The sequence below is a fragment of the Apium graveolens genome, chromosome 10, assembly GCF_009905375.1.
Source record: "Apium graveolens cultivar Ventura chromosome 10, ASM990537v1, whole genome shotgun sequence".
Lineage (NCBI taxonomy): Eukaryota > Viridiplantae > Streptophyta > Magnoliopsida > Apiales > Apiaceae > Apium > Apium graveolens.
In genome coordinates this window covers 22009201-22081289 of record NC_133656.1, presented here as the reverse complement: position 1 = coordinate 22081289, position 72089 = coordinate 22009201, and positions in this window count along the sequence as shown.

Genomic DNA, 72089 nt, shown 5'->3' with positions numbered 1-72089 from the left:
ACAGATGCAGAAGGAAAGAGAGAAGAAAGGAATAAAGAGGAAAAGTATGAGCATGGGTGGAGGTTCCGCAGGAAGGAGCTTCCCAACTAGATTTAATCGAGGAGCAGTGTCCCTGCCAGGAAGGAACACTGGGTTTAAGCGACCAATGAGTGTGAGTGTGAGCCAGGGCGGCCAGAAGTCAAGAATGTCCTATTTCAACCAGTCTCGACCCCCATTGCCAGCCTGTAACATATGTGGAAGGAATCACACTGGGGAGTGTAAAGGAAAGCCAGTAACCTGCTTTAAGTGTGGGCAAGTGGGCCACTATTCTCACAAATGCCCTTCGTCAGCCCCTGCCGTCATTCCAACCACCACTTGTCATCAGTGCGGACGCCCAGGTCATTGGAAGAGAGAATGCCCAATGAACAAACCAGCAGCTTCGGGAGCAAGCAGGGCTGCTTCTAATAAGCCACCTACTGCGAGGACTTTCAACATGACAATCCAGGATGCTATGAAAGATTCAGATGTGATAGCAGGTACCCTTTCTCTAAATTCAGTCAGTGCAAATGTTTTATTTGATTCGGGAGCAACTAAATCTTTTATATCAAGGGACTTTGCGCGTAAGTTAAGACTTAAGGCTAAACCCTTGATAGAACCCTTACAAGTAGAAATAGCCAATCATGAAATTATTCCTGTTAACCAGATTCACCCCGCCTGTGAGATAGGCATAGGGGAGCAATCTTTCAGTGTTGATCTGATCCCTTTTAAATTAGGGGAGTTTGATGTGATTTTGGGAATGGACTGGCTATCTAGCAACGATGCTCAGATAGACTGTAAAGGGAAGAAAGTTAAGTTAAATATCCCCGGGAAGAAAGAAGTTATATTTAGAGGAAAGAGGCAGACGCAGAAATTTTTGACTATGGCCCAGGCCAAAAGGATGCTACGAAAAGGAAGTGAGGCTTACCTAGCCTATGTGGTAGACACGCAGAAGGAGGTGCCCAACTTACAAGATATTCCAGTAGTCAACGAATTTGAAGATGTATTCCCACAAGACCTTCCGGGATTACCACCCGATAGAGTGATTGAATTTGCTATTGAGTTGGCCCCAGGGACGGCGCCAGTTTCAAAAGCACCTTACCGGTTAGCCCCGTTAGAAATGAAGGAATTAGCTATCCAATTGCAGGAACTCTTGGATAAGGGTATGATAAGACCCAGTGTGTCTCCGTGGGGAGCACCAGTTTTATTTGTTAAGAAGAAAGATGGGAGCATGAGGTTGTGCATCGACTATAGAGAGTTGAACAAGCTAACCATAAAGAACAGGTACCCATTACCTAGAATAGACGATCTGTTCGACCAGCTAAAGGATGCTGTTTATTTTTCCAAGATCGACCTGAGAACTGGATATCACCAACTAAAGATTAAACCCGAAGATATTTCCAAGACAGCGTTCCGTACCAGGTATGGGCATTATGAGTTCTTGGTAATGTCCTTTGGATTAACCAACGCCCCAGCGGCTTTCATGGATTTAATGAATAGAGTATTTAAGAAGTACTTGGACAAGTGTGTGATAGTTTTTATCGATGATATTTTGATCTACTCAAGGACTGAGGCAGAACATGCAGAGCATTTGAGGATAGCTCTAGGAATACTCAGAGAGGAGCAGTTATATGCCAAATTCTCGAAGTATGAATTCTGGCGGAATGAAGTACAGTTTTTAGGACATGTGATCAATAAAGAAGGAGTATTGGTCGACCCCTCCAAGATAGAGGCGGTCTCAAATTGGGAAAGGCCAACCACACCCACAGAGGTAAGGAGTTTCATAGGATTGGCCGGCTACTATCGTAGATTCGTACAGGACTTTGCGAAGATCGCAGCCCCTTTGACACGACTTACTCGTAAGACAGAGAAGTTTGAATGGACGGAGGAATGCGAGAACAGTTTTCAGGAATTAAAGAAAAGGTTGATAACGGCTCCGGTATTGGCATTGCCGGACGGAAAAGGAGATTTTGTGATATATAGTGACGCGTCGCACAAAGGATTAGGATGTGTGCTTATGCAGCACGGTAAAGTTATTGCGTATGCGTCGAGATAACTGAAGGAATACGAGGTTAGATATCCTACTCATGACCTTGAGCTCGCGGCAATAGTATTTGCTTTAAAAATTTGGAGGCACTACTTGTATGGAGAGAAGTGCGAGATTTTCACAGACCATAAGAGCCTCAAGTACATATTTACGCAGAAAGAGCTCAACATGTGCCAGAGGAGATGGTTAGAACTAATCAAGGACTATGATTGTGAGATTCTCTATCATCCAGGGAAAGCCAATGTGGTGGCTGATGCCCTTAGTAGAAAGGAAAGACTCAGAATGATAACGACTTCGGAAGAGTTGATAAGGGATTTTGAGAAAATGGAAATAGAAGTAAAGGTAACCGGAACCGGAACTGAAAAGCTTTTTGAGATCTCAATGCAGCCAGAGTTATTGGAAAAGATCAGATTGTGCCAGGAGAAAATAATGAATGAAGGCAGAGAGTCAATGACTGGAGAGGAGATCCATACTGAGAAAGATGATAAAGGGATAATGAGGTACTCCTACCGAATTTGGGTTCCGAATGTTCAAGAACTTAAAGATGAGATTTTGGATGAAAGCCATAATTCAAGGTATTCCATTCACCCAGGAAGTACCAAGATGTATAGGGATTTGAAGGAATATTACTGGTGGCCCAACATGAAGAGGGATGTAGCCAGAATGGGTAAGCAAGTGTTTGACTTGGCAAAGAGTAAAGGCGGAGCACCAGAGACCCAGTGGACTTTTACGACCCCTGGAGATTCCCGAATGGAAATGGGAACAGATAGCGATGGATTTTGTTGTAGGCTTGCCAAGGAAGAAAGCCAATCACGACGCCATTTGGGTAATTATAGACCGACTGACAAAGTCAGCTCATTTCATTCCTATCAATGAGAGATACACAGTCGATAGACTGGTGGACATTTACCTTAAGGAAATAGTGACACGACATGGAGTCCCAGCGTCCATTGTCTCAGACCGAGACCCTAGGTTCAACTCCAGATTTTGGAGGAGCTTTCAGGAATGTGCGGGGACCAAGTTAAATATGAGTACCGCGTACCATCCCCAGACGGATGGACAGAGTGAAAGGACCATCCAGACACTAGAGGATATGTTGAGAGTCTGTGCAATAGACCTTAAAGGAAGTTGGGATGATCACTTGCCGTTGATCGAGTTTTCTTATAATAATAGCTTTCATGCTAGCATCGGAATGCCGCCTTATGAGGCTCTGTACGGAAGAAGGTGTCGATCTCCCTTATACTGGGATGAAGTAGGAGAGCGGAAGATGCTCGGACCCGAAGTGGTCCAAAGGACCAAAGACATAGTGGATCTTATCAGAGGGCGACTTGTAGCAGCCCAAGACAGACAAAAGAAATACGCAGACCTAGCCCGAAAGGATAAGGAATATGAAGTAGGGGACTTAGTACTGTTGAAAGTATCCCCTTGGAAGGGATTAATGAGGTTCGGAAAGAAAGGAAAACTAAGCCCAAGATACATTGGACCTTTTGAGATATTAAGACGGATTGGAAAGTTAGCTTACGAGCTAGCCCTACCCCCTAATTTGCAACAAGTTCATAATGTGTTCCATGTGTCAATGCTAAGGAGGTATCATCGGGATGCCAGGCACATAGTGGAGTACGAGCAGGTGGATATGCAGCCAGATCTAACTTACGTGGAGAAGCCAGTAAGGATTATGGATAAGAAGGAGCAGGTGCTTCGGAACAAAGTGATCAAGCTAGTCAGAGTACTATGGCAGAATCATAATGTGGAAGAATCAACTTGGGAACTAGAGAGCACAATGCTAGAAAAGTACCCCCATTTATTTTCTGTTTGATTCCGGGACGGAATCCTTTTAAGGAGGGGAGACTGTAATAACCCCAAAATTTTCAACTTTTTGTAACCCTTGTGAATAGTGTTTTAGCTGAATGAAGAAAGTTTTCATGCCACACTATGTAGGGGTTCTGTTATGGATATTCTGGGATATTATTAGTACTCTATGAAGTATATAAGTGTATGTAAAGATCGTCAGAATCCAATTCCGAACACTTTGGTTTTTCCCGGAAATCCACAAGATACGGAGAGAATTGAGTATAAGGTAACAGGATAAAAAGGATTTAAATTAAAGGATTATAATAGAGGATCATAAAAAGGAATATAATGTATTGAGAAAGGTTAAGGGAACCTAAGTAATAAGATCCCAGGTATGATCCTTCAAACGATAAACGAGAACGAAAGTTAAGCAAACCGTATAACAGATCAGCGGTCATTAGACAAACGATTAGGAAGTTAATCAAAGGGATTAGGGGGAATGATGTCATCCAACAAATAGAAAGAGGACAAGGAAGGGAGGATGACATCATGAGGATGACATAAGCATGACATGGGAAGGAAGGAGGTGTGGTAGCTTTGTAACCACACAATTTCGAGGGCAAGAAAGTAATTGACTAAATCAAATACAAAACAAGTCAACCAAGCCAAGTAAAAATCATTCTCATCAAAAATCAAAAGCAACCAAGGCATGAGTTCTTCATTTGCTCTCGGCTTTTAGCATTTTTAAAGGCATAGAATTTCAAAACTCAAGATCCAAGCCTCCTAAATTGGTAAGATAATTCCCTAATCATCTTCATGCTTAGTTAGGACTATATCATGAGTTTAAGCCATTAATTCTTTCTCAATCTTCTTCATTTAATCAAAGAAGAAGACAATGAATAGTGTTTTCAAGTTTTTAACTTGAACTTTTTCTTGTTTTTCTTGAAGATCCAAGCATTCTTAAGACTTCTCAAAGCTTCTTAAGGCTTCCTAGCTCCACCCACCACTTCAAGGAAGGTATACCATCTCCAAACCCTAGATTCCTATATATTATAAGATGATTTTGATTAGTGGGTTGATATTGTAGCTTGTTGTTATGATTTAGAGTTTGGGATTTGGAATGGTAGTGAAATGGAATGGTAATTGTTGTGGTTTTGATTTAAAGGAACTTAAGTATGATTAAAGTTAAGTTTAAGCATAAGTATGAATGATTAAATTGAATTGGTTGGGGTTGTTATGATGTGATAAGGATGGAGGTTGGTTGTATGTTGGATTTGAGGTTGGTTTGTGGTTGGTTTTGTATGGTTTAAAATTGGGAAATCGCGTAAACATAGCCGTCGTAACGTCCGATTTTCTTTGGACTGTTTTTGTGCATAGCATTAGGACCCGAGAACCCCCTTCTAGATTATGACCACTGCCATGTTTAGATAGCTCATGTTACGAGCTTCGTTTTGATATGTAGTTCGTTCGATTCCGATGCACGGTTTAGGAGAAACGACCGTTTCAAGTAACGGCGTTTCGCGAACGAAACTTTTTCCCTCGCCTTACTTTGAAACATAGGTTAAAGACCAAAAAGGGTTAATTAATGTATGAAACATTTATGGTAAGTGTGTTAGGCAGTTGGTAAGACACTCGCGAAGGAATCGCTTTAAAACTCGTAAAGGTTAAATTATTAAAAATGGTGGAGCCGAGGGTACCCGAGTGACTTAAGCGAATCGGTGAGCGCAAAACAAGCGTTAGAGTCTAAGTTAGTTAAAGTATAGATTTACAAGTGATTTTGGTTTAATTCCAACTTACTTGTTGTTTATAGGTTACCAGACTCGTCCCGAGCCTTTCTCACCCCCAAGTCGCTCAGGCAAGTATTCTATCCGTTATACTGTTGTTGTGATGTATACATTTGTATATGCATGATCTTGCGATAAATGCATATTGGTTATTTAGCAAATTCTTGCGATATATTGTAGCATGTGATATGGTATATATGCATGCCTGTTTCATATTCTTGAAATATATATCTGTTGGTTCAGTTGATAATACCTATGCTAGAGGATAGCGGTAACTTGCATATACCCTTAGTATAGGGACCCAAAGGTGAAAATATTTTCTAAAACCGGGAGTCGAGGATCCCGAGTAGATTTTTGTATATATGGATATGGATATATATATATATATATTTATATATATATATGGTTATAGTTTTTCCAAACTATTAATCGAATAAGGTTTATTCGATAACTTTAAACTTTATTTTATTATTGAATATTATTTCGAATATTATTCGAAGGCGTATGACTCCTTTTGTTTATTTATCTGAATATTACTTGAATATTCATTGGAGGGCTTATGACTCTTTTATATTATTTATTGAATATTATTTGAATATTCATTCGAAGGCTTATGACTCAGTTTATATTATTTAATGAATATTATTTGAATATTCATTTGAGGATCTATGACTCCGATTATTTGTCGAGGTATATTCTTTATTTTATTAAAGAATAAGGTGTCAATAATCAAACTTATTTTCGATTATTCAAATAAAGATAGTACTTTCATATAAGTATATCTTTGGTTATTTAATACTCGTTTCAAGTATAAGTTTTAATACTTCTACTTCAATTATTTTTATAAAGATTATTCTTTATGGGAATATTATTTAAATATTAACATTCAGTCATTTTCTAAATATTCTGGGGACTGATTTACTTCATTAAATCAGTTTTACTCCAAACACTCTTTAAAGTGTTTTCGAGTCTTTAAAATGATTTTCAAAAGTTAGAGCGGATCCCAAAACTATTTTTATATTTAAGATCTTCCTTTTAAAAAGGGGATTTAAATACTCGCTCAAAACATGGGGGATCCAGCTCGGTGGTGTGTTTTATATTCGCAACAAGGTTGCTGTCTTGGTAAAAGAGTTTTTGATTACTTACCCAATATTCGGGAAGTAAAATTCTTGGAACAAGTTAATCCATTAACAGGCATCGCCTGGGAAATATCGGTGAGTTTTCCTTTCCAACTAGATACGACTTCTTGTTGGAGCCGCATCAACAAGTTTCTACTTGGGGAAAGGGGGAAACGAGCTTTACGTTTCAGAGTCATGGATTTCATCTGAACTAGGAGTGGCGTAAGTGGTCGAGTAGCGCCGGCCCAGCCTTATTATATTGGCCCAAATGGCCTGGAAGTTCCGCTAAGGCGGTCCATTCCTTAGGAGTTCAGTGTTCGGTTGACAAGTAAATCCGACAGGTTCTCCTCTACATGTAGAAAATGGTGGGGTTGTACTACTACGACTGATCATCGTAAGTGGTCTTCCTGGCGCGGTAAACTCCTGTAATGAGTTCATCATCCATTTGGATAATTCTGCAACACTACCCGTAGCATTTCGATCGAAAGGCTACTAATGGGTGGTTGCCGAAGCATTGACAGGGTCAAACATTTTTATTGGTGTATCCATTGAATAAAGTATCTCGTAACTTCATCTCTTTTTAAAATATTTCAAAGATCAAATATTTTCAAGTTTTATTTGTGGTCTCATCTATGGGATGACCTCGTAAATCTTATAATACTTTGAACGGTGATAGTTCAAGTAGCTTTATAAATGATATAAGTGTGGGGAAGTATTGGTAACTTCATTCCTTGTTTTTACTTATATCTAGTAAGTAATTATCTTACACACGATAAAGATTCTAGTAAGTATCCATTTAGATACTTGTATTATTGTTATCACTACATATTATCTTGCGAGCTGTAAGGCTCACTCTTGCTTTATTTCTTCATCACACAACAACAGTTAGGAGAGATGGCCAGACTCCAGCAGACCCAGCGCAAGCGCGTGGGAAGCGTCCCGCGTCTTCCCGATGATGTTGTAGCTGCTATAGCTGCAGATGTAGATCCATTGTAGTTCAGACCATCTACTTTTGAGAATCAAATTATGTATAATTATAACTTGTGGCAGATAATGGCAATTAACTGTAAATTATCAAGTAATCATTTTGGGTTGTAATAATTTTAAATTGTGGATTCAAAGACTTGTACTTATTTCAATTTCATCTTTGAGACTATAACGGGTTGTGGTGTGTGTTAGTGTGGGGTCACAGCATGAGGTTATTTATTATTAATTAAGTGAAGTGATATTGTGGAAAGAAAGACCGTGACAACCCGGATCCCCGACCCCGGATCTGGGGGTGTTACACAAATGATCCCGATAAATCTCAAAGCGATACCTTTTTCTCGTTTAATTTAATTTACAAGCCCGAAAAAAAATAATTTACGGGGAAAAGCTGTAAAAAACCCTTTTCGATAAAACCCGTATCCTCGAGAGACGGGATATTTTGATTAAACTATTACATTATCTTCTTATAGGGTGTATAATAAGAAGCCCGGTTTTGATAATTATATTAATTAATTTTTAAATACTCAAATATAATTTTTAAAAACTCAAAAAATAGGAATTATTTGGATTAATTATGAATATTATATTTTATTTAACTATTTATGAATAAAATTAATTGATTAAATAAATTAATCAATTAATTCAATCACAAATAATCAATTAAAATAAATTATAAATAATTAAAACATATCTGGATTTTTGAAAATAATAAAAGAAACTATTTTTTGGGAATTTAAAATAATTCAGTTAATTATTAAAATACCTAACCAAATTAAATTTTGAAATTAAAATAATTTTTAGAAATTAAAAACTGAATTTTGGAATTAAAAATAAAAAGAAAATTTCAGAAACCCTTTTCAGAATTGGAGTATAGGGCTGGGGAGATCAAACGGTGGTTACAGGGAGGGCTCTCGCCAGAAAAAGGAAGAAGGTGACCGGCGATTCGCCGATTTTTGAAATTTCCAGATTCCGGTCAAATGTCCGGCCACTTACCGGACTTCCGACGAGCCAAAAACGGCCTCTTACAGTATCGTTCTGCCTCATTTTCTATCACAATCGATTCCCTGTGCTTGGAGTAACAATTCTTCTACCATAACAACCACAATCAATCTTTAATTCATCTTCTCCGACGAATTCAAATCAAAATCCGGTAAAGAAACCGGCAAAATCTAATTAACTTCAATTCTTTACCAAAATCTATGTATTACCTATCAAAATGAAGCTACTGATACCAGGAATCTATTCAAAGTCTTATAATCATCAGATAACCAAGAACAAGTCCAGAAATTTGATTTAAAAAATCCGACATAAAACCAAAACTCGGTTTATAAGAAATCAAAATCATACAAATGATATATGAAAATGAGACCTCAGGAACAATAATCAATCATCAAAAACATCAAATAACCACTCAAGAATCAAAAACGAATTTAAACCAAAATTTTGAAAATTTGAAATTAATAAATAATCAACGTTAATCGAAGATTTGTATATGAAATTGATCGTCTCGAAGCAAGCTTTATAACGGTATCAAGAAGACAATCAACGACTTCTTGGATTGATCAGAACGATTGATTCTTTGATTTCGGTATTTCGAAAAATAAAACTTAAAATAAAATAACACTGATATATATATATATATATATATGTTTGTAGGATAAAGACTGACTGAAAACAGGAGAAATACGAGTCTTATTTATATTTACACAAATGATCCCGATAAATCTCAAAGCGATACCTTTTTCTCGTTTAATTTAATTTACAAGCCCGAAAAATAATAATTTACGGGGAAAAGCTGTAAAAAAATACTTTATAGATAAATATAATATTTATGTCAAAATTCCCCGAAAATTGTGCACATTTCAAAAATACGAAAACACGGACTATTAGAAGAGTCCTTGATTTTATAAAAGTAGATGTACGGATTTTGTGGGCTTTTACGTCCCGGGAGGGACCCGGTCCGATAATTTTTGGGAAACCAAAATAATTTCTAAATTTAAAATAATCCCCGAAAACACAGATAATAAGTGCGGAAAAACATAAAAAATGTTTTAACACATAACACGGAAGAAACGTAATCTGACACGCGTCCAGATTATAGATTGATTCATATAATTGCATTTTAAACACATAATAATTATTAGAAAGATGCCCTTGTCATTGCAGGATTAAAATTAATACTTACTACACAATAAATCATGGCAACAATTTCAAATTTAATTAAACAGAGATTAGTTATCATATATATCACAAAATATGCACAGAAATTTCCCGGTTATTATATTTGATTGTATTTAATATCATTTGATAAGAGCTTTAAGTTCTTAGAGTGATAGATAGAACCCTAGATTGATAGTTATTATTTTTGGTTCTCTCTATATTTGTTGCTTCAAATCATTTATATTCGGAGTTGTAAGCAACTCTTTACTGTTTAATTTCATAATAACAAGAATTATTCCATGAATCTCCTTGTGTTTGTTTATTTCATTTTCGAGTTTTATTTTCCGCTGCATTAATTGATGAAAAACGAAGAACATACATTCACCCCCCTGTATGTACCTTTTGGACCTAACACATTTCTTCAGTCCTATTTTACATAACGGGTCACTTCCCATCTGACGGACCGACAACAACTGACCTAATTACGCTTTCAAAACATAGCTTATGCCTTTTACTGACTCATCGAACTGGAACGAGACATTTACATTCTCTTTTACTATCTCACAGAAATTGCACATAAGCCACAAAATTATATAACTTTATATTTTATACTCATAAATTCACATAGTTCACGATAGACCCCAGAATTATATTTTATTCCTATAATAACATTGCGGAAATACCAGCCGTCACAGCGGAGACATTATATCAATTTCTTGTCAGGACAAGAAAGGTTTTTCATTTTATTTAAATAAACAACAGTTATTTATTCTATTTCAATGATAAGGCTTATAATGTTTCACGATTTGTTAACAATTTATACGTTCTAAGATGAGTCAAATCAAACATTGCCTCTAACATTGTTGTTAAGTCATATTATGAGGAAACACATTTCTGAGTTATATATAGATGGATACTTGGATAGGTTTGATTTTGAATCATACGAAAGATGTGAACCTTGTCTCATTGGAAAAATGATTAAAGCTTCTTTTACCTGATAAGATGAAAGGGCCACCGGACGATTAGGACTTATATAATGTGATGTATGTGGTCGAATGCATATGATGGTAAGGGGTGGCTTATACTACTTCATAACATTTATTGATGACTTCAGTAGATATGGATATTTATGTCTTATGAAGAACAAATTAGACTCTTTTGAACCGTTAATGGAATATAAGGCTGAAGTAGAAAAGCAAACAGGAGAAAGTATAAAAGTTTTATGTTCAGATCATGAAGGAGAATACTTAAGCCTCAAATTCAAGAGTTTCTTGAAGGAGTGTGATATTGTATCAAAACTTACTCCTTTTGGAACAACTCAATGGAATAGAGATTCTGAGAAGAGAAATTGTACCTTGTTGGACATGGTGTGATTGATGATGAGTCAAGTGGATCTTCCAATCAGTTTATAGGACTGAGAAATTAACTGAGTTCCGACAAAAAATGGTTCAAGAAAACTCCATATGAGATATGGACTGAGAAATGTCATAGCATGTCATTTATGAAAATTTGGGGATATAAAGAATTAGTGAAACGTTTTGCCTCTCACTAGCTTGGACCAAAATCTTATAGATGTTATTGTGTGGCATAACCAAGTGAGACTAAAGTGTATAGTTTTTATAATCCTTCCGAGAACAAAGTTTTTGTTGCTCAGACTACTGTATGTCTTGAGGGAGAATTGCTTTCTAAGAATATTAGTAATAGGATAATACATCTCGATAAAGATCGAGAACCAAATGATAACATTGAACTGGAGTTGGAATAATACAAGATGTACATCAAAATGTTAAAATTAATCATGTTCAGGAAATATAGGTTATTCTTAGATCTAGTGGAATTTACCATTTGCCCGAGAGAAATTATGAGTTTCTCTTGACTCAAGATGGTGATGGGATGCTTACGGATAATGATGAGCCTCTCACCTACCAAGATGCTATGAACAGTCTAGACTCTGAGAGATGTCCGGAGACCATAAAATCTAAGATGGAATCCATGTATCAAAATAAAGTATTGACTTTAGTTGTTCCCCCCGGAAAGGAAAAACATATAAGGTGCAAGTGGGTTTTCAAGAAGAAAATAGACATGGATAGTAAAATATAGAGCTATAAGGCGCGACTATTGGCAAAAGGTTTTGAACAAATTCATGGTATAGACTATGATGAGACTTTTTACCAATTGCTATGTCCAACTCTATCAGGATTTTTCTAGGAACAACTGCTTACTTTGACTATGAGATTTGGAAAATGGATGTCAAAACCACTTTCTTATTTGAGAGCACTGAAGATGATGTATATATGATACAACCTGAGGGTTTTATCGATCTAAAGTTTGCTAAGACGTTCTATAAGTTGCTTCTATCGATTTATAGATTGAAGCAAACCTCAAGGAGATGAAATATTCGTTTTGATGAAATAATAAAATATTTTGGCTTTATTCAAAATGAAGATGAACCATGTGTTCACAGGAAGGTTAGTGGTAGCCATGTGATATTTCTAGTATTATATGTAGATGACATATAACAAAAAAGAAATGACATACCTTCTCTGCAGGCTGTTAAGACTTGGTTGATAAATAGTTTCTCGATGAAAGACTTATTTGATGCTACCTATATATTAGGGATCAAGATCTATAGAGTTAGATTGAGGAGAATAATCAACCTAGTTAGAGTACATACATTGATAAAGTATTGCATCATTTTAGGATGCAGGAGGCAAAAAAATGATATATTTTGATGTCTCTTGGAATAGTGATCTCAAAGGATAATTTCCCTATAAATTATTAAATGATAAGGGTTATTTGAGAAAGTTCTATATGCTTTAGAAATTGGATCTATTATGTGTGCAATGATCTGTACTTGTCCTGATATTTCGTAAGTTTTTAGCATGACGAGAAGATACCAGTGTAATCCAGGTGAGGGTCACGTGATAGTTGTCAAGAATATCTTCAGTACTTAAAGAGGACTAAAGATTTATTTTGGTACATGGAGAAGACAGGGAACTGGTTGTAAAGGGTTACACTAATGTCAGTTTCTGAACCTAATTTTGGACAGGAAAAATTGATTATGTGTCTATGTCTGGTTTGTGTTTTATCAAAATATCTGTGATGTTAGCTGGAATAGTTCACAGCAAGAACATTGATGATTCCATAATGGAAGATGAATATATTGATGCTTTTGAAACAACCAAGGAGACTGTTTGGGCATGTGCTTAGGCGATATCACCTTATTAATGAGATTAATGATCAAGGAGATATATATGTAAAATGCATAGTAATGATAATGTTGCAGGCTCACTGACCAAGACTTTGTCTCAGTAGAAGCACGATGGTCATACTAGTTTCATGAGTATTAGATACATGGGTGATTGCTCTAGTGCAAGTGGGAGATTGTTAGTGTTTGTGCCTTAGAGACAACACTATAATTTTTTAGTTTAAGACATTTAGATTATTAATGTTTATGTTCTATCGAATATTCTTTTTATAATTTATTATGTCTTATTATGATATAAATGTTAGATTAATAAATATCCTTAGAATATGATGTGAATTTTAAATCTCCAAGTATTTGACTTACAAATGAGATTATGAGAATAGTATCAATATTTCTAAAGGTCCCTAGTCGAGTATTATTATTAAGGGACAATAATAATGCATTTAGACTGGTGTGTTTGTTGACTGATGATCAAATCTCATTGATCATATATATATTGATACTTAAGTCAAAGCACAAGCAGATGTAAATGTACATGGTGCTGGACAAACCCAATATGAGATTCTACATGCCCGTTATATCATAAGTAATTTTCACTGTGATAATGATGTATTGGTCCTTAGACTTGAAATAATTATATTGTTATACGATAATTAATGTACTATGATTACATTAAAAGTTACTTTGACCAGGTAATGATAAAAGTGTATTTCGAGTATATTATGAATCAGATGAGAAATATGAATGATCTAGAAAGGATTCAACCCTCCAAATTTTAGGAATGATATTATTGGCCTCTTGTGTGAGCTAGACTATGAAATGCGTGGCCATGCTCAAATGTTGATTTGATGTGATAGTCTATTCACTGATCATGATAACCTGGGTTAAACTATGATGAGGATGACATATTGCATGCCTTTAGTTTAATCTATAATATGTGATTAAAAATATTATATTATATTGTACATTATTCACGAAAATTTTAATCGATCACCGATTTAGTTATTATTACTTGGGTAACAATGATGTATTACCAGATGCCACTCATTGTTTACGATTTTAAATTAGATTTAAAATTCATTACCAATGTAATAATAACATATAGGGCCACACACAAAGAATGCTTGAAGGATTATTTAATTTAAATTGGATTTAAATTAAATTAAAGTACTTTGAAGTATTTATAATATTAATTAAGTTTAATTTAATTAATTAGATAAATAATGATATTCGAATTTTATAATATTAATTATGAAATTTATTTGTTAAATAATTAAGCGAGACTTAATTGTAGTACAAATATGAATTTCAAATTTATAATAACTCCTAATTAGTTAATATTTATTATTCATTTTTCTACCCTCTATATAACATCTCTTGTGTGGCTGATTTTGTATGCAGGACTTTTATTAAAAAAAATCCTAGCTACCAAGAGAGAAAATGGAGAGAGCAAGAAGAAACGATTTTGTGCTAGTACACATTCAATCCCTCCGTTCACGCATTCATGTGGATACCGATAGAGCGTAGATCGCGCTAACAGCATGCGTGGTGATTAAACAAGTTTTGGATCTCCATTAGTCAACTAATTTGTAAAGTTCTTAAGACAAACAATCTGATCTACGAATTAAATATCTATTTTTCAAATCAATCCTGCGATGGATTTCAAAAATTCTGGTTTTTTATATTTTTAATTACAGTTTCCGTTGTGTTTTATGCCTCGAAACCCTTCACAGGAATCATGTTAGGTCGGGCTATTCCAATATGGCGAGATGCCAATAAACGTAGAGTCCTATTAGGGAAAGAACTCTAGGCCGGGACAGAAAGGAGAATAAGTCTCCTAGTGATCTGAAACTATTTGCAAACAGATCTATACAATAATTACGTGGATATAAATGACATATGTATGGAATATACATATATCTCATTGATTATTATAATAGTTACATGGATAAATAAGGATTCTACTGTGATACTAAGAGAAGGACTCTTGATGGCTAGCCTAAATCTACTTGGATGTATTTAAAGCAGTTGTAAGCTTAATAAAAACATGGCCAACCTTATTTGGAGAAGTCCTAGGACAGTAGAACTACATATGTACTTGATTCCAATAAATACAGGATATGTAGGCCATTTGTAAAGGTTGGAAACTCATTTTCTCTACCAAAAATATACGGTGGAGCTCTCATGAGACAATTCCGGGAACCTCCCATGGCTGAGTAGGAAATACTCCGCCACATGCTCGGAATTCTTAAAAAATCAGTCCAAATGCAGCCACAAACACCTCCAGGTTCCGGAAGTTTAGGCCTACTCAGTTTTTACAATACGCCCGATTTCCAGCTAAATCTCGGTGATCCTTCCATTATTCCAGTAATAACCTCTCTGAATGTTATAACAAATTTCTCTCACATCATATGTATATTTTTATACCACGATTTGATCTTTATATATTTTAAATCAAGGTTATGTTCTTGTTTTCTTTACATTTAGTTTGGAGGTTGTCAAATTAAAGTATTTAATTTTTTTTCAAAATTTTTCTACATTATTTTTTTACTTTTCCCCAAATTAACCCCAAATTAATAAAAAAATTGACATGAAAAAATATAAGGTAAATCTTATGTTTTTCGAATAGAATTTGAATTGTAATAACCCCAATTTTTGGGAAATTTTTGAAACCCTTATGAATAGTGTTTTTGCTGAATGAGAAAACTTTTCATGCCACACTATGTAGGGGTTCTGATATGGATATTCTGAGATTTTATTAGTACTTTATATGGGATATAAGTGTATGTAAAGATCGTCAGAATCCAAATCCGAACACTTTGATTTTTCCCGGAAATTCACAAGATACGGAGAGAATTGAGTATAAGGTAACAGGATAAAAAGGATTTAAATTAAAGGATTATAGGAGAGGATCATAAAAGGAATATAATATATTGAGAAAGGTTAAGGGAACCTAAGTAATAAGATCCCGGGTATGATCCCTCAAACGATAAACGAGAACGAAAGATAAGCGAACCGTAAAACAAATAAGTGATCAAGAGACAAGCTTGTACAAGAAGCCAGGGATTGTGACATCATCAAACCACAAGGTGTGGACAAGTGGGAGCATTATGACATGTGCAAGGTGACATAAGCATGACATGGGAAGGAAGGAGGTGTGGTGGCTTTGTAACCACACAAATTCAAGGGCAAGAAGGTAATTGACTAAAGCAAGCACAAAAACCAAGCAACCAAGCCAAGCAAATCATTTTTCATCAAAATCAAAAAGAAACCAAGGCATTGTTCTTCATGCTCTCGGCCAAAACAGAATCAGAACACTAAAACTGCTGTATCTCCTTCATTTCTCACTCAAATATTGTGTTCTATAGCTCATTGGAAAGGTATTGAGATGGCCTACAACTCTTGTTCACAAGTCTCGTCCAAATAATCATGGTAAGACCCTCATTTTTACAGTTCTTTAAATCGGACTTTTAGAAACTTCAAAGCCTAACTTTGTGTTCTTGATTTCTTTGGAAAGATCAAGCTTGTAGGAGGCTCCCTAAGGCTTCCTAGAAACTTAACACCTCCCAAGGAAGGTATACCATCTCCAAACCCTAGATTCCTATATATTATAAGATGATTTTGATTAGTGGGTTGATATTGTAGTTTGTTGTTATGATTTAGAGTTTGGGATTTGGAATGGTAGTGAAATGGAATGGTAATTGTTGTGGTTTTGATTTAAAGGAACTTAAGTATGATTAAAGTTAAGTTTAGGCATAAGTATGAATGATTAAATTGAATTGGTTGGGTTGTTATGATGTGATAAGGATGGATGTTGGTTGTATGTTGGATTTGAGGTTGGTTTGTGGTTGGTTTTGTATGGTTTAAATTTGGGAAATCGCGTAAACATAGCCGTCGTAACGTCCGATTTTCTTTGGACTGTTTTTGTGCATAGCATTAGGACCCGAGAACCCCCTGCTAGATTGTGACCACTGCCATGTTTAGATAGCTCATGTTACGAGCTTCGTTTTGATATGTAGTTCGTTCGATTCCGATTTACGGTTTAGGAGAAACGACCGTTTCAAGTAACGGCGTTTCGCGAACGAAACTTTTTCCCTCGCCTTACTTTGGAATGTAGGTTAAAGACCAAAAAGGGTTAATTAATGTGTGAAACATTTATGGTAAGTGTGTTAGGCAGTTGGTAAGACACTCGCGAAGGAATCACTTTAAAACTCGTAAAGGTTAAATTATTAAAAATGGTGGAGCCGAGGGTACCCGAGTGACTTAAGCGAATCAGTGAGCGCAAAACAAGCGTTAGAGTCTAAGTTAGTTAAAGTATAGATTTACAAGTGACTTTGGTTTAATTCCAACTTACTTGTTGTTTATAGGTTACCAGACTCGTCCCGAGCCATTCGTAACCCCAGTCGCTCAGGCAAGTTTTCTACCCGTTATACTGTTGTTGTGATGTAAATATATGTATATGCATTATCTTGTGATATTGCATGATTGTTATTAGCAAATTTTGCAATATATTGGAGTATGCTAATATGGTATATATGCATGCCTGTTTCATATTCTTGAAATATATATCTGTTCGTTCATTTGATAATACCTATGCTAGAGGATAGTTGTATCTTGCATATACCCTTAGTATAGGGACCCAAAGGTGAACATATTTCTAAACCGGGAGTCGATGTTCCCGAGTATATATATATATATATATATATATATATTTATATTTATATATATATATATGGATATAGTTTTTAAAACTATTAATCGAATAAGGTTTATTCGATAACTTTAACTTTATTTTATTATTGAATATTATTTCGAATATTATTCGAAGGCGTATGACTCCTTTACATTATTTATTGAATATTATTTGAATATTCATTTGAGGATGTATGACTCCTTTATTTTATTTAATGAATATTATTTATAATATTCATTCGAGGTATTATGACTCAGCTTATTTTATTTATTGAATATTATTTGAATATTCATTTGAGGATCTATGACTCCGATTATTTGCTGAGATATATTCTTTATTTTATTAAAGAATAAGGTGTCGATAATCAAACTTATTTTTGATTATTCAAATAAAGATATTACTTTCGTATAAGTATATCTTTGATTATTTGCTATTCATTTCAAGTATAAGTTTTAATACTTCTACTTCAATTATTTATAAAGATTATTTTTTTATGGGAATATTATTTAAATAATAATATTCAGACATTTTCTAAATATTCTGGGGACTGATTTACTTCATTAAATCAGTTTTACTCCAAACACTCTTTAAAGTGTTTTCGAGTCTTTAAAATGATTTTCAAAAGTTAGAGCGGATCCCAAAACTATTTTTATATTTAAGATCTTCCTTTTAAAAAGGGGATTTAAATACTCGCTCAAAACCTGGGGGGATCCGGCTCGGTGGTGTGTTTTATATTCGCAACAAGGTTGCTGTCTTGGTAAAAGAGTTTTTGATTACTTACCCAATATTCGGGAAGTAAAATTCTTGGAACAAGTTAATCCATTAACAGGCATCGCCTGGGAAATATCGGTGAGTTTTCCTTTCCAACTAGGTACGACTTCTTGGTGGAGCCGTATCAACAAGTTTCTACTTGGGGAAAGGGGGAAACGAGCTTTACGTTTCAGAGTCATGGATTTCATCTGAACTAGGAGTGGCGTAAGTGGTCGAGTAGCGCCGGCCCAGCCTTATTATATTGGCCCAAATGGCCTGGAAGTTCCGCTAAGGCGGTCCATTCCTTAGGAGTTCAGTGTTCGGTTGACAAGTAAATCCGACAGGTTCTCCTCTACATGTAGAAAATGGTGGGGTTGTACTACTACGACTGATCATCGTAAGTGGTCTTCCTGGCGCGGCAAACTCCCGTAATGAGTTCATCATCCAATTGGATAATTTCTGCAACACTACCCAGAGCACTTCGATAGAAAGGCTACGGTTGGGCGGTTGTTGAGTGTTGGCATGGTCAGGTTTTCAAAATGATGTTTACATCAAATGAAGTATCTCATAACTTCATTTTATTTTGATGATATTTTAAAGGTTGAATCTATTCAAGTATTATCTTGTAGTCTCATCTATGTGATGAACTTTTGAACTAATTATAACTTGAACGGTGGTAGTTCAAGTAGTATTTGGAAAAGATATAAATATATTGGAGTATCTGGTAACTTCATCTTTTAAACTTATATCTAGTAAATGATTATCTTATGCATGATAAAGATTTTCAGAATAATGTTGAGACAAGGTTAGATATATGAGATCACCTTGCAACGATATTTTTATACAGTTATACACTGGAACTCTGTGTGTATTATGCATGGAAGAGGACTTCCAATATTTTGAAAAGTATATATGAATATATATATATACACTGAATATTTTGCGACTTCATCGCATTAAGATATCAACTTGGTTCATTTCTTTTGACCAAGACTTTCATGAGTACTATGAGAAGACTCATATATTGTTAATCATTATACATATTATTTTGGTGGGCTTGCTGCTCACCCTTGCTTTATTTCTTCATCACACAACAACAGTTAGGAAAGATGGCCAGACTCCAGCAGACCCAGCGCAAGCGCGTGGGAAGCGTCCTGCGTCTTCCCGTTGATGTTGTAGCTGCTATAGCTGCAGAGGTAGATCTATTGTAGATCAGACCATCTACTTTCGAGAATCAATTATGTATAATTATAACTTGTGGCAGATAATGGCAATTAACTGTAAATTTATCAAGTAATCATTTTGGGTTGTAATAACTTTTAAATTTTGGATTCAAAGACTTGTACTTATTTAAATTTCATCTCTGAGACTATAACGGGTTGTGGTGTGTGTTAGTGTGGGGTCACAGCATAAGGTTATTTATTAATTAAGTGAAGTGATATTGTGGAAAGAAAGACCGTGACGACCCGGATCCCCGACCCCGGATCTGGGGGTGTTACAGAAATGGTATCAGAGCTAAGCGTTATAAACCTCAGAGATGATGGGACGTTAAGATAATAAGATTCACTAAGATAATAAGAACTCTTGCCAAGTTCATAGTCGGGCTACCTAACGTAGTACTGACGGTTAAAACCCTTATGGGAACCCTTATAAATATCGTGATAGGAGCGTAGTTCGTTATCGTATATGGTAGCGGGACTCCGAACCCTGAAGTTGAGGAACATCAACGCGATGATGTTTAATTAGTTATTGGAGATCAGATTGTGGATCCGATAGAGTGTCCTAATGCAGGACCGGATGATGTTGATATTAAGGATGTTGTCCTAGTAGGGATAGTTGTTGAGAAGGACCCCATGGAGGATCCTAACAGGATTGGATAAAGGACCACTGATGAATTGATGATCATGGTTTGGTCGACTACCAGAGGTAGGATTGGCCGGTCACTACCGGAGGTTCGTTCAAGTTGTAAAGATAGTAGCCCCTTTAACGCGGCTTACTCGTAAGACTGAGAAGTTCGAATGGACAGAGAAATGCGAGAACAGCTTTCAAGAACTGAAGCAGAGGTTGGTGATGGCCCCTATGCTGGCATTGCCGGATGGAAAAAGGAGATTTTGTGATTTGTAAGTGACGCTTCGCATAAGGAATTAGGGTGCTTCTTAGCACAGCAAGATAATCGCGTCTGCGTCAAGACAATTAAGGTAATATGAAATTTGATATCACCGCCCATGAGCTTAGGCTCGTGGCAATAGTTTTACCCTAAAGATTGGAGGCACTACTTGTATGGAGAGAAGTGCGAGAATTACCTAAGCCATAAGTGCTCTAGTACATTCTTACGTAGAAAGAGCTCAACATACGCCAGAGGAGGCGGTTAGAGCTAATCAAGAATTATGATTGGCAGATTCTTTATCATTCGGGGAAAGCCAATGTGGTGGCTGATGCCCTTAGTAAAAAAAGGAGAGACTCAAGATGATAATGTCTTTGGGAGAGTTTATAAGAGATTTTGGAAATAGTAGTGAAGGTAACCGGAGCCGGTACCGAAAAGCTGTTTGAGATTGCAATACAGCCCGAATTATTGGAAAAGATCATATTGTGCCAGAAAAAGTTATGAATAAAGGCAGAGAGCCAACAATTAGATAAAAGATTAATATCGAGAAAGATGATAAGGGAATAATGAGGTATTCCTATAGAATTTGGGTTCCGAAAGTTCAAGAGCGTAAGGATGAGAACTTAGATGAGAGCCATGGTTTGAGGAATAAGATTTAGAGCAAACCCTGAACGTGATAATCAGGGAGGTCGCCATCAAGATAGAAGGAACCCATGACATAATGGAGTGGAAAATGAGGATTTTAAATTAAAAGATGACCCCAATTATGGGGAGTAGGATGAAACATTTCATACTAAGGAAACAGAAAGTCGAGTAAGGAAAGGGGACCCGAGACGGTACTCCTATACGGCAATTCATGGACCTGTATAAAAAGAACTTAGACTATTATCCCCAACCACCACCCTGAGGAGACAGTGCGGTGAGAAATTCTTTCATGACCTTTAAGTCGCTAAGCTCTCAGAGTTCCAAGGAACAAGCTGACCCAGTCGAGGCAAGAGCCTGGCTAAAGGAAATAGATGAATCATTTGAGATTCTAAATGATTGACGAACCACAAAAGACTGTTTTGTCACTTACCCTCCTAAGAGAGAGACCACCCGCTGGTGAAAGGCCAAGGAAGGCACGGAGCAAGAGATTATAATAAACTGATTTAAGTTCAGTCAATTGTTTTCAGGAAAGTACTTCCCAAAGTTATGAAGATAGTGTAAAAGCTTTAGACCCAGAACAAAGGCAGACGAGTATGATGAATTGTGAATCTAAGTTGTAAAAGTTATCAAGATTCGTTCTGAGGACACGAATCCAGAATGACGGGATGTTTGAAATCAATGCTTAAGTTGTGTTGGTTCATGAAATAATGATAAGAGAAAGGAAAATAAAAAAAAAAGAAACTGAAGTGGAAAGGAATATAAAGGCAATAGAGTTTGAGGAATGATAAGGGAGTTGGGTATGAGGAAACCCTAAAGACTCGTAGTAATAGAAATAGAAAAGTAAGTAATCGTCAGGATGAGGGTGATTCACCATGAGTTAAAATTGATGGTTGAGGGCATAAGAGATACATATATATTATCCCCTGTAAGTTGGGAGGATTCGAAGAAACCTTGAGATAGTTCGAAGGATAAATAATGAGACGCGGATAGACTGAGGAGACAAGAAAGTAAGAAATTAAGAAAATTGGATGAAGGAAGTGACCTTCAAGAATGTGAAGTGTAAGACCGGTGGCTTGATACCCAGGAAGGGAGACGCCAGGTATGAAAGATATCCCAACATTGAGATGACTGTTGAGATAAACAACAAAAGTAAATAAGGATTTATTAAGAAGAAGTTCACGTTGAACATGACCAATATCTTCCAGAACATCCATGTTATCATTACCAAATCAGGAAAGAAAAGCGGATGACCGTTGTTATCTTTTGGAGGCCATATGGATTGACCTCAATTTGAATAAGGATGCTATTATGAAGTTAGGTATAGACTATCGAGGTGGGAATGATGAATAAGATAATCTATCAAGGATATATGACTTGATTTATCCATGGAAGGATGCATGTACCTTTTAAAGGTGGAATTAAGGATAGAACATTGGTAACTTAAAATGAATCCTAGGGGACTGCATAAAGGTTGGCATGTCACCCTTAATAGGGACAGTATGAGTTTTGACAGTATGATTGGGAAAGGGTTAAGGTAACAACAACCTTTAAGAATCAGTGGAGAAATTTTGCAGAAGTATATAGACAATGGTTCTACTATTAGTAAATGGTATTGTGATATGCCCTGTATCTATGGAATACAGGAGGAACGATTGAAGGATAACCTTAGAGGTTTTATAAGGAAAAAGATAATATTCAAAATTCTCAAGAATAGAAATGTGGATAAAGGAAATATGACGTAATTATAATGATGCCAAGTGGGGCACGTGTTAAACCACGAGAAAGTATGGATCGAACCAGTAATGGTCGAAATTGTTCAGGGCAATTAGGACTTAAGATAAAAAAAAATGTTCTAAGTATGATTGAGAGTCAGTCTTGACAGTGATTAGCCTCTAAAGACCGAGGCAATAACTTATGGAAAAATGGTGATATTTTTTTTCCCATCTGATTTTAAGGAAAACATCTTCACTCAAGCAGTGATCGGAAATAAGGTAGAAAATTTATTTGGAGGTGGTTAAAATGACATTGACTGTAAGGAAATTTTACTATCAGGAAAGGCCAAAGAGGTGGCCGACACTTTAAGGGTAAGAGGATAATTATAGGCGCGTGTGCCAAACGAATACAGTGATGATGGTTAAAAATGTGAAGGTTGAATTATGGTTTGGAAGATTGACATTCCTTCTGATGACTGTGCAATACCCAACCGTAATAGTAGTTGGTAAAGGTTTAATTCGTGTAATCGCCATGAACGGGCTATCTATCTTAGAAGGTCCTATCTTGAGATAAGCCAGGACCATGTTTCAAAAAGGACTAGATGAACCCTTGAGTTAATTCTTCTATTTAGGGCGTATGATTAAGAATAGTATTAACCTGCTATCGTTGCTTTGATTGAAACTCTTCTACACTTTTATCTGCTTCATGTCATGTATGTATGTTAGGATCAGGAGTGTTCTTCATGAATTGTGATTGGTGGTTATGTTAACTCCTTAGAAGGATTTGATACGACATGTATGGACTCGGTATGGTTAGATATTAAGATTTCATGGAACGTGAATGACTACAGTAGGTCAATGGTGGACCATAGTAAGGCAGCAATGATTCTGTGAGTAATGAGCTGATTACAACCGTGAAAGTTGTATTGGAATGGGTGTTGAGATTGAGTACCACTAATCGGGTCGTGGTAGTGTATAAGTTATCATTGATAGACTAATTAAGTAGAGTATCTACCTAGTGAATAATTATTCTTTCTTATCAATAGAGAGTTGTATTATTATACGAGGAAGGTTGCGGTGCAAGCATAGAATTCTAGTAACGATGATGTATAGAATGAGATCCCAGATTCGATTTTCGATGTCGAGGGAGTTTCAAAGGTGATTATGTATAAGCTCGAGGAAGAGTGTGGGTCCATAGAATGATGGACGGGATAACGAAAATATTTAGGCACGTGAAATACGATGCTATAATACTTGATGTTGATATAAATACGTATATGTTTTGTTCTCCTATGACAAACCTCTATAGTTCAGAGGTAGGTTCCAAGCCAGATATTTTGTGGCAGTATATTTTTTTCATATATACAATTCTCTTCAGTTCGTTCTTTTCTCTTCTTTTCATTTCATGTAAGCTGAGAAGAACAACCCTTCCAGAAGGGGAGGTATTGCCGAATGACTATCTATCTTTGTGATAGAAGCCTAGTAGGATACCACATGTTGTTTAATTGCTTGTCAAGTACTAAAGGTTGGCCACCTTCTGTACTAACTATGCGATATAACAAGTGTTCATGATCATAGTGATCTCTCAACAAATTCCTTTACTTCTATTTGATTGATCAAATTTTGGAAAATAGAAACCGCTGAAAAAGGAGTAGTAAAGTGGTGGTAGTATGCGGAATGGGAACACATTCGTGATACTAAGGTTGACGTGGTTATTAAAAGGTTATAGAACGCTAACGAGCAAAAGTATAACCCGTATAATATTAGGAACGGAAGGTAGTAGCGATTACGAACTGGAAAAGAATGGGTATTAAGAAGCAAAAGTTCTAATGATAAAAGCTATGATGAGAGTCTGTGTAATAGACTTGAAAGAATTTGGAATGATCACTTAATTCGGATTGAGTTATCTTACGACAATAGATCATATGTCATTATCGAGATGTCGCCTTATGAGATCCTTGAAGGAAGACAATGTCGATCTCCCTTATGTTAGGATGAAGTTGTAGAGCGCAAGATGCTCGGACCCGCAGTAGTCCAAAGGACCAAGGGTATGATAGATCTAATCAGAGGACGGCTGGTAGTAGCCCAAGATGGACATGATAAGTATGTTGATTTGACACGAAAGGATAAAGAGTATGAAATAGGGGACCTAGTAATGTTATAGGTATCCCTTGGAAAGGATTGATGAGGTTCGGAAAGAAAGGAAAGCTAAGTCTACAATTTGTTGGACCCTTGGATATATTAAGACGTTTGGGAAGTTAGCATAGGAGCTAGCCCTACCCCCGAACCTGTAGCAAGTTCATAACGTGTTCCACGTATCAATGTTATGGAAGTGTAATTCGGATGCCAGACAAATAGGGGCATATGAGCGCATAGACATGCAACCAGACGTAACCTATATGGAGCAACCAGGAAGGGTATAGAGTAAAAAGGAACGAGTGCTTAGGAGAAGGGTTATCAAACTAGTAAGAGTTTGATGGTAGAACCACAATGTGGGAAAATTTACTCGAGAGTTAGAAAGTGCAATGCTAAGAGAGTATCCCTATTCACTTTCTATCTGATTCCGGGACGGAATCCTTTTAAGGAGGGGAGACTGTAATAACCCCAATTTTTGGGAAATTTTTGAAACCCTTATGAATAGTGTTTTTGCTGAATGAGAAAACTTTTCATGCCACACTATGTAGGGGTTCTGATATGGATATTCTGAGATTTTATTAGTACTTTATATGGGATATAAGTGTATGTAAAGATCGTCAGAATCCAAATCCGAACACTTTGATTTTTCCCGGAAATTCACAAGATACGGAGAGAATTGAGTATAAGGTAACAGGATAAAAAGGATTTAAATTAAAGGATTATAGGAGAGGATCATAAAAGGAATATAATATATTGAGAAAGGTTAAGGGAACCTAAGTAATAAGATCCCGGGTATGATCCCTCAAACGATAAACGAGAACGAAAGATAAGCGAACCGTAAAACAAATAAGTGATCAAGAGACAAGCTTGTACAAGAAGCCAGGGATTGTGACATCATCAAACCACAAGGTGTGGACAAGTGGGAGCATTATGACATGTGCAAGGTGACATAAGCATGACATGGGAAGGAAGGAGGTGTGGTGGCTTTGTAACCACACAAATTCAAGGGCAAGAAGGTAATTGACTAAAGCAAGCACAAAAACCAAGCAACCAAGCCAAGCAAATCATTTTTCATCAAAATCAAAAAGAAACCAAGGCATTGTTCTTCATGCTCTCGGCCAAAACAGAATCAGAACACTAAAACTGCTGTATCTCCTTCATTTCTCACTCAAATATTGTGTTCTATAGCTCATTGGAAAGGTATTGAGATGGCCTACAACTCTTGTTCACAAGTCTCGTCCAAATAATCATGGTAAGACCCTCATTTTTACAGTTCTTTAAATCGGACTTTTAGAAACTTCAAAGCCTAACTTTGTGTTCTTGATTTCTTTGGAAAGATCAAGCTTGTAGGAGGCTCCCTAAGGCTTCCTAGAAACTTAACACCTCCCAAGGAAGGTATACCATCTCCAAACCCTAGATTCCTATATATTATAAGATGATTTTGATTAGTGGGTTGATATTGTAGTTTGTTGTTATGATTTAGAGTTTGGGATTTGGAATGGTAGTGAAATGGAATGGTAATTGTTGTGGTTTTGATTTAAAGGAACTTAAGTATGATTAAAGTTAAGTTTAGGCATAAGTATGAATGATTAAATTGAATTGGTTGGGTTGTTATGATGTGATAAGGATGGATGTTGGTTGTATGTTGGATTTGAGGTTGGTTTGTGGTTGGTTTTGTATGGTTTAAATTTGGGAAATCGCGTAAACATAGCCGTCGTAACGTCCGATTTTCTTTGGACTGTTTTTGTGCATAGCATTAGGACCCGAGAACCCCCTGCTAGATTGTGACCACTGCCATGTTTAGATAGCTCATGTTACGAGCTTCGTTTTGATATGTAGTTTGTTCGATTCCGATTTACGGTTTAGGAGAAACGACCGTTTCAAGTAACGGCGTTTCGCGAACGAAACTTTTTCCCTCGCCTTACTTTGGAATGTAGGTTAAAGACCAAAAAGGGTTAATTAATGTGTGAAACATTTATGGTAAGTGTGTTAGGCAGTTGGTAAGACACTCGCGAAGGAATCACTTTAAAACTCGTAAAGGTTAAATTATTAAAAATGGTGGAGCCGAGGGTACCCGAGTGACTTAAGCGAATCAGTGAGCGCAAAACAAGCGTTAGAGTCTAAGTTAGTTAAAGTATAGATTTACAAGTGACTTTGGTTTAATTCCAACTTACTTGTTGTTTATAAGTTACCAGACTCGTCCCGAGCCATTCGTAACCCCAGTCGCTCAGGCAAGTTTTCTACCCGTTATACTGTTGTTGTGATGTAAATATATGTATATGCATTATCTTGTGATATTGCATGATTGTTATTAGCAAATTTTGCAATATATTGGAGTATGCTAATATGGTATATATGCATGCCTGTTTCATATTCTTGAAATATATATCTGTTCGTTCATTTGATAATACCTATGCTAGAGGATAGTTGTATCTTGCATATACCCTTAGTATAGGGACCCAAAGGTGAACATATTTCTAAACCGGGAGTCGATGTTCCCGAGTATATATATATATATATATATATATTTATATTTATATATATATATATGGATATAGTTTTTAAAACTATTAATCGAATAAGGTTTATTCGATAACTTTAACTTTATTTTATTATTGAATATTATTTCGAATATTATTCGAAGGCGTATGACTCCTTTACATTATTTATTGAATATTATTTGAATATTCATTTGAGGATGTATGACTCCTTTATTTTATTTAATGAATATTATTTATAATATTCATTCGAGGTATTATGACTCAGCTTATTTTATTTATTGAATATTATTTGAATATTCATTTGAGGATCTATGACTCCGATTATTTGCTGAGATATATTCTTTATTTTATTAAAGAATAAGGTGTCGATAATCAAACTTATTTTTGATTATTCAAATAAAGATATTACTTTCGTATAAGTATATCTTTGATTATTTGCTATTCATTTCAAGTATAAGTTTTAATACTTCTACTTCAATTATTTATAAAGATTATTTTTTTATGGGAATATTATTTAAATAATAATATTCAGACATTTTCTAAATATTCTGGGGACTGATTTACTTCATTAAATCAGTTTTACTCCAAACACTCTTTAAAGTGTTTTCGAGTCTTTAAAATGATTTTCAAAAGTTAGAGCGGATCCCAAAACTATTTTTATATTTAAGATCTTCCTTTTAAAAAGGGGATTTAAATACTCGCTCAAAACCTGGGGGGATCCGGCTCGGTGGTGTGTTTTATATTCGCAACAAGGTTGCTGTCTTGGTAAAAGAGTTTTTGATTACTTACCCAATATTCGGGAAGTAAAATTCTTGGAACAAGTTAATCCATTAACAGGCATCGCCTGGGAAATATCGGTGAGTTTTCCTTTCCAACTAGGTACGACTTCTTGGTGGAGCCGTATCAACAAGTTTCTACTTGGGGAAAGGGGGAAACGAGCTTTACGTTTCAGAGTCATGGATTTCATCTGAACTAGGAGTGGCGTAAGTGGTCGAGTAGCGCCGGCCCAGCCTTATTATATTGGCCCAAATGGCCTGGAAGTTCCGCTAAGGCGGTCCATTCCTTAGGAGTTCAGTGTTCGGTTGACAAGTAAATCCGACAGGTTCTCCTCTACATGTAGAAAATGGTGGGGTTGTACTACTACGACTGATCATCGTAAGTGGTCTTCCTGGCGCGGCAAACTCCCGTAATGAGTTCATCATCCAATTGGATAATTTCTGCAACACTACCCAGAGCACTTCGATAGAAAGGCTACGGTTGGGCGGTTGTTGAGTGTTGGCATGGTCAAGTTTTCAAAATGATGTTTACATCAAATGAAGTATCTCATAACTTCATTTTATTTTGATGATATTTTAAAGGTTGAATCTATTCAAGTATTATCTTGTAGTCTCATCTATGTGATGAACTTTTGAACTAATTATAACTTGAACGGTGGTAGTTCAAGTAGTATTTGGAAAAGATATAAGTATATTGGAGTATCTGGTAACTTCATCTTTTAAACTTATATCTAGTAAATGATTATCTTATGCATGATAAAGATTTTCAGAATAATGTTGAGACAAGGTTAGATATATGAGATCACCTTGCAACGATATTTTTATACAGTTATACACTGGAACTCTGTGTGTATTATGCATGGAAGAGGACTTCCAATATTTTGAAAAGTATATATGAATATATATATATACACTGAATATTTTGCGACTTCATCGCATTAAGATATCAACTTGGTTCATTTCTTTTGACCAAGACTTTCATGAGTACTATGAGAAGACTCATATATTGTTAATCATTATACATATTATTTTGGTGGGCTTGCTGCTCACCCTTGCTTTATTTCTTCATCACACAACAACAGTTAGGAAAGATGGCCAGACTCCAGCAGACCCAGCGCAAGCGCGTGGGAAGCGTCCTGCGTCTTCCCGTTGATGTTGTAGCTGCTATAGCTGCAGAGGTAGATCTATTGTAGATCAGACCATCTACTTTCGAGAATCAATTATGTATAATTATAACTTGTGGCAGATAATGGCAATTAACTGTAAATTTATCAAGTAATCATTTTGGGTTGTAATAACTTTTAAATTTTGGATTCAAAGACTTGTACTTATTTAAATTTCATCTCTGAGACTATAACGGGTTGTGGTGTGTGTTAGTGTGGGGTCACAGCATAAGGTTATTTATTAATTAAGTGAAGTGATATTGTGGAAAGAAAGACCGTGACGACCCGGATCCCCGACCCCGGATCTGGGGGTGTTACATGAATGCTTTTATAGATTTAAAAAGATAGACTAAGATTTTATAATAAATTAGAAATATTTCCACAGTCTTGGATGCATTTGAATATGCATTATTTCATGAGTTTCTGAAATAATTAAGTGATTTTTTTATTAATAATAATCATTTTTTTATTTTTTAAGTGAAAGAGAATTATTGAATTTTTAAAAAATAAAAAACTCAATTTTGATATTAATATAAAATTTATAATTTCTTTAAATTTAAGAAGAAAGATTAATCTTTTAATATAAAAACACTTAAATTAAAATTTAAAGTTTTTAAAGTTTTGAAAACAATATTTATTATTTAAAACGTAGTATTACAGGTTATGTGCATAACTACTTGCTGCATCATATACTTTCATCATAGGTGCACTAACTGATAACTTTAGAGATATAATACGAACGTAAAACTTTATTATAATCAACTCAGAATTTATAATACATGTTTGAACTTATATAGAAAATCAATATAAGATAAATACTGAAATACCCTAATATATATATAATATAATAATAAATATAAATATATATATTCTAACATCCCCCCTCAAACTCACGATGCTGCAATAATGAGCATTGAGAGTTTGTCAGACAAGAAACGAAATTGCGAAATAGAGTGAGCCTTCGTAAAAATATCAGCAATCTGAAGCAAGAACGAACAAAAGGCAATGAAATAGTGCCTTGCAGCAGATGATGGCGAGTAAGATGACAATCAATCTTAATATATTTAGTGCGCTCATGAAATACCGAATTACATGTAATATGAATTGCACTCTTATTATCACAATATAATGGGGTGGAACTAGGAACGCTAACACCCAAATCTGCAAGTAAGCGGCGTAACCAAACAATCTCACAAGTAGTGGAAGTCGTGGCACGATACTCAGCTTCTGAAGATGACTCAAAATAACATCTTATTTCTTACCCTTCCATGGAATAAGAGAATCACCAAGAAAAATACAAAAACCAATTGTGGATTTATGATCCTCGGGATCACCAGCCCAATCAGCATCACTATAAGCACGCAACTCTAAAGATGAGTTAGAAGGAAACAAAGACTCTGAAATTGAGTCTCACGAAGATACCTGAGAATACGAAGAACTGCCGCCCAATGTACGATAGTAGGAAAACTGACAAATTAATTAACTATATGAACAACAAGTGCAATATCCGGACGAGTAACAATGTGATAAACAAGACTACCAATAATCGTAGGATATAAAGTAAGATCTGCTAAGGGAAGACCATCAGATAAAGAATATCTAGCATTCACCTCTAAAGGAGTTTCCACAGTCTTGTTACCACTACGACATGTACAATCAAGAATATCAGCAATCTACTTAGATTGACACTAAAGATACCTCTTTGGTGAGCTAGCAACTTCGATTCTTAAAAAGTAACGGAGAAAACCCAAATCTTTTATAGCAAAATAACGAGCCAACTCACGTTTCAATGACTTAATACCATCACAATCATCACCAGTAATAATCATACCATCAACATATAAAGAATATAAGATATGACCAACACTCGTAGATCGTACAAAAAGAGAAGAATCGTGATTACTAGGACGAAAACCAAATGAATAAAGTAGAGTAGAAAACTTCTCAAACCAACAACGAGATGATTAACAAAGACCATAAAGAGATTTACGAAGTCTGCATATATAACCCGGTTGATGCGGAAGACCGGGAGGATGTGTCATGTAAACTTTCTTGTGAAGATAACCATACAAGAATGCATTCTTAACATCCATCTAAAATATTTTCCACTTTCGAACAGAAGCCACTGTAATCAAAGTACAAACAGTCGTCATCTTTTCAACAGGAGTAAAAGTTTCTCCATAGTCCAAGCCATACTCTTGAGAGTAACCTTTAGCAACAAGTCGAGCCCTATAAAGCTTAACATATCCATCAACTTTTGTCTTAATTTTATATACCCAGTGACAACCAATTACATGTTTTCCTGGCGACAATGGGACTAATTCCCATGTATGAGTTTGATGTAAAGCAGTAAGTTCCTCGACCATAGCATTCTTCCATAGAGAATCATGAACAACCTCTCTATATGATGCAGGCTCAGAAAAATGATGAACAAAACTAACGAATGACGCATAATATGGGGAATAATATGAATAAGAAAAATCAGGCAGTTGGGTGGACTTACGTATGCAAGTAGACCGGCAAACTGGCGGAGGAGTCGATCTTTCGGTAGACGATTGAGTGGGAGGAGAATCTTAAATCTCCGGTGAAGATTCAGGTTGAAACATCAGATTCTGAGATATAGATGTAGAAGTCAGTGGAGATGTGGGAGTTTGAGATGTAGATGTTGTAACATCCCCCAAATCCGGGGTCAGGATTTGGGTGTTACTTAAAAACTTTAAACAATATAAATGTGTATATTAACATAAATATACAGATGACCCCTCACTTCCGGATCGCTTACAGTTTATGGCATGAAACAAGAATCTAAACATCAAAATTTTATGAAAACTACTCAAATATTATTACCTCTTTACCATCTTCCTTGTCTTAATCACTCTGACATCTCCAACTTCCTGCAGCTGGGATCTCTCCTATTTTTGCTTACTATTAAGAACTATTCACTTTTATTCTCATGTGATACTGAAAGAAATAGGAATTCACAAGCAAGAGTGAGCCAAAATGCCCAGCAAGTATAATAATTGGTTTCCGGTATAATTATCAAAAGAAACTCATGGAAACAATCTTTAAATAATTTTATAAATATCTTTATTTATTTGAAATAGTTGAGAGAATAAAACAACAGCCTTTGCCTTTAATCATAAATCATATTTCTCTGAAGAAGAACCATGAACAATTCTCTGATTCATCTCCTGAATCAATTATTTGTTCAGTTTTGTAATCATGAAACTTTCAAAGAAGGAATGTTGTTAATGGCGATCAACAATAAATTAGACTGGACACTAGAACCAACATATGTACTATACTCTATTGATCAGTCAGAATATAGTACGGACCTATGCCCATCCGCATAGACCCACATGACATCGGGTATCCAGTACCATTATGGCCTCAATAAACAAAGGGTCTGGTCCATCCCTGGAACTTAGGGTCCAGTCCATCCCTAGTCTTTACCGTAACCATCAAGTCTATTGAATATTTTGATAAAAACCAATTTTGGTTATTATATCATGATTCAGGGTTCGTAAATAACTCAGAACAATAGGTATTTGCTCAAGAGATCACAATTAATATTAAAAGAACAAGAACAAAAGATAGTTGCATAATCAAGACTTAATGCAGTAAAATACAAAACATTTAACTATTCTAAATTTCGAATATGGAAGAAATACTTGCCTCAATTGATCCGCTTTTAAATTTCAATCACCATTCTATGTTTACCTATACTCTATATCCACTCATCTCATTACCATGTTTCCCAGTAAAGTAATTGTTTAAGCGGGGTTGGATACAATTACTAAATAAATCGATGTATTACGAAAGTAAAATAAGCACAGATGAATTAAATAACAATTTATATTGATCTTTAATAAACTGTTACAAAAATCTCTCAAGAACAATATTCTTAAGAGCTGCTAGGTTATACGAATACTCGAGTTAAGAACCTATCACTCTTTAATGTGATAACATATTATGTGTTTATATACTACACAACTACAATCAATCTCTATCAATTACATGATATGTTTCAGTATAACTCTTCTACTTTCTATACATATTTAAATCAACTACGATCCAATAAATCAGCATATTCTGATTTATCTCGCAGCTCTGAGTTGAAATGCAAGTCATTATTAACGGATAAGATGATTAACAGATATATGTTATAGCTTCGAAGGATATTCATATGTAAGCATCTACGAATGACTGAATAGAATGTCACCGGATGATAATGAAGCTTTCAACAGATAATCATATCCAGACGGTTGATCATATCCTGATTGTTAGACAAATCCTGATACTTGACTTAGCCAATTCCCAACAATCTCCCCCAAATTATGCTTTGCAGATTAAGCATAAATTCTAATAGAATTGTATAGTGCCAAAAGCCAGATAGACAAAATATGTAGTATAGATGTAATATCCGGGATACATCGTATAATTATTTTTGATATTAAATAATTATTATGTGTGCTCAGTATCTATTCTGTGAGTTAATTGTTAGGTGTTATCTGTACTTGAATATTCAAAAATAATATTAATTGAGTATTTTAATTTTTATATGTCCAAAATAAAATATAGATAATTGTCATATCTTCCTAATTATTTTTATGTTGATTTATGGATTTATAAGAATCATATGAAATTTCTAAAATCTTTTTCCGAGTAATTAAAATCTATTTTATAAAAACGGGAACCAACCGACGTCAACCGTTGTTACGTTTTTGGAACCCGAAACTCTTCCGAGAACTCCTTCCTAACCTAATTATAATATTCCGAGCATTTTCCATGTTTCGACTTTTTCGATCCGGCGTACGGTTTGTCCTGCGCGGGTCCCGGCGCAACATTTTCGATACAATATTCGTTTCGGGAAATTAATAAAACCCGTATTTTCGATAAACGGGAGCTTTTTATGAAACTATCCCAATTATCACTTCGTAATACGTGTAACCAGGCGCTGAGACCAAGACCGCAGTACAAATTGTACTGACCTGGATAATTATCCCGAAAACCGATACCGTTTGGATCAGTTTTTATAAATAAACGTACAATTTTATATCTGGAATGATCCAACGGGATACTAATTTTCCGTAATTATAAATATCCTTTTACCGTATTTTATTTCGTATCAAAATCATTTGCAGATAGTTAATTATATAATTTTCAGAGAAAAGCCCTAATTTCTTAAAACTGTTCTAATAATCAAACAGCAAAATGAAGGCGTTACCGATCTCTGTTTTCAAAGCTTGAGTAACCAAAACGAAGGATTTGAGGTGTTCTATCAGATTCTGAGCTTTGTTTCACTGCAGAAATCAAGGTTATTTTTCTAAAAATTTATTTATTTTCGAATTTATTTTATTAAAAATATGATTTTTTGTTCGGATGATTGTTTGTATGATTTGATGATTGCATGTTGTAGAGCTTGTTTTCCTGATGATTTTCATATGTCATACGTCTGATTTGGAGTTCAATAACATGTTCAAATTTGAGTTTAATTTTCGAATTTCAAAATTAGGGTTTATAACCCGTATGAATGTTCTTAATTGAAATTTGGGGGTTTCTTATTCTGTGATAGATTGATGTTGTGTTATAGTGGGTTGTGTTCTCTGTGAAATTTGCAATCTAGTCGTATAAGTTTCATGAACCAACGAGGTCTGTAGAGAAGGGAGTTGTGTTTTGAAGTTTTCCGATGTTCGCCGGAAATTGGAAAATTTCACGGCCAAATTCCGGCCAACTCAGGGATTGTTAGGTTGTTTTGATTGCATGGTTGTGTTCCTGGTAACCTGTAGATGTGATCTGGAGCTTGTGGCAAGGTGAGGAGGCCGGAATCGTGTTCTCCGGCCAACCCTGTGTTTTCCGGCGACGGGATGTAAAATTTACAGTTTGGTCCCTGGACTTTTGGGGACGATACAGTTAGGTCCCTGAAGTTTCCATACTTTGCAAAAATTGGATTCCTGTTTTAAAAATGTTTAAAAATCATATTTCCTAATTATTTTTATTATAAAAATTCGTTTTTAATTTCTGAAAATTCTAAAAATTATTATTTTAATTCCGAAAATTATTTTTAATTCACAAATAAATCTGAATTAATTAGTTAATTAATTTCAGTTAATTTTTAATTGATTAATTAGTCAATTAATTCGAAAAGTAATTGATTAATTGATTTAATTAATTATTAATTGATTTTTAATTAATTATTTAGTTAGATTTAATTATTTAAAAATGATTTAAAAATTTTGAAAAATAGTTTCGAGCTTTAAAATATTATTCTAAATTATTTTCAAGGCTCGATAATTATTCTAAAATTGTTTCGGAGCCAGAAAATAATTATTCTAAAATTGGCCAACCGAACCCTGTTTATTATTCCGAAATTGATCCAACGACCCGTTTTAATTCCGAAAAATGTTTTAAAAATTATTTTAAATACCCGAAAGCACATTTATGACCCGAGACTTCTTTATAAATGATATGTCATTGATTACGTGATGTATTATGTGTTATACGTGACCTGTTGTTTGACTATCGGTCTATATATTCGGTGTTTACTTCGTTATTGCATAGATTTCAATCCGTTAATCGGATTTGGGTAAAACGAAGGGTAGATAGAAGTATGTGTTGAATAGAATCTTGTGAGTTGATGATTGATAGATGCTTATGATATGTGAGCAGAAGAGGCAAGACATAGGAAAGGAAAACAGATAGTTGAAGAGTAAGACGGTTGTGATTGGAAGCGAGTGCAGAGTAGTAAGCTAATACCAGGCAAGTGTTCTGAACTTTCTCGAGATATTGTAATTCTTGATAGTCTTGTTGACATTTCAAGTGCTTTGAAGCACGGAAACCTAAATCCTGATTTCAGTTATTGTTCTTGAGCCATGAACCATATTCTTTCTAAGCCATTGATTATTGTATACCCAAACACGAACCACAAATCTACGATACTACTCCACAAATACATACAAACTAAATACCAGACACTGAACTGGATTACTATATACTCAATCCATGATATCTTATGCTTTGAAATACCAAATCCTTGAAACCCTGAAACGTTGTTTCCTTTGTTATCCAATTCTTTCATTACCCAGCATTCAAGCTTTGAAAGTACCTGGTTGATCCTTACAAGGATTGAAACCCTTTCATTGTTAAACATTTATTATTGTTAATGATTTCGGTTATTGTTTACTATTGCATATTCTGTTATTATGTTAGAATTGGATTGTTTTTATAAAATTGTGGACCAGATTCGTGGTCAGACCATATAATGGTCAAGTTAGGCCAATGTGTGCCTTGGATCCAGTAGTTAGAGCAATGTTGTGTGCCTTGCTCGGGGTTAGTGCGTGACTGATCAGCAGCCTAACCTTGGTTTTTGAATTAAAAGTATAATATCCAATTCTAAATCATAATCCATTGTTCACTTGATATCATAAACATATTCACCTGATGATCATTATTCTCAGTTTTGTCATTGTGACTTGCTGAGCTAGTTAGCTCATTCGTGTGATGTTGTTTATATTCTTTCCAGTTAAAAAGGAACCAGTTGGTAAAGAGGATCCCCAGTCCAGCGCGAGAGCTAGGGGTTCAGGTTGAGAAAGCTGAGCTAGTAGGCTTCTTTTGGAATAATTTAAGTTTGTAAAAGTTTGTAATAATGTTTAATACTCAGTTTGAGTTTGAAATAGTTGGGATTTGAACGGTTTGTAATATATTAGTGTGTTTGGCTTGTGTGCATACTTTAACCTGTTGCGGTCCGTGGTTGTTGGTAAGTAGGGTCACTGCATATATTATTATTATCTTTATTATTGTTATAAGCAGGTTATAAATAAGGTGTATGTGTGGACCCCAAACTTCTGACCCGGGTTTGAAGGGCGCCACAGGTTTGGTATCAGAGCTATAGGTTATAAGTCACTGACACAAGCCTAGGTTACCGGGAATGGGTAGAGGGTTAGGATTAAAAGTAAGGCATAGGATGATAGAACGTTAAGAGGTTGAGTGTTTCAGTATATCAGATATTAGTATAGTTCGTGTTATGATACGAGATTCTTATATTGCGATATAATTTCAGATAGCAATGATGGCTGACTCTTTTATTCCCGTATCAGCTGATCACTCAGAGCCTTCAGTTGGAGTGCCGTTTTCGCATCCACGTCATGTTGTTCCACCAGCATTGGCTATTCTACCTCCACCTGTGTTGCAGCCCGTACCACTGCAGGCTATTCCACCTCCAGGCATGAGGCCACCTGTCAAAGGACCCCCACCAGCTGATTCAGATTCCACTGGGCATTCAGTAGCGAGTGCCCCATTCTAGTCTACATTGCCCCCAGTTCCTTATTACCGGTATGAGGCTCTTTTATTGGAGCGTGATTCCTTGTTGGCTCAGATTAGAGAGTTACAGCATATCATCAGGACTACAGATGTTGATCGTGGTGTGAGGGAGCTTCGAGAGGAGATTCATGTGACACGGAGGGTTCTTGAGGCTAGGTTACATGGAGCTACACTACCTGGCAGAGGCCCTGATGCACTGCTGGGCTGGGCTACTGAGGTGATGGAGGACTTTGAGAGGCTGGCAGGACCAGAGTTTCCTTGGAGCTGAGTTCGAGATTTTGAGATGAAGATGCTGAGTAGTGTTGTTATGATTATGTAGTATGGACAGTAGTGTGTAGTGTGTATCAGTAAACTCTTGAGTTGTATTTATAGACTAGCGATGCTGACTAGTGAGTAGGTTGTTGTACCCTTTTTGCTTTTACTTTTGAAGCGTCTTTACGCTTGTACTACCCTAAAACTTTTGATCTATATATATCAGTACCTTTTTCCTTTCCAGCACTGTCATTTATTTTATTGCACCTGTTTTACCTTACCTTATTTATTGTACCAATTATACCATATGATACCATGTACCTTGTTTTCCATAACTGTTTGTATTCTGTAAAGAAGCATGCAATTTACTTAGTTACAACTGTTTTCAAAAAGGGATATTCCTGTTTTACAAAACTTTTCTTTTATTCAAATATTTGATTCAAAAGCTAAATAAATTGATTGATTCTTTACAGAAAATGCCTCCCAAAAGAAATACCCGCACCAACACCCAGAATGAAGAAACCAACAACAACAACAATCAAGATGATACAAACCCGAATGTGAACCCAGGACCTATGGACCCAGCAATAGCCCAAATTCTTCAAATCTTGGCCCAACAAACAGTTCACCTGGCACAACAACAACAAAGACAGACCAATCCCCAGGTAACCTTCAAAACTTTTCAGACAATAAACCCACCAGAATTCAAGGGTTCCTTAGAGCCAATTGAAGCAAATGTTTGGTTAAAGGAAATAGAGAAGGCATTTGCCTTAGTGAAAGTAAAGGAAGAACAGAAGGTTGAGTTTGCAAGTTACTATTTGAAGAATGAGGCCACCTATTGGTGGGAAATGGTGAAGACATTGGAAGGCACAGATGTTATTAGTTGGGAAAGGTTCAAGGAATTGTTTTTAGAAAAGTATTTTCCTCAGTTTGTTCAGGATCAAATGGAGCTGAAGTTTTTAGAGTTAAAGCAAGGGAATATGTCGGTAACAGATTATGAGGGGAAGTTTGAGGAATTGTCAAGGTATGTGCCGTCATATGTTGATACTGATAGAAAGAAAGCTAAGAGATTCCAGCAAGGCTTGAAGCCATGGATCAGAGGGAAGGTAGCTATTTTTGAATTAGATACCTATGCCGGGGTTGTACAGAAGGCTATGATCGCAGAGACAGAGAGTGAGATGTTCCAGAAAGATAAGGAAATCAAGAAAAGGAAAGTTGAGGGAAGTGAGGGTCAGTCACAAACAGGGAAGTTTCCAAATTTTAAGAAGGGCAAGTTTTAGCCAGGGAGAAATTTTAATTTTAGGAGACAATATGCAGAAGACGGAGGCCAGGGCAATCGTCCAGCTAATGTGAATCAGCCGAATCAGTTGAGATTAACTTTTCCAGATTGTCAAGTTTATGGAAAGAAGCATGGAGGAGTTTGTAACAAGTTGAATGTGGTATGTTTTAAATGCAACCAGAAAGGGCACTATTCAAGGGAGTGCCGAAATCAGCCAGCAAATAAGGATCAGCCTATCCGGAATCCAGCAGTGAAGGTTCCAGTCATTGGATTTACATGCTTTAAATGTGGGAAGCGAGGACATATGGCCAGGGATTGCAAGACACCAGCCCCAGTTAGTAATGCATTGAGAATTATGGGATCTACCCCAACAGTGAATGAGACTCCAAGGGCTAGAGTTTTTAACATGTCGGTGAAGGATGCGATCCAGGATACGGATGTCGTGGCAGGTACGCTTAATGTGATTCTTTATGTGCCAAAGTGTTAATAGACTCGGGAGCAACTCGATCGTTTGTTTCACAAGATTTTGTTAGTAAATTAAACTATCCAGTTGAGTGCTTAAATGAAATAATGACTGTGGAATTAGCAAATCAAGAACGTGTAACTGTGAACCAAGTTTGTGGAAATTGTGAGATTGAGATTTCTGGTAGTAAGTTTTGTGTAGATTTGATACCATTTAAGTTAGGAGAATTTGATGTGATATTAGGGATGGATTGGTTATCTAAGCATGATGCTTAGATAGATTGTCGAAATAAGAAAGTAATGGTGAAAACGCCAGACGAAAGAATAGTAACGGTCAAAGGTCAGAAACAAGTAAAGAAGTTCTTAACGATGATTCAAGCCAAGAAGTTACTACGACAAGGATGTGAGCATTTCGTAGCATATGTGATCGACAGAAGTCAGGAGCCAGCAAAACTTGAAGATATTCCAGTAGTGAATGAATTTCCAGACGTATTTCCCGACGAGTTACCAGGACTTCCTCTAGATAGAGAAATTGAATTTGCGATCGACTTAGCACCTGGAACAGAACCAGTGTCCAAGGCCCCGTACAGAATGACGCCTGTTGAGATGAAAGAGCTAGCAAAGCAATTGCAGGAATTGTTAGAGAAAGGAGTAATTAGACCCAGCGTATCCCCGTGGGGAGCCCCGGTATTATTTGTCAAGAAGAAAGATGGAAGCATGAGATTGTGCATCGACTATAGGGAGCTCAACAAGTTGACAATCAAGAACAAGTATCCGTTACCCAGAATCGATGATCTGTTTGACCAATTGAAGGGAGCCAAGTACTTCTCCAAAATTGATTTAAGATCGGGATATCATCAACTAAAGATCAAGCCAGAAGATATACCAAAGACAGCTTTCAGAATAAGGTATGGGCATTATGAATTTCTAGTGATGTCTTTTGGATTGACCAACGCCCCAGCAGCGTTTATGGACCTGATGAACAGAATTTTCAAAGAGTATTTGGATAAGTTTGTTATTGTGTTTATAGACGATATTTTAATCTATTCCAAGACGGAAGAGGATCATGCGAAACATGTGAGAACGGCTTTGGAGATTTTAAGGAAAAAGAAGTTATATGCTAAATTCTCGAAGTGTGAGTTTTGGCTACACGAAGTTCAGTTCTTAGGACACATAGTCAGTAACGAAGGGATCAAAGTGGACCCGACAAAGATCGAGGCACTTACGAATTGGGAGAGACCGAGAACACCCACTGAGGTAAGAAGTTTCTTGGGATTGGCAGGATATTATCGACGATTCGTTCAGAATTTCTCAAGGATTGCCACACCATTAACAAAGCTTACATGAAAGAATGAAAAGTTTATATGGAACGACAAGTGCGAAGAAAGTTTTCAGGAGTTGAAGCGAAGATTAATTACGGCACCTGTTTTGTCACTTCCAGACGATCAAGGGAATTTTGTAATTTATAGCGATGCTTCTCATAAAGGATTAGGATGTGTTCTTATGCAGCACGACAAGGTGATTTCTTATGCGTCAAGGAAATTGAAACCATACGAACAAAAGTATCCTACTCATGACTTGGAGCTAGCAGCTATAGTTTTTGCTTTGAAGATTTGGAGACATTATTTGTATGGAGAAAAGTGCGAGATTTTCAAGGATCACAAAAGCTTAAAGTACATATTCACCCAAAAGGAACTTAATATGAGGCAAAGGAGATGGTTAGAGTTGGTCAAAGACTATGATTGCTCGATTAATTATCATCCCGGTAAGGCGAACATTGTAGCAGACGCGTTAAGTCGGAAAGAAAAGTTAAATGAGTTATCAGTACCTGAAGATATATATAAGGAATTTCAGAAATTGGAATTGGAAATTAAAGTTTGCAAACCTGAGGAAGCGAAAATGTACAGTATGACTTTCCAGCCGGAGTTGTTGGAGAAAATAAAGAAATGTCAGGAAAATGTAATGGATCAAGATATAAATCGTTTGGTAGGTGAAGAATTATGCACGCAGAAGGATGATCAAGGCATTTTGAGATTTTCAGATAGAATTTGGATTCCACCGGTGATGGAGTTAAAGAATGAAATTTTACAAGAAGCACATAGTTCAAGATATTACTTCCATCCAGGGAGTACCAAAATGTACAGAGATTTAAAGAAGAATTATTGGTGGCCAAATATGAAGAGGGAAATTGCAGAATGGGTTAGCAAATGCTATACCTGTCAGAAAGTTAAAGCAGAGCATCAAAGACCAAGCGGATTGCTACAGCCATTGGAAATTCCAGGGTGGAAATGGGAACATATTACCATGGATTTCATAATCGGATTACCAAGGACAAGGGCTAATCATGATGCCATTTGGGTTATAGTGGATAGACTTACCAAGTCAGCTCATTTTCTTCCTATAAATGAAAGATTTTCGCTCGACAAGTTAGTCCATATGTACTTGAAAGAAATTGTAGTTCGTCATGGAGTTCCAGTGTCTATCGTATCTGATCGAGATCCAAGGTTTAATTCAAGATTCTGGAAGAGTTTTCAAGAATGTTTGGGAACAAGACAGAATATGAGTACAACTTATCACCCCCAAACGGATGGCCAAAGTGAAAGAACGATCCAGATAATCGAGGATATGTTACGTGTTTGTGCGATTGATTTCAAAGGAAGTTGGGACGAACATTTACCTCTGGTAGAGTTTGCTTACAACAACAGTTTTCATTCCAGCATTGGAATGCCACCCTATGAAGCCCTTTATGGACGCAAATGTAGATCTCCAATATATTGGGACGAAGTAGGAGAACGCAAGATACTTGGACCTGAACTGGTACAGAAGACAAAGGAAGTTGTTGAACTTATCCAGAAAAGATTAACAGCCGCTCAAGATCGTCATAGGAAATATGCAGACCAGTCAAGGAAAGACATGGAATTTGAAGAAGGAAGCTTGGTATTACTGAAAGTATCACCATGGAAAGGACTAACGAGGTTTGGAAAGAAAGGGAAGCTAAGCCCAAGATATGTTGGACCTTTTGATATCATAAAGCGCGTTGGCAAAGTAGCTTACGAATTGGCGTTACCTCCGCACATGGAGCACATTCACAATGTTTTTCATGCATCCATGCTCAAGAAATATAATCCGGACTCCAGGCATGTAATAGAATATGAGCCAATAGAGCTTCAGGCAGATTTATCATATGTAGAGAGTCCGATAGAGATTCTAGAGGCAAGAGAGAAAGTATTGAGAAATAAAGTGGTAAAGTTAGTAAGAGTATTGTGGAGAAACCCAAAGGTTGAAGAGTCAACCTGGGAGTTAGAAAGTGATATGAGAGAAAAGTACCCTCATTTGTTTTCTTAGGAGATTCTGAGGACAGAATCCTTTTAAGGGGGGAAGGATGTAATATCCAGGATATATCGTGTAATTATTTTTGATATTAAATAATTATTATGTGTGCTCAGTATCTATTCTGTGAGTTAATTGTTAAGTGTTATCTGTACTTGAATATTCAAAAATAATATTAATTGAGTATTTTAATTTTTATATGTCCAAAATAAAATATAGATAATTGTCATATCTTCCTAATTATTTTTATGTTGATTTATGGATTTATAAGAATCATATGAAATTTCTAAAATCTTTTTCCGGGTAATTAAAATCTATTTTATAAAAACGGGAACCAACCGACGTCAACCGTTGTTACGTTTTTGGAACCCGAAACTCTTCCGAGAACTCCTTCCTAACCTAATTGTAATATTCGGAGCATTTTCCATGTTTCGACTTTTTCGATCCGGCGTACGGTTTGTCCTGCGCGGGTCCCGGCGCAACATTTTCGATACAATATTCGTTTCTGTAAATTAATAAAACCCATATTTTCGATAAACGGGAGCTTTTTATTAAACTATCCCAATTATCACTTCGTAATACATGTAACCAGGCGCTGAGACCAAGACCGCAGTACAAATTGTACTGACCTGGATAATTATCCCGAAAACCGATATCGTTTGGATCAGTTTTTATAAATAAATGTACCATTTTATATCCGGAATGATCCAACGGGATACTAATTTTCCGTAATTATAAATAGTTTTTTACCGTATTTTATTTCGTATCAAAATCATTTGCAGATAGTTAATTATATAATTTTCAGAGAAAAGCCCTAATTTCTTAAAACTGTTCTAAGAATCAAACAGCAAAACGAAGGCGTTACCGATCTCTGTTTTCAAAGCTTGAGTAACCAAAACGAAGGATTTGAGGTGTTCTATCAGATTCTGAGCTTTGTTTCACTGCAGAAATCGAGGTTATTTTTCTAAAAATTTAATTATTTTTGAATTTATTTTATTAAAAATATGAATTTTTGTTCGGATGATTGTTTGCATGATTTAATGATTGCATGTTGTAGAGCTTGTTTTCTAGATGATTTTCATATGTCATACGTCTGATTTGGAGTTCAATAACATGTTCAAATTTGAGTTTAATTTTTGAATTTCAAAATTAGGGTTTATAACCCGTATGAATGTTCTTAATTGAAATTTGGGGGTTTCTTATTCTGTGATAGATTGATGTTGTGTTATAGTGGGTTGTGTTCTCTGTGAAATTTGCAATCTAGTCGTATAAGTTTCATGAACCAACGAGGTCTGTAGAGAAGGGAGTTGTGTTTTGAAGTTTTCCGATGTTCGCCGGAAACTGGAAAATTTCACGGCCAAATTCTGGCCAACTCAGGGATTGTTAGGTTGTTTTGATTGCATGGTTGTGTTCCTGGTAACCTGTAGATGTGATCTAGAGCTTGTGGCAAGGTGAGGAGGCCGGAATCGTGTTCTCCGGCCACCCCTGTGTTTTCCGGCGACGGGATGTAAAATTTACAGTTTGGTCCCTGGACTTTTGGGGATGATACAGTTAGGTCCCTGAAGTTTTCATACTTTGCAAAAATTGGATTCCTGTTTTAAAAATGTTTAAAAATCATATTTTCTAATTATTTTTATTATAAAAATTCATTTTTAATTTCTGAGAATTCTAAAAATTATTATTTTAATTCCGAAAATTATTTTTAATTCACAAATAAATCTGAATTAATTAGTTAATTAATTTCAGTTTATTTTTAATTGATTAATTAGTCAATTAATTCGAAAAGTAATTGATTAATTGATTTAATTAATTATTAATTGATTTTTAATTAATTATTTAGTTAGATTTAATTATTTAAAAATGATTTAAAAATTTCGAAAAATAGTTTCGAGCTTTAAAATATTATTCTAAATTATTTTCAAGGCTCGATAATTATTCTAAAATTGTTTCGGAGCCAGAATTGGCCAACCGAACCCTGTTTATTATTCCGAAATTGATCCAACGACCCGTTTTAATTCCGAAAAATGTTTTAAAAATTATTTTAAATACCCGAAAGCACATTTATGACCCGAGACTTCTTTATAAATGATATGTCATTGATTACGTGATGTATTATGTGTTATACGTGACCTGTTGTTTGACTATCGGTCTATATATTCGGTGTTTACTTTGTTATTGCATAGATTTCAATCCGTTAATCGGATTTGGGTAAAACGAAGGGTAGATAGAAGTATGTGTTGAATAGAATCTTGTGAGTTGATGATTGATAGATGCTTATGATATGTGAGCAGAAGAGGCAAGACGTAGGAAAGGAAAACAGATAGTTGAAGAGTAAGACGATTGTGATTGGAAGCGAGTGCAGAGTAGTAAGCTAATACCAGGCAAGTGTTCTGAACTTTCTCGAGATATTGTAATTCTTGATAGTCTTGTTGACATTGCAAGTGCTTTGAAGCACGGAAACCTAAATCCTGATTTCAGTTATTGTTCTTGAGCCATGAACCATATTCTTTCTAAGCCATTGATTATTGTATACCCAAACACGAACCACAAATCTACGATACTACTCCACAAATACATACAAACTAAATACCAAACACTGAACTGGATTACTATATACTCAATCCATGATATCTTATGCTTTGAAAGACCAAATCCTTGAAACCCTGAAATGGTGTTTCCTTTGTTATCCAATTCTTTCATTACCCAACATTCAAGCTTTGAAAGTACCTGGTTGATCCTTACAAGGATTGAAACCCTTTCATTGTTAAACATTTATTGTTGTTAATGATTTTGGTTATTGTTTACTATTGCATATTCTGTTATTATGTTAGAATTGGATTGTTTTTATAAAATTGTGGACCAGATTCGTGGTCAGACCATATAATGGTCAAGTTAGGCCAATGTGTGCTTTGGATCCAGTAGTTAGAGCAATGTTGTGTGCCTTGCTCGGGGTTAGTGCGTGACTGATCAGCAACCTAACCTTGGTTTTTAAATTAAAAGTATAATATCCAATTCTAAATCATAATCCATTGTTCACTTGATATCATAAACATATTCACCTGATGATCATTATTCTCAGTTTTGTCATTGTGACTTGCTGAGCTAGTTAGCTCATTCGTGCGATGTTGTTTATATTCTTTCCAGTTAAAAAGGAACCAGTTGGTAAAGAGGATCCCCAGTCCAGTGCGAGAGCTAGGGGTTCAGGTTGAGAAAGCTGAGCTAGTAGGCTTCTTTTGGAATAATTTAAGTTTGTAAAAGTTTGTAATAATGTTTAATACTCAGTTTGAGTTTGAAATAGTTGGGATTTGAACGGTTTGTAATATATTAGTGTGTTTGGCTTGTGTGCATACTTTAACCTATTGCGGTCCGTGGTGGTTGGTAAGTAGGGTCACTGCATATATTATTATTATCTTTATTATTGTTATAAGCAGGTTATAAATAAGGTGTATGTGTGGACCCCAAACTTCTGACCCGGGTTTGGAGGGCGCCACAATAGAACATAATTTGTTTCAGACTTTGATCTTCATATATCTTGATAAACTCTGCAGTATCTTTAAACAAAATCTTTAACTCTGTCATCAATCTTTTTCAACAGAATATCTTCTTGCTTGATCTTCAAATTCTTCTCATACTCAATTTTATCAGACAACTGATAGATAAAAACTCTTGGATTTCTGATTTGAGCTCTTTCTGTCATCATTTCTTCTAGTGACAAATAACAAGTTCTTTTTCCATCAGGAGTTATGGTTATATGCCTTTGAGTAAGAACATTTTCAATGACAGCTCCTCATTTCTTCATGTTGACTTCTTGTATTTTGAAATTTATGTATGTAGGAATATATGATCCAAAGTAATATCAACCATTATCCAATATCATTTTTCTGATATTGGCAAGAATCATATTGGAGCATCCTTTTGAAGTTTCATCTTCAACTTCTAGCAAATAGTGAATATATTTCAGTTCCTTTGTTAACATGATCATCAGTTCCTCAAGTGAAAGAACTTGAACTTGATCATTTTCCAATAAGAGTAAGATCTTCAGTTTGGTTTCAGAACCATCATGTTTGTCAAGTATAATCTTCACAGCTTCAAATTTGTCCAAGTGATCAGCAGGTACTTTTTGACCAGGACTATCAGCAAGAGTGAAGTTCAACATCTTAAAGTTGACAAGTTTAGCTTCATGATGTCCTATTCCAGCTCTTGTGAATGGTTCAATCAACTTGAGATTCTTGGCTTGCACTAACCAAGACTTTTTATCTCCCATGGTATTAGAACCAGGTAAATCATCTACCCTTATACCTTTAGGAGTAAAGCTCATTTCATCATTATAAATAAGATCATCAATTTTTCTCCATTTGTATTTATTCTTGATCTTTGGAAATACTTGAGCTTTCCTTTCTGCTCTTTCATATAACATCTTCATATCTGTACTCCTCCATCTATTCCTTCCAGATCTTCTAAGCATGTTTCTGTATGCTTGATTTGCTTTGTCAACAACAATTCTAATTTTTCCTTTTTGTGCCCTTTCTTCTCTGTCAAAAGCCATTTCTTCTTCCTTGAAGTTTTCAGCATTAAAAGCTTCAACATAAGCAGAAAGAATCTATAAATCCATCCAAAATAGATTTCTTCTTATTCATTTTTAACCGAATCGGGAATAATTATCACTCTGTCAGTGTCAGGAACAGAATCAGGACTTATATCTTTGTTGTCAGGAATTGAACTTGGAGTAACAAGAGAAGCTTCTAATTTAGATCCATGTGATCCACCCTTAGAGACTTGAGTTGACTGAGTAGTTTGATTTAGAATTCCATATCTAGTTTGAACTATCACACTATCACAGCATCAGAGGTCATCTTTTCTTGCTTATCACCATCATCATTAGGATTGGCATTTTTCCTTAAAACTGATTCAGGTTGACATTTCGTCTTTGGTACTATCTCCCCTTTTTAGCATCTAGAGTTTGTAGAAGAGAGAGAATATCATCCAACTTAGAATTTTTAGCATTCTGACCAGCTTCCAGAGCTGTCAGTTTTTCATACATATGATCTTGTTTATCTTCCAAGCCAAACATATTTTTTATCAAGCCATTGTGCTTGTTTGTACCTTTAATAGTCACAGAAAGATCAGTAATCACTTCTTTAAGATCAACATTATCTTTCTTGAGTAGAGAGACAGAAGAATGCAATCCTTTGACTAAAATTGTTGTGGTCTTGATAGAGGCTTACATATCAGGAATGGAAACCAAATGAACAGCATGATCAGCTAGAGTCTGAGTAGATTCCAAAGAAATCTTCTCACTAGGTAAGCTCCAAGAATAAATCCATTCATGAGTTCTATGAACATTTAGAGCAGGAGCATGACCAGATGATGAACCAAAATTAGACAAATTATATGCTTTTATTCCAGCTTTTAGAGCAGCATCATCAGGATTATCATCATCATCATCATCAGAATCTCCAAACTCATAATCAAGGATCATAAAATGTCTTAGGATCATCAGAAATAACATTAGGAACTTTGCCTTTGAGCTTTAAATCAAGATTTGACTTTGAAGGTGTAGTTACCTGTGATGAACTTGAAGTAAGAGAACCAAATCCTAAATCCCTCAATTCTTTTAAAGTGATCTCTATTATGACGAAAACACGCATTAATTTACACGCAAGTATACGCGTTCACAAGTAATATAGAATTCTTTCTAGTTTGTTCCCACAGAGACTGGTTTACGGATAACTTCAATTTATGCACTTATGCAACAATTGTATGGTTATTATTCAATGCTAAGATGATAACAAGTTATGTTTGTTTATAACTACGATTAACTAAGAGATTATACTAAATAACATTAACTAAGAGAATAAGAGGGTTGAATGACTTATACGAGACAAACATAGGATTCTAACTTCATTACTACTTCATTCAAAGTCATTGCTCTTAACCATAGCATGCGTGGTGATGACAACTAATCAGATAACACGAAACTAGTAAATGCCAAATTTCGTTGTACGAAAACCCTACTACCAGATATCCACAAAAGAGATAGAAGCTGAATAGAGACCAATTATGTTGAGACCCTATATGTCTATAGAATTTGACAACATAAAGGTTTAATGCGCAAGTTACCTTCTGGAAAAACTGAGTTTTTTTATTCTTCTCTTGCTTGCAGCTGCTGGTTTCTTCGTGCGATCACCCAAGGCTCCATTCCTAACACTCTTCAAGCATAAAATCATGTAAGATCCATGCTTGCCTTCGATTATGCCCTGAAATACAAAACACTACAAAACACATCAAATACACAAATAACTTGAGTACAAAACACCAATTCGAGCCTTTATAGAGCATTCTAAGTAGATATAAATGCCACTTAACACACCCCCAAATTTGAATCGATGCTTGAGGAATGCAAACTACATGAATGCAACGATCCCCTCAGAATAACTAAACCAACCAATGAGCAACATCTTAACAAATGGAGTTATTCGCACCAAGATCAATCAAATCCCATAATTCAACTCACAAGCCAGATCCGTGCGTGTGTGGAATTGCTTAACAGATATACTCTCGCAACTAGATCAATAACCATGACTCACTACTCATCAAAACAATCACAAGGTTATAAATAGAATAAATGATAAACTCAAAATGACTGACAACACTTCAATTTTATCGGAGTTATACACGGATTCATGCTTTTATTTATAACACATAACAAACATAAATATGCTTTTTTGACCGTGCAATGAGTGAAGTCCACAAAAGATTTATGCAATAATACCCATGTAGCGAGCGTTAGGTTAGTGGATCACAGACTATAAAAGCCTTAGGTCACTAGGCATTAAGTCCCCTAAGAACTTAATAACTCGAGTATTAAAGAGCCCACTCGTGATCAATTATGCATCAACACATACTTTTTTTCTTCTTTTTCTTTTTTTCTTTTTTTCCCTCTTTTTTTTCACAACAATTTCTGAACGAGTGCGTTTCGCTCCATCTCGCTCAACCCTTGACTACTCATACAACATGAGCCGGCTACTAAGCATTTGACACCTAGCCACAATAACTAGCAATGAAATCCAATGTTTTTCTCCAATTTTTAAATATCCATGTTATTTATCATTAAGAGAATATCCTAAATTTTAAACATAAATAAGTGATTAAACCTTGACAAACCACAAACCATGATCATGATCTAGCACGCAAGTAACCTATAAGACTTAGTGAAATTTTATTGTTTCTAACATGCAAATCAAATCGATAGGACTTAACATCACTCTATACGACATCACTATAATCGCATCCATATCACAAATTAATTGGAAAAGTAAATTAAGGGATCAGGATAAAATGCACATGCAACTATATGGAACATACTAATATGTAAAATAAAAAAAACTACATGACAAATATGCAACTATATGAACTAAACTAGCATGAATATGCAAACTAAATGGACATACACAAATATATTCCTTAACTACCACCCCCAAACTTAAAATTTTCACTGTACTCAGTGAAGGTAATAGTAAGGAATAAGGGCATACCTACTCGGAATCATGATCATCACCCTCCGCGGGTGGAGTGTCAGGAGGCGGGTACACAACATCATCACCGAAAACTGGCCACTGAATATCAACTCCTATGGCTCTGAAAGTTGTCCCCAACGCCTGGGTCAGGTCCTGTGCAAACCTGCTATGAATGTCATGCATCGTATCCATCCGCCTCATCAAGCGCCTATACAGCGCTGAACCAAAACCAGCACTGTCCTCGACATCCTGTTGTTGTTGTTGATGCTGTGAAGAACAAGGCACACCCCTCTGATATCTCCATGCTGCTCTACTAGCCTGAGCTGAACCACCAGCATATGTCTGATCGGATGGCTGGCCACCTGGCAAGTGATCATAAGAGTAACCGAGCCCCTTCTCATCATCTTTCCTACCGTACCATTCCTGCATCACTGCTATCGTCGAACTGTCAATAGAGGCACTAGGAAACTATAGCTGCTCGTATGCGGGCCACTCTTAGATGAATGGGTATTAAGTAAAGCAGAACTAAAAGATAGGAATTTGGCTCAACATCACTAACTCAAGGGATTCAAGTTACTCCAAGAATATGATACAAGACATAGATGTCAAAGAAAACTTTCTGATAATATGGCATAAAGAAAAAATTAACGTTATGTTTAACTAGACGTCAAGGAAGAGCATTGCAGTCAATTTCGTACGAGAAATCGTTAGAACCAAAATTAATGATAATATGGACTAGAATATGCAGGTGATGCCTCCAGGTTAGTATATTTTCTTCTAAGTAATAAGAGATTTTCTCTCGGCAAATATACTCGATTTTGATTCAAGAAAATTAAGGTATGATGATAAGTGTGTGCGTCAATCGTATCCAGTCGAGATTTTCTCGTTAATTCTTAATTATGGTGTAATTTCGAGAATGCCATAAATCGAATACGCCATGGTTTCAGTATATCATTCGCATATGGACAAAATATTATGGGAGCGATTAAAGAGCCTCGAATGCGATTGAAAGCGATTACAAACTAGGTTAATTGAACAAAGCAACATGTGGGAATAAGGCTCAACAGCCAGTAACTATTGGAAATGTTAATGAGCACGAATTACTAGAATCAGAAAGAAAATAGAATTAATATGCATTATGCTGGTTCTTTTCAGACAGTAAAATAGGCAGGATAAGTGTAATTGAGTTGGCTTCACCGCCACACGTACAACAGGTTCATAAGATGTTTATATGCGTATACTCGGGAAGAGTAAATTAGCACCATTATATATATATATAATAGAGACTTGAGTTGAGTTATATGAGCAACTAATAGAATATGATGTTAGCAAGAGGCTGTTGTGTAATGATTGATGTGGCGAGTTAAGTTTATGAAAAGTTGTAAGGTTGAAGGATCAACCTGAGAAAATGGAAGTGAGATACTTGGATGTATCATTATCTGATCCTTAGTGTGATTCTGAGGACAGAATCCTTTACATGAGGGATGGATTTAATATCTGTGATATAGCGTGTAATTATTTTTTTATCAATAAATAATTATTATGTGATTTTTGGTGAATCATCTGATGATTGGTGTTGATATGTGGATGTTTATATGTGATAAAGTATAAGTATGTTAATTTTATTATGTCCAGAACAAAATATAGATAATTATGGTATTTTTTTGGTAATTATTTTGGAGTGATATATGATTTTATAATGATTTATGAATTTATTAATTGTTTTCTAAATAATTACAAAACTATTTTATAAAGTCGGGAATCGTCCAACTTCAACCTTTTTTACGATTTTACAACCCGAAACTTTTCGGAAAACTCCTTCCTAACCTAATCTTATTAATCCGGACATTTTCCGTGTTTTCACTTTTTCGATTAGGATTACGATTTAACCCGTACTCATCCCGGCGCAAAATTTTCGATACGATAATCAATGCGAGATTAACAAAACCTGTATTCTTGAAAGACAAGGTATTATTATATTATTTTCGTATAAAGTATTTTATAAGAAGCCTGGTTTTGATAATTATCCAAAACAGGTATCAAATCGTATCGTTTTTGCAGTTACTTAGCAACTAAGAATCAAGGTTTTGATCTTATTTATTTGTTTTATTTCGAATTAATTAATGATTAAAATAGGAATTTTTGATATTGATGTTGTTTATGTGATTTGATGGCTTAATCTTGTAGATAATTTTGTCCTGATCATTTTGGTATATTATATGACAGATTTGGAGTTCAATAACATTTCCAAATTGTGGTTTGATTATCGAATTGAAGAACTGGGGTTTATAGCTATGAATAATTTCAATTGAAATTTGGTTATTTCTTTGTTAGGGGTTATAAGTTAAAATTGATTACATTATATTGTAGATCGTTTAAAAACCAATCGAATGGAATAGGTTAGATTAACAGAGCATTCCTGGAAGAGGCTCATCAGAAAAACGAGCGTAACGGCGACGTATTTTTCTGGTTGAAACTCCGGCTTATTCAGTGATTGTTCGATCGATCTGTTACTGCAGATGTAGTTCTGGAAGCCTGGGCATCGTTTTCTGTTAATTTGGTATCGATCATGTCTAAAACCCAGGTCGCCAGAAAAGCTTCAGGCCGGCGACCATGGTTTCTCCGGCGACCGGGGACGACAACTATAAAAGTTATAGTTTAGTCCATGAGTTTTTGCAAGCCTTGTATTTTCAATATTCAGTTTTAAAAACTTTTAAAAAATCAGACTTTAGTTTTAAAAAATTTCAAAAGTTGGATTTCTGTTTTTTTATTTTCAGAAAATGTATTTTTCTTTTTATAATTATTTTCAGAAATTGTTTTAATTATTTTAAAATTCTAAAAAAATCATTATTTAATTTCTGAAAATTATTTTTAATTTAAAAATAAATCTTAATTATTTAATTAATTAATATTATTTGATAATTAATTATTTAATTAGTCAATAAATTTAAATATTAATTGATTAATTAATTTATTTAGTTATTAATTAATTTTAATTGTTTATTTAATTAGATTTAATTATTTATTTAGATTTAAAAATTCTGAAAAATAGTTTTGAGTTTTAAAATATTTGTTTAAAATATTGTTGATAGGGAATAAATAAATCATGATTACCTAATTAATGTTGCATTAATTACATATGAATTGGGCTGCAAGACCCAGTAAGAAGATGTATGATATTCAGACCAAAAAGGTTAACACGTTGATCAGGCTTGATGGACCAGATCAGGCCTGATGGAGCAAAGAAGACCCAAAACCCTGATTATTAATTAATTTCGTAATTAATTAATGAGGAAGAAAAACAGCTATTAAGATAAGTCCTATTGGGGATATAAATCCTTGTAGATTGGCCTCCAAGGAACCTCATAGGATAAGGAATCAGCTTCCTACTTCCTAGGACTCCAAAGTCCATTCTAATTCAGAGACTTGACCACTAAGTCTCCTATACCAAGTCCAATTCAAGGACTTCCAACATCTATATAAGGGGCCTCACCCCACAGAGCAGAACTACGTGTTTTGACTTGATCCTTGGCAATCAGCAAGGTACGTAGGCATCTTATTAAGGCAGATTGAGTCATGAAACACAAGAATAGTCAAATCGAGCCTCGAAGCTCACGTTCCTTAGTAATAAATACAGCAATCATATATCTTAGTTTTTAATCCATAACAATTTTCAATGTTCGATAATTATTATTAAATGATTTTAAAGTCAGATTCGGGCGTTCGAACCCTATTATTTAATTATAAAATGATTCAGAGACCCGTTTTAATTCCGAAAAATGTTCAAAATTTCATATTAAATACCTGGAAAATCATTTTAACCCAGAATCTTCTTTGAATAATTATTTTGATCAAATACCTTACGTGTTATGTGCTATGTGCTATCTGATTGAGGTGTTATATGCCTATGTCTTTATTGTTTGATTGCTTTAGTCATAACTTTTAATCCGTAAACCGGATTTGGGTGAAACGAAGGGTAGATGAAATCTTATGACGTCTATGTGACTATTAAAATTATATGAGATTGAATATTGATAGATACTTGTGATGCCTAGCAGAGTAAGCGAGGCATAGAAAAGAAAGCAAGTGATCGATGAATAGAAGCAATGCATAGAAAAAGAAGGAAAGTGATTGATGAGTAGAACTGTTAGATGAGTACAAGTAAAATTGGAAATAATCAGTGATAAGGCAAGTACTTCTGAACCTTTCTTGAGATAAATTGCAAATATTTCTGAACTTTCTCATAACATGTTACTAGTATTCAAAATAAATCTCGTTTTATATTGCAAGCGCTTTAAACTATTCAACCTTAAACCCTGATGATATCATTGAACTTGAGATGTAAGCTTTATTTCTTATAAACCACCAACGGTTCATTTCTCAGATATTAAACCATACAAATACAATACTACTCCATAAATACATACACACCATAAATCAAATACTGAAACAAAATTACTTGAGCATATAGGAACTTATATTTCTTGTTTGATAGGGAATAAAAAACCCTGATTGCATAATTAATATCGCATTAATTATATCAGAATTGGGCTGACAGCTAGGCCCATTAAAAATGGGCCCAAAACCCTGAATATTAGTTAATTTCGTAGTTAATTAATAAGGGATAAATCAGCTGATAAATAAAGTCCAGTTAGGAATATAATTCTTTGAAGATTGGCCTCCAAGGAGCCTCATGGGATTAGGAATCAGTTTCCTACCTCTTAGGACTCCAAAGTCCATTCTAATTCAGAGACTTGCCCACCAAGTCTCCTAACTCTAGTCCAATTCAAGGACTTTCAATATCTATATAAGGGGTCTCACCCCATAAATCAGAACTACATTTTTGACTTGATCATTGGCAAACAGCAAGGTACGTAGGCATCTTGTTAAGGCAGATCGAGTCACGAAATACAAGAGCAGTCAAATCGAGCCTCGAAGCTCACGAACCCTAGTAATAAGTACATCAATTAATATACCCTAGTTTTTAATCCATAATATTTGGCGGCGTCTATGGGAAGTTACAACAACCATGGCGAGAACACAGAGAGGAAACAGCGCTCCTGATGGAACACCAGTGAGGACGACCCAAACGATTTCGTCAACGGTGGAGATACCTCCACATTCAACCTATGCCAGCAACCAAGGAGGAGCCCAAGTAGGGGCAACTGAACCTCAGCCTCAAGGGACGATTCCCCCGACTCCTCAAGGGATGAATTCCCAACTTCAACAGCTACATACACATGTGAATTCTCGACCCGTTGGGTATGAGTATTCAACTATTGTGACCACTAACCCCCCTTATGGGATGCCCATTTACCCCGAGGTTGGAGGAAGTGGACATGCTAATAGGATTGAAGCACAAGGGCAGACTCCCCAATATATACGTGGTTTGGCTCCTATCCCTGAGGATCAAGAATTTTCTGGTCCTTATACTGAGAGAGACTCTGAATCTTCAGATGATGATGTGGCCCCAAGAAGGAGGCGTGCTGGTAAAGAGCCGATGCCTAATGGTAACCAACGTCCTAGGAGCACCCAAGGGATGAATCCCCAAGAACTGCAGGTTAGAATCAGGGCTCACGAGGCTGAGATTCAAAGGCTGAAGCGCGACTTGGAGGCACACTAGACCCCCAGACCCCTACTACCTCCAAAGGGGAGAAATCCTCCTCCAATCATAGACCTAGATGGTCCGCTACAGAGAAGGACTATTGTCCCAAGGGCTGATCCAAGTAATCTTCTTCCCCTGGGAGAGCCTGATGATCCTACTCCACCATTTAATGAAGAAATAATGAGTTCCCATATCTCAAGAAAGTTCAAGTTGCCCACCATCAAAGCTTATGATGGCACCGGAGACCCTGCTAATCATGTCAGGACATTCTCTAATGCACTGTTGTTGCAGCCCGTGAACGACGCTATTAAGTGTTGGGCCTTTCCTCAAACCCTGTCGGGAATGGCTCAAAGATGGTATAGTCGTTTGCCCCCAAATTCTATTTGGTCCTTCAGAGAACTAAGTCAGGATTTTATTAAGCAATTCATCAGCGGGAGAGTGCATGAGAAAAGTTCAGCATCCCTCATGAGCATTGTGCAGGGGGCAAAGGAATCCTTGAGAGACTATCTGAATCGTTTCACAAAGGAAGCTTTAAAAGTCCCGGACCTTGATGACAAGGTAGCTATGATAGCACTGCAACAGGGAACTAGGGACGAGTTCTTCAAGATGTCCTTGGCCAAGCGCCACCCTGAAAGCATGTTGCAGCTCCAAGATAGGGCCGGGAAATACATCAAAGTGGAGGAGAGCATGGGGAAGACAGTAGTGAATAACGAGCCCGCTGGTGGAAAGAAGCAAAAGACTGATCTGGAGTATATTGTTAAGGACAAGTATCCTAGAACTGAGCAAAACACTGATTTGACCCTGAAGAAGGGAGGACCTGGGCAAAAGTTCACTGAATATGATAAGTTGAATGCTCCTAGAAGCCAGATCTTGATGGAAATTGATAATGATAGAGATATTCGTTGGCCTAAACCCCTGAAGGCTGATCCTACCAAGCTAGATAAGAGTAAATATTGTAGATTCCACAAGGATGCTGGTCATGACACCAATGAGTGTAGACAATTGAAAGATGAAATAGAATTCCTCATTCGAAAAGGAGGATTGAGCAAGTACACTGGAGATGGGGGAGATATGAACAACAATGTGAGAAAGAACTTTGATGATCATAGGAGGGACCAAGACGATCAGGGGCGAAATCCCCAGCCTAGGGGACAGGTGACAAATGCAATCTTTGGAGGACCGCGACCCCGAGGGCTGGTGATAAATGCAATCTTTGGAGGACCGCGACCCTGAGGGCCTGTGATAAATACAATCTTTGGAGGACCAACTGCTGCTGGATTATCCAAGAACTCAAGGAAAGCATATACTAAAGAAGTTATGCATATTGTTGGGGAAGCCCCAAAGAGGGCTAGGATAGGAGTGACAATAGAATTTGATGATTCTGACTTTGAGGGTGTGAAATTTTCTCATAACGATCTGCTGGTCATAACACCAATAATAGGGAACAGCCCGGTAAAGAGGGTCCTTGTAAATAACGATGCTTCGGTGGACATCTTACTCCATGATACCTTTCTAAGGATGGGTTACAATGATTTTCAATTAACCCCGACTGATACGCCGATATATGGATTCGCAGGAGTGGAGTGCCTCGTGGAAGGGATAATTAAGTTGCCAACAACCATAGGTCAGGAACCAAGACAAGCAACACAGATGTTGGACTTTGTGGTGGTGAAGGCTAGTTCAACTTATAACGCGATAATGGGAAGAACAGGGATACATGCCTTCAAGGCAGTCCCTTCTTCCTATCATTCAATAATGAAGTTTCCCACCTGGAATGGGATTGGAGAAGAGAGAGGAGATCAAAATATGGCAAGGAGTTGTTATTTGGCCTCCCTTAGGGAAGATGGAGTTGGGGGGCAAGTTATGTCTATTAAAGATCTGGATATCCGTGAGAACGATGAGAAAAGAGTAAAGCCAACTGAAGACTTAGCCCCGATTCCTTTGGCTCCCGAGGATCCTGAGAAAGTGACTTTCATTGGAGCAATACTAGAGGAGCCCCTTAGAGGGATGTTGGTGAAATTTTTGCAAGAAAATAGTGATGTGTTTACAAATTCGGCAGCTGATATGCTAGGCATAGACCCAGAATTAATCACTCACAAGCTGAATGTGGATCCAAATCAAAAGACTGTGAAGAAAAAGAAAAGAAGATTTGCTCTAGAGAGACAAGAAGCTATCAAACAAGAAGTAGAAAAGCTCTTATAGGCTGGTTTCATTGAAGAGATATAATTTTCGGAATGGTTAGCGAACCCTGTGATGGTAAAGAAGGCTAATGGAAAATGGAGGGTGTGTGTTGATTTCGCCGATCTGAATAACACATGCCCTAAGGACTATTTCCCATTGCCAAGGATAGATACATTGATAGATGCTACTACTGGTCATGAGATGCTGAGCTTCTTGGATGGATTCAGTGGATACAATCAGATCAAGATGTACAAGGATGACATCCTAAAGGTATAATTCATTACTGACTTTGGTGTTTTTTGTTATCTTGTTATGGCGTTTGGTCTCAAGAATGCAGGAGCCACCTATCAAATGTTGGTAAATAAGATTTTCAAGGATCTTATTGGCAAAACCATGGAATTTTATGTCGATGACAAGTTAGTCAAGAGTCTAGTGAAGACTGACCATATAACCCATTTGTGGGAAGCTTTTGAGGTCCTGAGATACCAAAAAATGATGTTAAATCCTTCAAAGTGTGCTTTCTGAGTGGGATCTGGAATTTTTTTGGGACTGATGGTCTCCAAGAGAGGAATCGAGGCCAATCCCGATAAAATAAAGGCAATCTTAGACATGGAGCCACCAAAGACTATCAAAGATGTTCAAAAGCTCACTGGAAGGGTCGTTGCATTGGGGCGGTTCATCTCCAAATCTGGGGACAAGTGCTTGTCATTCCTCAAGTCCTTGAAGAAGGTTAAGGATTTTGTATGGACTGAGGAAATCCAAAAGGCATTCGAAGAATTAAAGAAATATATGGCCCAAGCCCTGTTGTTGGCCAAGCCAGCTTTGAATGAAACTTTATACTTGTACTTGGCCGTTTCTGAAAATGCCTTGAGCGCTGTATTGGTTAAGGAGGAATTTAAAGTCCAGGAACCCGTATACTATGTTAGCAAAATTCTGCATGGGGCTGAGTTGAATTATTGAACTATCGAGAAGTTTGCTTTAGCCTTGGTAATGGCTTCAAGGAAGCTGCGTCCTTACTTTCAGGCTCATAAGATTGTAGTGCTAAAAAATCAGTCCTTGAGAAATATTATCCATAGTCCCAAAGCTAGTGGGAGGCTAATTAAGTGGGCAATAGAGTTGGGAGAATTCGACATCAAGTACAAGCCACGAACGGCAATAAAAGCCCAGAAATTGGCTGACTTCATGGTGGAATGTACCATACCCAACAAAGAAGTCGGGGGGCAGGAAGATACTATACCTCAAGACACAGAAGGTAATAAAAGAGGCAAAGAAAAGGCTGTAAAGGAGAAGGAATATTGGGTTCTCTATTTGGATGGAGCATTAAAAACAAATTCAAGCGGAGCAGGGCTAGTTTTACAAAGCCCTGATGGGTTCTTGATTGAATATGCTATGAAGCTAGACTTCCCAACTATAAACAATAAAGAAGAATATGAAGCTCTGATAGCTGGCCTCAGCCTAGCAAGAATACTGAGAGTCAAGAACATAAAAGTCTGTGGAGACTCGAAGTTGGTCATATCCCACGTCAAGGGAGAGTTTGAGGTAAGGGATGATACAATGGCTAAGTATGTCCGCCTAGTAAGGGTTGTGATGACTCAATTCGATGAATGCCATGTTAAGCACATCCCAAGGGAGGAAAATGCTAAGGCGGATGCATTGTCAAAGTTTGCTTCATCTGAGATAGAGGAAAGTTCAGGAAGTGTATACTTCCGCATTGTGGAGACACAAAGCATTGATGTTAAGCTTGTAGCTCCTATAGGGTTGGGGACGTCATGGATAGATCCCATTAAGGCCCATATTCAAACTGGTTGGCTGCCAAATGACGTAACTGAAGCACAAAAATTGGTTGTTCGAGCACTGAGATACTCCTTGATCAATGGGATTTTGTACAAAAGATCTTATGTGGTTCCTTACTTAAGATGTCTCAGGCCCGATGAGGCACATCTGGCTCTTGAAGAAGTACATGAAGGTATCTGCGGGCAACACCTGGGGGGCAGAGCACTGGCTCATGAGATAACCTGTTTAGGCTTCTATTGGCCAGAGATGATGGCCGATGCCAAAGAGTATGTGAAAAAATGTGATCGTTGTCAGAAACATGTACTTGTTGTTCGATAACCCCCCGAGATGTTGACTTCCATCAACTCTCCCATCCCCTTTGCCATGTGGGGAATGGATATACTTGGGCCCTTCCCCATGGCCACGACACAAAGAAAGTTCCTGATTGTAGCCATTGATTATTTTACTAAGTGGATTAAAGCCAAGCCTTTGGCCAAGATCACAACTAAGCAGGTTGCACAATTCCTGTGGGCAAACATCATGTGCCGATATGGAATTCCCCGTATCCTAGTTACCGATAATGGAACACAGTTCAACAATGAGGAATTCAAGAAGTATTGTGAGGAGAATGAGATTGAGTTGTGATTTACCTCCGTGGCTCACCCGCAAGCCAATGGGCAAGCAGAAGTGGAAAATCGTATAATCTTGGATGGACTGAAGAAGAGGATCGAGAAATCAAGAAATAATTGGGTGGATGAAATACTCCCAATACTATGGGCCTATAGAACTACTTATAGAGTCACAACTGGAGCAACTCCCTTTATGTTAACATATGGGGCTGAAGCGGTTGTTCCCGTGGAAATATCACATTTGTCTCCCAGGATCCAAGCTTTTAATGCTGAGGAAAATGAGAAGGGGCAGAGATTAGCCCTGGACCTAATTGATGAAGTATGAGATGAGGCACATGCGAAGATAGTGAAATATCAGAAAAATGCTTCATTCTACTACAACATAAGGGTTAAAGAAAGGTTCTTCAAGTAAGGAGACTTAGTATTGAGGAAGGTGGAAGCTTCCGATGTTGGGAAGAAGGGAAAACTTGCCCCAAATTGGGAAGGGCCATACAAGGTCAAAAGTGTTCAAGGAAGAGGAACCTACAAGCTGGAGACTATGGATGGTTTTGAAGTCCCGAGAACTTGGCATGCACAAAACCTAAAGATTTACTATGTGTAACATGGTTGAGCACGATTCTCACTTGACAAGATGACAAGTAGGTTGAAAAGCACCTTGAAGCTTTGCTTGCTTAGGATTTCATGTTTTAGTTTTATAAGGATACTCTTTAAAGTTTGAGGTTTATTAAGACTTGTGTAAGGGATGAATCCCAAAAGTTTATGAAATTTAGAAAGTTTCCGAAATATGTTTAAAATCCCCATGGCATGACAAGTAAACTAAGTGCATGAGATAAAAGAATAAGGTTTGATAAATAAGATAGGTTCAAATAAGCAATACAAAGTCAAATAAATAAAGATGGTCTCAAAGACAAAGTAAAATAAATAAGCCACGCAGGGCTAGAAAAGCTCTAAGGGGCAGAGGTGCCCTCAACATCCATATCATTGTCTTCGCCACTCTCACTAGATGTCGCAGTGGTCCCGGAGGAAGAAGAGCTATGATCATCTGCAGAAGGCCGAGAAGATGACTCAGGAGGAGGAAGAAGTGGGTCCTGAGGGGTACGATCTGAGACAACCACTCGGGTACAAAACCTCTGTAGTAAAGTCTCGTCGTCAGGGCAGACATAGTCCTTGGGGGTCCACCATGGTAGGACCAATCCCACGCATGCTTTGTGGATCCAACCACAGTTTCCCCATGACGGAATCCCCAAAGAGGCTGGAAGGCACCGGTGGCAACAGAAGTGGGAGCTGCAACAGAAACATAAACATTTGGGGTTTCAGTTCCCCCAGAAGAAGCCTCCACCACAGGCTCCTTGTGCTTCCTTAAAAATCTAGGCTCCGTAGCCTTCCCCCGGGTGTCTAGTCCCACAAGCTGAGCCTTCTTCATTCTCGCGGTTTCTTCAACGACAGGCACATTATCTTCGTTAATTTCCTTAGCAGCTGCAAAAATAAGAGAAAAATAAAAATAAGTGGTGTCAATAATGCATGAAAGAAAGTAAAAATAGGAAGGGAAGAAAAATACCTTGAGGAGAAACTAAGGAGAGCCCCACTTGGATAATGGAAAACTCCTCTAATAGAGTCCAGCTGGGAGTGGCACCATCATCCCGAATAAGCTCATTATAGATAATAGTCTCCTCGGTGGTTAGGTGAATGAATTTGAGGCAACCATCACTAACCTTCCCGAAGGAAGATCTGAAGAAGGTGCCCCAGTTCCCATTCTCCCACCTTAACCCGACAAAGCTACTCCTCCAATGTTGGTTATTGTCGGGAATGGAAGCACTATTAAATATGTGTTTATACTTGGGCCTTTGTTTAATGTAGACCTAACCACAGATACTCTGAGAACTGTTATAACACTGGAATATTTTACTAAAAACTGCTATTGACAAAGGAAAACCTCCCCTAAGACACGAGACCATAAAGCATAAAATGTTTCTCCAAGCATTTGGAGGAAGCTGACAGGGGTTAATTTGCAAGTCTGCTAGCAAGTGGGGAATGAAATCATGGAAAGGAAACCTAAGCCCAGTATTAAGGGTGTCTATATAAATGAATAGAGTGTTGGGTTTTCAGTGGCAAGTACGATCACCACCGTCAACGGGAACTAGCCTAAGAGGGGGACGAACATTATAAAGTGCGTTCATTTTATCAAAATCTATATTGTGCCATGTGTTACAATAATCAAATGAATCTAGATGTGCATTAGAAGGGTATTCATCCCCCATAGTGTTAATCATATCTAGTAATGGCATGCAAGAAGAGAGGATTTCGATATGGTTATCTCGTTTCGAAGCAGAGGCAATCTTAGCCGTTCTCTCAGAACTCTTGTCTGCCATTGATGGAGATAGAAGAAAGCTTCGAAGCTTTGGGTTGAGCAAAAGGCCGGAAAAGGGCTAAAGGGATGGCCGGAAAGTTTCTAGGGGGAGAGGAGTATTTGAGAGTGCTTGAGAGGAGAGGAGATTTTGAGAAATGAAGAAGAGTGAAATGTGAGGTGTGAGTGAAATCACACTCCACCTCCACTCTTATATAGTCTCTAGGATGGCAATTGGGCCTGTAAAAAGCCCATTTGGGTTCAAGAATAGAACATTCTGGAAGAATCCAGAAAAATTTAAAGATAAAATTTAAAAAATAGAAGGTCCCTCAGAATTCCAGAAGATTCTGGAAATTTGGTTGTGAAAACAAAGGCCAGGCCCAAGTCATGGGCCCAAATTCAAATTGAAAGTAAAATCCAGCCCAAGTTATGGGCTCAGATTTTATATATATGTGTGAGCTCAAAGTAATAAAAAAAGATAAAAGCCCAGCAAAGGGTACAAAAGAATAAAAGCCCAGCAAAGGGCCCACAAAAAGAAGAAGACCTATAAAAAGCCCAATTATGTTAATAGGCCCAAGGAAGCCCAGTACCAAGGCCCAAAGGAAAAACCCAGGAAAGAGATAGGCCAAAAAATAATAATAAATATGAACATTTTTTAGCAAAGAATCAAAAAATATCTTGACCCAGTTCGATCAAGATTCCTACTGGATTTCTGATCGAAACCTTGAGGTCGAAATAAACTTCGACCAGGATGAAATAGGGGGCTTTATTCGGTCAAAAATGAATCAGCTAAAAAATCCTGACCGAATTTCAGTCAGGTTCTGGTCGAAAGTATGCACGACCAGGATTAAATGATACCATTATTCGGTCAAAATCAGGGTAAAAAAAAGGAAAAATCCTGACCGAAATTCGGCCAGGAATCCTAGTCGAAAAGGTCTGCTCGAAATAGGCTTCGACCGAGGTTAGGAGGCAGTTTAATTCGGTCAAAAACAAAAAAATCCTGACTGAATTCGGTCAGCATTCTCATCAACAATTCCTGCTCGAATGAGCCTTCGACCAGAGCATAATAGGGGTTAATTCAACCAGGATCCTGATCGAATAGGATTCCTGGTCGAATTATATATATAAAAAAAGAGAAAGAAAAGAAAAAGAAAAAAGGGGGAAAATTCCTGAGAAAATTCAAAAAAAGAGAATTTTTGCAGAAATTAAGGAAATTCCTTAAAAATTTCCTGAAAATTATGAATATTCTTTGGAAAATGAGGAATAAATCCTGGAAATTAAGGAAAAATCCCAGAAATTAAGGGAAACTTCCTGGAAATTAAGGAAAATCCCAGAAATTAAGGAAAAATTCCAGAAAATTAAGGAGAAATCCCAGAATCAAGGGAAAATTCCTGGAAATTAAGGAAAAATCCCAGAAATTAAGGGAAAATTCCTGGAAATTAAGGAAAAATCGCAGAAATTAAGGGAAAATTCCTGGAAATTAAGAAAACTCCTAAATAATAGAAATAAAGGTAAAAGAAAGTGATAGGGATATTCCAAAAAATCCCTGAAGTCATGTACAAAGACAAATCATTGTAAATGTGTAGGTCGCTCCACACTTTACGCAAAAACGATACCCTGTAAAGAAACGAATGAACTTAACTTCTGCGAAATCTTTTTACGGTTTCCCAGAAGTTGGGGGGCAAATGATAGGGAATAAAATAAACTCTGATCGGATAATTAATATCGCATTAATTATATCAGAATTGGGCTGACAGCTAGGCCCTTTTTTCCCTAAATATTAGTTAATTTCATAGTTGATTAATAAGGGATAATCAACTGATAAATAAAGTCCAGTTAAGAATATAATTCCTTGAAGATTGGCCTCCAAGGAGCCTCATGGTTTAAGGAATCAGTTTCCTACCTCTTTGGACTTCAAAGTCCATTCTAATTCAGAGACTTGCGCACCAAGTCTCCTAACTCTAGTCCAATTCAAGGACTTTTAATATCTATATAAGGGGTCTCACCCCACAAATCAGAACTACGTTTTTGACTTGATCTTTGGCAAAAAGCAAGGTACGTAGGCATCTTGATATGGCAGATCGAGTGACGAACAACAAGAGCAGTCAAATCGATCCTCGAAGCTCATGAACCCTAGTAATAAGTACATCAATTAATATACCCTATTTTTTAATCCATAACACTGTTATACCCTATGACATTAAAGATCTATACCTTGTTTTATCATTGAACCATTGTTCATCAAACACCTGATTCTTCCACAGATATGAAGCCGTTCTTCATATATATACCTTGATATACTCTGGTGATGCTCAAGAAATGTTTTATGATCCAAGATAAATGCTTTATCAATGTTAATTATGATTCTATTTTATTGAATTACTATGGTTATCATATTGAATCATTTTAGAATTGGATGGTTTTATAAATATGGACCAGATTCATGGTCATACCAGATTCGTGGTCATATTAGGCCAATGCGTACCTTGGATCCTGTATAGATAGCAGAGCTGTGTGCCTTGCTTGGGGTTAGTGTGTGACTAATCATCAGCCTAATCTTGGTTTTTTTTTAAATGAAAAGTGAATATCCAATTCTAAGCATTGTTTATCTAGAAACTTGATTCTTTTGAATCACTTCAATTGGTCATTGTTTAACCTCGATTATTGCTATTATGACTTGCTGAGCTAGTTAGCTCACTCTTGCAAACCTTTTTATGTTTTCCACAGTTGAAAAGGAAATTGTTGGTAACGAGGATTCCCAGTCCAGTGTGCGAGCTAGGATTCCAGGTTAAGTTGGATCAAGCTAGCAGGAGCTTTATATTGTAGATGAGTTATGCAAGATTGTAAGAATGATATCATTATCAGTTGTAAGTTGAACTAGTTGGAATTTGGTACGATATTATAAAATTTAAGATGATGGCTTGTTTTCATATTTAACTTGTTGCGATCCGTGGTTATGGTAAGTAGGGTTATTGCATATATTACTTCCATAAACAGGTATATATATTGGGTGTATGTGTTGTGAACCCCAAACTTCTGACCTGGGTTTGGAGGGTGTAACAGGTTTGGTATCAGAGCTACAGGTTATAAGTCACTGAAACAAGCCTAGATTGTCGGGAATGGATAGAGGGTTAGGATTTGGATTAAGAAATAGAAAGATAGGACATCTAGAGGTTGAGTGCGACTGTATAATAGGTTTTGGTATGATTCGTGATGAGATTCGAGATTCTTATCTATCGACGTGATTTTCAGATAGTAGCGATGGCAGCTTCTTTTATCCTGGGATCGTCTGATCATTCGGAGCCTTCAATCGGAGGACCAACATCTGATTCATGCCCTGCTCTTCCACCGGTGTTAGCCATATTACCTCATGTTACGAAGATTGCACCTTTTTAAGCTATTATTCTATCCCCTGATGTGAGACTACCTATTCGAGAATCCCCCACATGCTGATTCTGGTTCTACCAGACATTCAGCTGTGAGTCCATCTTTTCAGTTTACCATTCACCTTGTTCTATGCCATCAGTTTAAAACCCGTCTTATGGAGCAACAACACCTATAAGGATGGATTCGAGAGCTACAATATATGATGAGTACACGAGATATTAAGAAAGGTGAGAAAAACCTAGAGAGAGGATTCATGTGTTTTGAAAAATAGCTGCTACCAGGTTATATGGAGCTACTAGTAAGTATGCCACCCATGATTATCTTGTGGAGTGAGCTAGATGAATTTTAAAGGAGTTTTATAAGATCAGAAATCAAGAGTTTTCTTGGAATTAGATGGTGGTGTTATGACCAAACATGATACGTACAGTAGTAATGTGATGTGATATTAGTCACTCTTGTTTTATAAAATAGATTTGATTATTATTGGATAGACCTGTTATACATAATAATCATAAGAGATGGTGATGGGAATGTTACCAGTATGGAAGACTAGAAGTGAAGTTACGAATAAGATAATATGCAACGGTAACTGAAGTTTTTGTCGACCAATGAAAGCAAAATGGACCCAATAAGGGTTAGAAGATATATGGAAATTAATGGGCTCTTATCTGATTGTTTCTCTAATTTGATACCTTGTAGTTGTTGAGAAGGACAACAATCAACTCATATAGCAGTGACGACCAGGTGTATAATTTTCAAAATTTTAAACAGTTTTTAAAAGAGATTTTCTTAACAAAATTTTTCTAAAAGTCCTTTAAACAAAACTAGTAATCGCAAACTTTCATTGTACGAATACCCTACTACCAGACATCCACAAAAGAGATAGAAGCTGAATAGATACCAATTATGTCAAGACCCTATATGTCTATAGAATTTGACAGCATAAAGGTTTAATGCGCAAGTTATCTATCGTGATTACATAGGGCAAGTAAGATGGTTAAAATTACCTATAAATCATGCATAACAAACACATGAACCTATGCTAGCATGGAAAGTTCTAAACCCCTATATTCACTTTCGCTTCAATAAAGATTAACACGCCATCTTATAAGTTCGCGACGCTCATAAGATGAATAAGCACAACCAATACTAGGAAATCATACAATCACCACACACTAACATATCGAAACAAATTTACAATTAAAATCTATAAGTAAATCCGCTAGAACCCCATGATAACGATTAGTTCATAACCGAACTCATCATCACCGTGGGTTCCGATGAATGCATGGTATAATAATTTAAGACTTTATAAAACTGAATAATAATTAAAGTACGATCACAAGAGTAATAGGTTCAACAAACAAGAAAACTAGCATTCAAGATTTCAACTTAAATAAAGAATCACAAGAATAAACTAGATCAACTTCGCCTTTATTTTATTTGTGCTCCTAGGTCTTCTCGTTGTCTTCTCCTTAGTCTCCTTTATTAAAATCATCTTTAAAGAGTCTTTATATAGCAGCCCAATCAAAAGAGAAGTCCAGGAAATCAATCTTCTACTTGAATCATGATTTTTCAGAATCGATCTGGCACGGCCGTGCGCTATCCCAGCGCGGGCGTGCTGTACTTCTGCTACTCTGGCACAACTGTGCGCTAAAACAGCGCGGGCGCGCTGACCTTCTGGAAAAACTGAGTTTTTTCTTCTCTTGCTTGCAGCTGCTGGTTTCTTCGTGCAATCACCCAAGGCTCCATTACTAACACTCTTCAAGCATAAAATCATGTAAGATCCATTCATGCCTTCGATCCCTGATATGCAAAACACTACAAAACACATCAAATACACAAATAACTTGAGCACAAAACACTAATTCGAGCCTATATAGAGCGTTCTAAGTGGATATAAATACCACTTAACAATCTCATAACTTCTCACACATATATTACTTTTAATAGTAATATTTAACTCACCTATGTCACTTAAATCTACCTCTCCTTTTTCCAGTACAGGAGATTGCCTCTCAATAATTCTGTTTTTCTTCTGATCTTTTCTCACATTCTCACTAGAAAGGCTCAACTCACTAGGAAACAAAGAATTAAGAGGCGGAAAAGAGGAGTGGTTTGTAGTCATATAAATAGAGGTATCCCTATTAATAGGTCTATTTATAATCATTCTATCAGATTAAAAAAGAATTGTACCTTGAGTGTTAGAGACCATTGGTATTACTTTGAGTGGTTGCACCAAAATGACTTCAGTGTTATCCTTAGAAGTGACCGGTACATTAGGATGTGTAGAATCAAGAACAGCTTCATCAGGAATTGACCTTGTGTTAAAGATTTGCTGCTTGTCAGGAATTGACCCCATGTCAGGATTTGATACCAAGTCCACAACAGTACTTTGAACTGTTGTTTCTTGTGGGACTTGAGGTGTAGAAGCTTCTTCAATCCTTTGAAGTGAAGGTTCTTGTGTGCTTCTTTCAAAGATGAGATCATTGATGATAGCATCCAATGTAGCAATGTGCTTCTGATGAGCTTCCCTGTCTTTTACTGTCTTCTAAATATCAGCAACCACATAAATGTGACTCCCTTGAGCAGTGTCAAGAATAGTCTGTTGAATCTCAGTGCTTGCACCTACACTTTGAGTAGGTGGTTCTTGTGTAGCATGGGCATGAACAGTTGCATCTTCACATTGATAAAATGGATTTTATATATTGTACCCCTTCTATAGATATTTTTGCTTAGACTGTTTTCTGACATATAATGTGTTGTCTGCAGCCTTTCTCTTAGTTTTATTAGGATTTGACTGTGCGAGATCAAAAACTGATGAAAACTTGTCAGGATTTGCTATTTCCCGACCAAGAGCAACTTGAGCTAATACTTCTAACCTAGCTTGCTCTTCTTTAGCATGATCCTTGTCAGCTGCTTTAACTAGTCTTTTTTTTTACACTTGACTAGCTGCTACAATGTCAGCTCTTGCTTCTTCTATACTTGCACCAGTAACCTCCACTGGTCTAACAGGTAGCATAAAAACAATTGGGCCATCACTATCAGTATCAGTGTCTGATGGTTCATCTACTAGCTTAACACAAGTTTTAGTCTTCATTTTCTTTCTATCTACATTCTCCTTGATGCTTTTTAATGATGAAATATTTGTCTTCCTTCCCCCACGTTGTTTCTCCAATGATTTAAGTGAAAGTGAGCCAATCTTTGAACCTGATTGTCTCTAAGACACATCATTCCCAGCTATTGGTTTTGATTTTACAACTAATTCCTTTTGTGAAGAACCAGAGGTGATATTGTCTATAGATTTTATAGTTGTAAGAGAAACACTTGGGTCAAGAATAGGATTGAATATGTCATATTCCATAGTGTCAGGATTTAGAAAACTATACTTGTGAGGCATTTTGTTAGACAAAAGCACCCACATTGCTCTTGGTAATTCAATTTTTTTATAGAGTATGAGATTAAGAATGGACCTTTCATCGAGTGTCTCACTACTAGAAATAGTGTCTACGACATCACCCCTTTAACATCGGTTAGAAATGTCACCGATGTTAAACACAATTTTTGTCACGCCCCCAACTTGAACAGCAAAATAAATATAGCTATTACAAAATTTTAAAAGAAATAACACAACCAAATCCAAGATCTTACAGTTTAGGGTTTGGAACAGCCCAACACTACCAACTATTACATCTGATTTTGAATACCGAGTCCTCACACAAACTACTATCATTTATCCTACCTGAGCTCGAACATAAGCATCAGCATCACAGGTCTTACGGGCAGTCTGCTTGAATCTAACCATAGCTGCTAGCTGTAATATCAGGGTAAAACAAGAAGTGAGCCAAATGCTCAACAAGTGCTAACAGTACGATACAAAACATAAATCGAGATATACATTAAAGAATGACAATGGAAAGACATAACCAATGATAACGAGAGATAAAACTATGTGAGATGGCATCATTTTGCTTGTATCAAAACAATTTTAAAATCATGTCTTAATCAAAATCATTTTATGACGCTACGGATTACAGCCGGTGATCAGCCGCGAAGTAATCCCGAACCTCGCTGGGCTCTAAAACATTAATGGGAATCCCTAGGCAACTTTTAAGCCTAATATAAGTGTGGAAAGGACTCGCGTCTCAGTCCAGATCCACTATTCAAAGAAAACATTTATCCCCCTTTGGGACTGAAAACCCACATTTTATTTATTTCAAAAACTGATGCCGAATTATAACAAAATCTCTTTTAACAGTAAACATTTTTATCAAGGGATTATAGATCAACTCGAAACACGGGAAATATGGTACTAAATCTCAGGGCCATGATTCACAAAACTTTACTCAATTAGGGTAACTAAAAGGTTTTCATATGTCAAAACTTGGACAAGAAAATTTAGTGAGGCTAATGGATAATATGAAGGGGTAATGCCAAACTGGGCTTAAAGCAATGGTTTCTCGTCAAGATACAGGTGTTGGATCATCAAGAAGATAAGCTTCATGAATACTATGGGTGTTAAGGTATGAAGAAATGATCTTTAGCTCAGGATATATCAGAGTTGTCAAGCTTTAGGATAAGAAAGAGGGGTATTAATCAATGAGGAATCACTTTGATAAATATCTGGCTTTCAGGATTCAAGGTAAGTTTCTATAGGGATTCAAGTATCAGGATGAGATATTAATACTTAGTAATCATCAGCATGTTAATCAAGAGGATCAATCAAGTAATATAACAACTCTTCATTTTATCATGGCATTTAACTATCATGAAAAGACTTTTGAACTACTTGCAATACGTACTCGAGGGTTCATGGCATCTCTATATAACTCAAAGATAAACAAAAGATATGCTTGATTTAAATATATCAAAATGACTCAGGATAATTGCATCGATATATATGAACTATTTACAGTAAATACGAAGGTCAAGTTGAATCACTTGCCTTGAGAAAGGCTGGTCTGGTCTGACTGGTTGGAGCAACAACTGGAGCTTCACTCGACCTTTATGGCAAGTTTTCCCTCGTCTCGAGATCCTACATAAATAATAATAATCCTCATTATAATATATTCTTACCATCTTAACCTATCTACAACTCGAAATTAAACACGGATGGCACTTAGGCCAATACGCACTTAATTTATATTCACTTTTAAATTACAATTGTACACATATAGCCACATATTCTCATATCATATATTAATACCAAATAACACCATATATACCATAATGCAACACTAGGCTTGGATGATCTCGACTCACAAAGTAAGTCACTTGGTCGCTAAACTAGACAAAGTCTTCTAATTTTGGCTTCCTAACTCGATGTGCCTTTACTAAACTATCCAAAACCTATTGACCCTCACTTGTGTCTTTTGCTCTACTGACCTTATAATATCTTACAACTATGGTGGTCGACCTAAT